The sequence below is a fragment of the Staurois parvus genome, unplaced genomic scaffold, assembly GCF_062004578.1.
Source record: "Staurois parvus isolate SC_StPar_1 unplaced genomic scaffold, SC_StPar_1.0 ptg000832l, whole genome shotgun sequence".
NCBI classification, from domain to species: domain Eukaryota; kingdom Metazoa; phylum Chordata; class Amphibia; order Anura; family Ranidae; genus Staurois; species Staurois parvus.
Window position 1 is genome coordinate 2,648,887 of NW_028318628.1, and position 70,056 is coordinate 2,718,942.

At 41.4% G+C, this 70,056-nt stretch overlaps 1 protein-coding gene across 1 annotated transcript; it reads left to right on the forward strand.

Moving 5' to 3' along the window:
• Positions 1-13,583: 13,583 nt before the first annotated feature.
• LOC149443772 (neuronal acetylcholine receptor subunit alpha-3-like) lies at positions 13,584-52,326 on the forward strand. Its single transcript, XM_089655267.1, has 6 exons — positions 13,584-13,690; positions 31,494-31,633; positions 35,584-35,628; positions 44,134-44,243; positions 48,564-49,569; positions 52,083-52,326. The coding sequence occupies exons 1-6, from the start codon at positions 13,606-13,608 to the stop codon at positions 52,203-52,205; spliced, it is 1,509 nt and encodes a 502-aa protein (XP_089511393.1). The 5' UTR covers positions 13,584-13,605; the 3' UTR covers positions 52,206-52,326.
• Positions 52,327-70,056: the final 17,730 nt, after the last annotated feature.

A 70,056-nucleotide genomic window follows, 5' to 3' on the forward strand; every position in this document is an offset into this window, starting at 1 on the left:
AATAAGTGATCAAATCACAGAAAATGCAGCAGACAGGCCACCTTGTAAGATAAGCTATATGTACTGTGCTGGAGACTGTCAAATGTGCCTTGGTGTGCTGTTGAATGGAAAGAGCTGAAGCATGATATTGAGGTTAATAATAAGCCCCAACAATCAGCATTATACTGAAATTTTGCTGATTGTTGGTACAGTGAAGCAGGGTTTTTGTGCTGCTTCTACATCACTGTATAAACTACTCTTTCAGGCTGCTATTCTCTGTGGGAAGCATTATACAGCTGAAGAGCTATTAGTACTGATCTGTAATAAATATTGACTTCCAGATGACGAACAGCTATATTGTAAGGGAATTCCTATGAGACGGCTGGTTAATAGAAACGCACATGCGCACAGCAATCTCCGCAGAATAGTGACCAGACGTGCGCCTCCACACAGAAATGCGCAACAGTGTACAGGCACGCACACACGCACAGTGAATATTGGTGCCAGACGGACTATTTAAAGGATGCTTCTGCCTGTGCTTAGTGCTGACTGGTCTTCAGCTGTTTCCCTGTGTCCTGCTGTGTTCCTGTATGATCCCCTTGTTGCTGACCCGGCTTGTTCCTAACCTGACTTCGGATTCCACTCCTGCCTTGTTACTAGTTCCTGACCCCGGCTCTGTTCCTGACTTTGGCTTGCTCATGATTTGGTACCTCACTGCCCGCCCGTTGATGACCTTGGCTAGTCCTCTGCAGGGGTGGACTGACCATTGTAAACATGGGCACTGCCCGAGGGCCCGGGGTCAGTAGGGGGCCCCATGAGATGCCCCTGGTACCTTTTTCATAGGCTTTTTTGAGTTTGGGAAAGGACACAGGGGCCCCATGATCCCCTATTGTCCGGGGGCCCCATGAGTTGTCAGTCCGCCCCTGGTCCTGTGACCTTCCTTCTCGCTCCGATCCCAGGTTTCTGTCCTGCTCAAGTGCTGCCTGGCTGTCTACTATAACAGCTCTGCATACCATAAATTGTTCCTGCTCCATGTCTGCTGGGAGATCTGACACGCCACTCATCCTGATCCAGTTGTGCAAGCGGAGTGCCCTTTTAACCCAGGTGGGATTCCGAAACATCACTACCGTTCCTGAACCGGTGGTTTGCCAGTCTCTTCAGGACTCCAACTGCAAGCACTTCAGGCAACACCTGCTGGCACTCTTGTTCCCCTGGTCCCTCGGCACCCTCTGTTCCACTTCCAGCGGGTCAGGGCTAGTGACACAAGTGAGTCCAACCTCGTCATTTCATTCTCCTATCAGGTACATGACATATATATTGCAAATGTACTAAGCATTACATGACAACAAGTTCCCAAGCACATTTAATCTCAGGCAAGATCTCATAAAAGGTTAGGTGCCAATCACTTTAGGGAGCTCAAAAAATAAACACGTTTATTGCAGATTGCAATAGAGGAAGTAGGATGTGGTTCAGGATCAGGACATCCCCAAAACATGAATGGCCTCAAACACCAGACTAGGCTATAATTTCTTCTTAATCTCTCATCACTCTCTGCGATCCTTCTACACACAGGCTAGACTTCTGTACACCAAGGCTTCTGGGCCTATGGAAAGATGAAGAGCTTTCAGGAACAGGAAGATTCCCAAATACTTAAGAGATCTCCCAGCATACATCACCAGTCCCCCCAAAGCTGATTGGCTAGGTAAATAAACATTCATAACACATAAAAATACCTCTCTAGCACACCTTGCTGGAGCAAACTCAAACAGAAAGTAGCAGAAAAAATAGGCCTCATCCACTAGGATTCATAGCAGTTTTTGTGTGCTGAGGTGTAAAATTCCAGATGCCTTCTGGCACAGAGGGAGGAACAAGTGCTGCATACAGCTTCTGATGTAAGTGAAGAGCTGTGCACCGATTACTTCTACATGAGTTTTTTTTTACCCATGCAGGTGCTTAAGATGCTTCTCTACAAACTCAAATGTGGCACGTTCATGAAGAAGTACCATAATTGCAAGTAGAAATGTGCAATGTGCATAATGGAAACATTTGTTTCGTTTTCATTAAGTTGTTAAGTTAATTCTATTTTGTCATATTTGTTAAGTTAGAATGATTTGTTTTTGGAATTCTGTTCATATATTCGGATTTGTTTCGGTAATTTCAAATTGATTAGAAATTAGAATTTCGGAAGACAGCTATATTTGTTCTATTTTAATTTTCTCTATTTTTTTCTATTCTATTCTTTTGTTTTCTGCTGTATTCTTTTCTATTATTATTATACTGGATTTATATAGCGCCAACAGTTTGCGCAGCACTTTACAATATAAAGGGAGACAGTACAATTACAATACATTTCAGTACAGAAGGAATAGGAGGGCCCTGCTCGTGGAGTTTACAATCTAAGGAAGGGGGTGGTGGTACAAAAGGTGACAGCTGTAGGCGATGATCTGATGGAGTACAGTTCTTAGGTGGAGGTGGGGTAGGCTTCCCTGAATAAGTAAAGTTTTCAAAGATCGCCTAAAGGCAGACAGGGTGGGGGCTGACCAGACATACTGCGGTAGGGAGTTCCAGAGGACGGAAGAAGCTCTGGAGAAGTCCTGGAGGCGAGCGTGGGAGGAGGTGACGAGGGAGCTAGAGAGTAAGGAGTCTTGGGTGGAGCAGAGCGATTGATTTGGTTGATATTTGCAGATGAGGTTGGTGATGTAGCTAGGGGCAGTGTTGTGGATGGCTTTGAAAGTTGTGGTTAGTATTTTGAATTTTATACGTTGGCTTAGTGGAAGCCAATTAAGGGATTGGCAGAGAGGGGCAGCAGTCACTGATTGGTTGGTAAGGTGTATGAGCCTAGCAGCAGCATCCATAATAGACTGAAGGGGGATAGCCTGTGTAATGGTAAACCAGTGAGGAGGGAGTTGCAGTAATCAAGGCGGGATAAAACCAAGGCATAGATAAGTTGTTTTGTGGTGTCATTGGTCAGTGTCATTGACCTATTCTATTCTTTTATTTTATTCTATTCTATTCTTTTACGGTATAGTCTATTCTGTTTTATTCTTTTCTATTCTATTCTACATACAGTAGCAGCTTAAGTAGGAATCATCCTATTTCACTTCTATACCTGTATTTATTGCAATATATTTCCATTTCAAATAAATTTTCAAATTCAATATCATTTTCAAATTCTAATTCATTTTCAAATGAGAAAATTTAATATTTCTATCACTTATTTAGAACTTGTTGAAATTTGTTACTTGTGATTTGGAAAATTTCTTCTGAATTTCAGTTTATAATGAAATGAATTGCACGTCTACTTGCATGCACAGGGTAAACTTTGATGCAGATCCATCAATGTTTACATGACCACAGCTGCATACTGCTCGGTTACAGATAAGCTAAGTGCATCCCATTGCTTCCTACAGAGTCATAATTTGTTCACTATATGACGTGCATCAGCATTTGGGAGGTTATGATTTTAGCCATTCCTGGGTTGGATGAACTCTATCATATTATGCTGTGGATGGGCTTCTAATGTGTTTGTTCATAGGGGTATACACATTTCTTGTTCCTTTTGTATTATATATTACAAAATATATGCAGTGCCTACCAAATAAATAAATGATGTAATACAGAAATTCAATGTAGAAGTGCTTAATAAAAATTAAAAAAATCACATGTCATAAATAAATCTAAAATCGTCCATAAATCAATTTGTTAAGGTGCAACACATCATCCACCAATATATAAAAAGTGAAATACAATGTGACATCCAAATCCTGCATCTGCAAACAGTGGAAATGGGGCATTGTGGATCCAAGATTTGGGTGTCACATTGTTTCTACTCTACTCTTATATATATTGGAGATTGATTTTTTTTCACCTTAGTGAACTGATTCTGGATGTTCTTATATATATTTACTTTATTTTTTTTAATTTTCCTTAAGCACATTTATATTAAGTTATTATATTATGTATTATATAATTGTTTAATTATTTATTTGGTAGGTGCTGCATATATTTTTTTTTATTATTTGTTTGAAATTGACGTAAATTGGTTCTCTGCTAGCTACCCTATATATTTTTTCCATTAGCTCAGATTGTATTTTATTAATTTTTTATAAATAAAATAAAATAAAACCTGTGCCAAAGAAAAAAATATATATAATATAATCAAATTCTAAATGCTGCTTCTCATGAAAGGAAAAAAACAATCAAATATAAATATAAACACTCCACAGCGCAAAAAAAAATATAAATGTAAAAAAGTCCAAACCAAAAGTCCCAAAAGTATACAAGAATGTGCTCCAATCCTAAAAATAGTGCCCAAAAAAATCTTCAAACAAAGTGCGCTCACACCATCCATGATTAATGATCCAATCCCCACTCACCAGATGGAGTGGACTCTTTTCTGGTATGACTATAGAGTCAAACAAGATTTAACCACCTCCCACCCGCCATATAAGGTAATGATGGGCGCAAGGTGGTTCTCTCGTTCTGGGAGGACGTCATATGATGCCCTCTCCCACTCTAACCACGCATGCGCGGCTCCGGGGGCACGCAGCACGGATCACCGATCAATGGAAAGAGCTGAAGATGTCGGCTCGCCCATGTGATCAGCTGTGTCCAATCACAGCCGATCGCATGTAAATAGGGAAATGCCGGTTATCAGCATTTCTCTCCTCACAAACTGTCACGCTGACAGAGGAGAGCTGGTAATCGGCATTCCTCGGAGGGGACATCTACACTGATCATCAGGGGACTGATGATCAGTATGCCCTGATGATCAGTGTAGCCCCAGCAGTGCCACCTGTCAGTGCCCATCAATGCCAGCTGTCAGTGCTCATCAATGCCACCTGCCAGTGCCCATCAGTGCCTCATCAATGCTACATATCAGTGCCTACCAGTGCACATCAATGCCACATATCAGTGCCCATCTAAGTTGCCTTTTAGTGCCACCTATCAGTGCCAGTCAGTGCCACCTATCAATGCCAGTCAGTGCCACCTATCAGTGCTGCCAATCAGTGCTGCCTATCAGTGCCAGTCAGTGCCACCTATCAGTGCCAGTCAGTGCTGCCTATCAGTGCCCGCCAGTGCTGTCTATCAGTGCCTACTAACAGTGCCAGTCAGTGCTGCCTAACAGTGCCAGTCAGTGCCGCCTATCAGTGCCACCTATCAGTGCCGCCTATCAGTGCCATATATGAGTGCTGCCTTTCAGTGCCCATCAGTGATGCCTGTCAATGCCCATCAGTGCCACCTACTAATGCCTCCTCATCAGTGACAAACAGTGCCACCTATCAGTGCCCATCAGTGCAGCCTATCAGTGCCCATCACTGCAGCCTCATTAGCGCAAATCAATGAAGGAGAAAAATCACTTATTTACAAAATTTTATAACAAAAACTAAGAAAAAACATTTTTGTTTCAAAATTTTTGGTTGTTTTTGGTTTCTTTAGCAAAAAATAAAAAACCCAGAGGTGATTAAATACCACCAAAAGAAAGCTCTATCTGTCTCAAAAAAATGATAAAAATTTCATATGGGTACAGTGTTGCATGACCGCTCAATTGTCATTCAAAGTGCGACAGCACTGAAAGCTGAAAACTGGCCTGGACAGGAAGGGGGTATAGGTCCTCTGTAGGCTAGTGGTTAAAGACTGGGTATATCCTCCCCAGATAAATCTGCATTGATATCCTCCAAAAACGATTCTCACGATTAGATGGCAATGAAAAACAAATAAAGAGCACAAATAGTGCAATACTGAATAAAACTCTTTATTCTAAAAAAAATGCTGCCCTTAATGCACTCACATGATAAACATTTGTTCATGCTTAAAGGCTCATAAGAGAATTCAAATCCATATGAAATCCTCCTTTGAAGAAGTGGACCCTCCAGTCTTGCACAGTTGTACCGGCTTCTCTCCTGGACTGAAATGCCTTACTCTGATGTCACTGCACAGGTGCCAAACACAAGGCCCACGGGCCGAATCTGACCCTCCAGGCCATTTCATGTGGCCCTTGCAACTCTCCTGCAGGTACCCCCTTGTTTCCGCCCTCACCTTGTCTCAGCAGTTGGCAGCAGAGAGGAGAATAGAACTCCTCTGCCACATTCTACACCTCTCAGTGCAGCTGCAGCCCCCCCTCATTTCTGCCTCCCCTAGTCTCAGCAGTCAGTAGACTCTGGTAACTGGCTCCATTCCTCCTCTGGTCCTCCACCAGACCCTTCACTTTCTGCTTTCCAGCTCTGCACCCAAAGGGGGTGATGTTACGGAGGGTGTGGGATTCCTGACATCTGATGTAATGGGGGGTGAGGTGCTCTGGACATCTAGTCTTACAGATACAACTGGCCCTTTGAGGGTAACCATAATACTGATATGGCCTGCAGTGAAATGGAGTTTGACACCCCTGATCTACTGCTTCTCTGCTAACAGAAAACAGGAACTTTATTATAGAGAAAAGACATGAAGTTTGTCATAAATGCAGCTACAAACTTATAAACACTGCCATCTACTGGTTGAAGAAAATATCTTTACTGAATACTCATACTGATGTAGTTCTTGTACAAAACTACATGAACATTGTATTCCAACAAAGACCTCATTTAAACCCATAGGCTCTGAAGCTCTACAGTATAATACATGCTATACATATAGCCACAGACTAGAAATTCCAGAAAACATGTGCTGGTTTTATAACCATTAATTTGAGTTAGTGCTTAAGAGCATCCTGTGGTTTAGGCATCACTTTATATGTATGTGTTGTGTTTTTTTATTTGAGAAAGCATTATGCTGCTCTGTGTCTAATAGGTTGTAAGAGCAGTGTTCTCACTGCATGCGGTATGTGTAATTATGAAATTGTAACAGATTTAAAGTTATGTTTTGCTGACTCTGCAATGTGTGTGAGAGAGATCTGTCAGTGAATATAATTGGTTTGCATTACATATAATTGCTTGAGTATAGCAATCTTCAATTATATGTCTACAGTATATTTACCTATGAGGTATAGAAAAACTAAGTACCAGTTCCTATTTTCCTAGAACAATTGATTAGGTCCATTAGTGAACATAAACTGTAGATGGCCGCATGAAAAAACATGGGTTGGACCCCTAGTAAGATAATTGGAAGGTCTCTTGCCACCAGATATCATGGTGTTTCCTGGCATAGTTTCAACATTGCTCCTTCTCCCTGTCATGGCACACATTGCACTTATGCAGTGGATGAACATTCTCTGCTTTCACTAGTTGGGTCCTTTCAAGTGCTAACAGACACGCAGTCTGAATTTGTAAATTGGTTACAGACAGGTACTTCCTGTCACTGCTAGTTTGGTCAGAAACCCCAATTGGAGGACAGTGACATTATATATAAAGGGTAGTTATCAGGAAGTAGATACAGAACTGAGTCACATGACCTTGTACACACAGGAGCTGCTGTTGCTGTTGTATTTCACCCAGACCAGAAGCAGAGACTATTAGGCAAGTATTCCTATGTTATAATACACTGCTCAAAAACAATTAAAGAACCACTTTTTAATCAGAGTATAGCATCAAGTCAATTAAACTCCTGGAATATTGATCTGGTCAGTTAAGTAGCAGAGGGGGGTTGTTAATCAGTTTCAGCTGCTTTGGTGTTAATGAAATTAACAACAGGTGCACTAGATGGGCAACAATGAGATGAACCCCCCAAACAGGAATGGTTTTACAGGTGGAGGCCACTGACATTGTTTTCCCTACTCACCTTTTCTGACTGTTTTTCAATAGTTTTGCATTTGGCTAGGGTCAGAGTCACTACTGGTAGCATGAGGTGATACCTGGACCTACAGAGGTTGCACAGGCCATCCAACTCCTTCAGGATGGCACATCAATATGTTCCATTGCCAAATGGTTTGCTGTGTCTCTCACCACAGTCTCAAGAGTATGGAGGAGATCCTAGGAGACAGGCAGTTACTCTAGGAGAGCTGGACAGGGCCATAGAAGGTCCTTAAAGCAGGACTGGTATCTGCTCCTTTGTGCAAGGAGGAAGAGGATGAGCACTGCCAGAGTCCTACAAAATGACCTCCAGCAGGCCACTGGTGTGAATGTCTCTGACCAAACAATCAGAAACGATTTCATGAGGGTGGCCTGACATCCTCTAGTGGGCCCTGTACTCTCTGCCCAGCACCATAGAGCTTGATTGGCATTTGCTAATGAACACAATGCAGTGGGTCCTGGGTTCCTCCTGGTGCACGACAATGGTTGGCCTCATGTGGCGAGAGTATGCACGCAGTTCATGGAGGATGCTCCCTTGACCTAAATCCAATAGAACACCTCTGGGATATCATGTTTCGGGCCATCCGACAATGCCAGATTGCAACTCAGACTGTTCAGGAGCTCAATGATGCCCTTATCCAGATCTGGGAGGAAGTACCCCAGGACACCATCCGTTGTCTCATTAGGATCATGTCCCGATGTTGTCAGGCATGCATACAAGCACATGGGGGCCATACAAACTACTGAGCACCATTTTGAGGTGCTGCAATGAAATTTAAGCAAAGTGGACTAGCCTGCTGCATAATTTTTTCACTTTGATTTTCAGGGTGTCTTTGAATTCAGTCCTCTGTAGGTTGATAATTTTCATTTCCATCAAATGATGGGGCATCCTTATGTTCCTAACACATTACTCAGTCCATATCAGTAGATATCCAGCATGATATTTTTCCCCATTGAGATCTGATGTGTTTTCAAAGAGTTCCTTTAATTTTTTTTGAGCAGTGTAGTTTACCTGCAGCTGCCCATAGCTTCTTAAATATGTATCTGAATCCTTATGTCAGACGTATCTCTGTTCTATTGTTATCTTACATGCCAAGTGCTAGATAGCTAGGTCTGTGCTAGTATATATGTGTAGTGGGCACCTTCCAGTATATTAGTAGGCTAACCTGTTTATTGCAATTAGACATTTGCAGAATGAAAACGTTTGTTTTCTTTTTGATTCGTTATTTAAACAATTGAACTTAATTTGACCAAATCGAAAATTATCAAATCCGCATTGAATTAGAATTTATTATATTCTATTTGAATTTGGAAGATGGTTATATTCTTTCTATTCTATTCTATTCTATTGGGTTTTTTTTCAATTCTGTTTTATTCTTTTCTATTTTATTATTTTATTTTCTATTCTATTCTATTCTGTTTTTTCTATTCTATTATAATCTATTCTATTCAAATGCAAATGTTTCTATTCGAAATTTGAAAGACGTTTATATTCTATTTCATTCTATTCTATTGTTTTTTTTCTATTCTTTTCAATTCTGTTCTTTTGTTTTCTATCCTGTTCTTTTCTATTCTATTCTGTTCTTTTCTATTCTGATCTATTCTATTTAACTTTTAATTTATTCTATTTGAAATTCGAATTTCAAGAGACGGTTATATTCTTTCTATTTTACTCTATACTACAGTTCTATTCTATTCTTTTATTTTCTATTTTATTATTTTCTATTCTGTTCTGTTCTTTTCTTTTCTATCCTTTTCTAATCTATTCTATTCAAATTCAAATTTATTCTTTTTGAAATTTGAATTTCGAAAGATAGTTGTACTTTTCTGTCATATTCTATTCTTTTCTATTCTATTCCTTTAGTTTCTATTCTATTTTCTTCTATTCTTGTTTTTGAGTTTGATTTCAGATGACATTTCATTTTGTTATTTTGGATTCGTTTACATTCAAGAATATTGTACTTTGGAAATTCGGATACATCTAAATCTCTGAATAACAAACATTTTGTCTGAATTTCGATTTGAAAAGAAACAAACCGCACATGCCTAATTGCAATAGGGTTTATGAGTAGCACCTGCTATTCTTTTAACCCTGTCCCTTCTGGTCTGAGATTCTATAGATAGTTTAAGCTTAGGGCTCAATAACCATCATAGGCTAGAACCAGATTAGAATAAAATCCAGCAAAAATGAAAAAGTCCAAAAGTTCAAATAATCAATAATGTCCAAAATAATTCATCACCAAGTAAATCCACCACCAAAAATGGTTAAATAGAACTCACCAGAGTAATATGCTGATTGTTGAAAAACCAGCATATAGTACTTGTTATTCTGGGAGAAATGAATAATATGGTGACAACAACACTGAAGAAATGAGGGATGAACTCCAACAGATGATGTGCTGCAAAGTTGAAAATCCACTCCAAAGGTGATTTAGTATCCAAACTGAGAGATGATCAGACCGTCACTCAATAGAAAAAAGCGAACAATCATGGTGCAGTATGTTTTAAAAAGCATCAAACTTTAATGAATAAATGCACTTACAAGCAAGGTGTCCAGACTGACACCAGTATAGACAGCATGTGTAATGAATACAGGCGACTCAGACCCAGCCAAACATGCACATGCTATGTGCAAACAAACCAGGAGTATTCTGAACCTCACATCCAAAGGCACCGCCCTAAGTTTTTCGTCATCGACGTCCTCACGGTTTGTTTGCACGTTGCATGTGCATGTTTGGCTGGGTCTGAGTCGCCTGTATTCATTACACATGTTGTCTATACTGGTGTCAGTCTGGACACCTTGCTTGTAATTGCATTTCTTCATTAAAGTTTGATGCTTTTTAAAACATACTGCACCATGATTGTTCGCTTTTTTCTATTGAGTGACGGTCTGATCATCTCTCAGTTTGGATACTAAATCACCTTTGGAGTAGATTTTCAACTTTGCAGCACATCATCTGTTGGAGTTCATCCCTCATTTCTTCAGTGTTGTCACCATATTATTCATTTCTCCCAGAATAACAAGTACTATATGCTGGTTTTTCAACAATCAGCATCTTACTCTGGTGAGTTCTATTTAACCATTTTTGATGGTGGATTTACGTGGTGATGAATTATTTTGGACATTATTGATTATTTGAACTTTTGGACTTTTTCGTTTTTGCTGGATTTTATTTTGATTTAAAATATTGTTTCTTATTGTTTTGTTATTTATTTTTTTGTTACACTTTTGTATGTATTTAAGCACAACCTATTTTTTTTAAGTTTTGTATATCCTATAAGTTTATAGCCTAGGTTTTGCAGCTTACTGTTTTACAGTTGCAAGAAAAAGTATGTGAACCCCTTGGGATTACGTGGAGTTTTGCATGAATTGGGCATAAAATGTGCTCTGAACGGCATCTAAGTCACAACAATAGAAGAACACAGTCTACTGAACATAATACTACACAAATATTAGATGTTGCCATGGTTTAATTGCACATAACATGTAAACATTCACAGTGCAGGGAGGAAAAAGTATGTGAAGCCCTAGCTTAATGACTTCTCCCAGAGATAATTGGAGCCAGGAGTGAGCCAACTTTGACTCCAATCAGTGTGATGATATTGGATGTGTTGCTGACAGCTGTCCTGCCCTTAAAAAACACACACCTGTTTTGGGTTTTCTGGTTTCAAGAAGCACTGTCTGATGTGAACCATGCCTCGCAGAAAAGAGCTATCAGAAGACCTACGATCAAGAATTGTTGACTTGCATGAAGCTGGAAAGGGTTACAAAAGTATCTCCAAAAGCCTTGATGTTCATGTGTCCACGGTAAGACAGACTGTCTACAAATGGAGAAAGTTTAGCACTGTTGCTACTCTTCCTAGGCGTGGTCGTCCTGTAAAAATGACTGCAAGAGCACAGCGCAGAATGCTGCATGAGGTAAAGAAGAATCCCAGAGTGTCAGCTAAAGACCTACAGAAATCTCTGGCACATACTAACATTTTTGTTGACACATCTACAATAAGGAAAACATTAAACAAGAATGGAGTACATGGGAGGACACCACGGAGGAAGCCATTGCTGTCCAAAAAGAATATTGCAGTACGTTTGAAGTATGCAAAAGAGCACCTGGATGTTCCACAGCACTACTGGCAAAATATACTGTGGACAGATGAAACCAAGATTGAGTTGTTTGGGAAGAACACACAACACTATGTGTGGAGAAAAAAAGGCACAGCACACCAACATCAAAACCTCATCCCCACTGTAAAACATGGCGGAGGGAGCATCATGGTTTGGGGCTGCTTTGCTGCCTCAGGGCCTGGATGGATTGTTGTCATTGATGGGAAAATGAATTCCAGAGTTTATCAAGACATTTTGCAGGAAAACGTACGACCATCTGTCCGCCAACTGAAGCTCTGCAGAGGATGGGTGAGGCAACAGGACAATGACCCAAAGCATACAAGTAATTCAACAAACCAATGGCTGCAACAGCACAGAATACGCCTTCTGGAGTGGCCCAGTCAGAGTCCTGACCTCAACCCGATTGAAATGCTGTGGCATGACCTTAAGAGAGCGATTCACACCAGACATCCCAAGAATATTGCTACACTGAAACAGTTTTGTGAAGAGGAGTGGTCCAAAATTACTCCAGATCGTTGTGCAGGTCTGATCTGCAACTACAGGAAACGTTTGGTTGAGGTTATTGCTGCCAAAGGAGGGTCAACCAGTTATTAAGTCCAAAGGTTCACATACTTTTTCCTCCCTGCACTGTGAATGTTTACATGTTATGTGCAATTAAACCATGGCAACATCTAATGTTTGTGTAGTATTATGTTCAGCAGACTATGTTCTTCTATTGTTGTGACTTAGATGACGTTCAGAGCACATTTTATGCCCAATTCATGCAAAACTCCACGTAATCCCAAGGGGTTCACATACTTTTTCTTGCAACTGTATATAATTTTCGTGGCGCTGGTTCTTTATATATATAGAACCAGATTAGGCATCCTGCGGCCAATTTGTAGTTAGTGCTCCAGTTGCGTGGCAGATTTGAAGCTACTAAGAATTAAGATACCAAGTTGATAGGCTGACCCTGAGTTCCAGTGTCACAACACAGTTCATGCTGGTAAGAATCTGCATTTCAGGCTGGTTGGTCAACGGATGGAAGATCTCACCATCATTGCTGATCTTGTCTTCAGGTCTCTGACACCAAAACTTTGCTGCCCTTTGCAAATATTGCCTGTTTGTACATTAGATGCATATATTATTATTAAAATTTTAGCTCAGTCCCACGCCCTGTCTAACTACTCCCCACTGGCATTTATATGACCAGTGACTCCACCCATGATGTTACTAAAGGAGGGACTTTTCTAAAAGGGGAGTTAACACCTAATTAAAATTTTTCCCCTTACCATACTATAGGGAAACAGAGCCATCTGGTGGCAGGCAAGCTAATTGCATCTATCAACATGCTAGGCGCATCTAACATTACCCTCTTCGCAGACTGACACTGCTGCTGTCCAAAGTTGTCTCTGTTCCTCCTCCAGTGGAGTGGTGACACCCTAAGACAAGGAGCATGTTACTAGCCAAATCAAGTAAAAATAAAGGGAAAAAACTCCTACATTTTTGGTAATACCACTTTAATTTTCACAAATATTGCAATATATTTTTAAAATAATGTGGCACAGACCATTATAATTATCATTTTTAAAAATGAGCATTTAATTCAAACCTAATCATGTTACACGCTGCATATTTGAAGCTGTTGTTTGCTGGTAATTTGTGGTTTGTTCATGCTTATACAAGGGAGAGGTTGTGCTGGGGGAGGAGGACAAAGCTGCTTTATTGCTCCTAAGTTTATCAGATAGTGTAGTGCAGATCCTTGTTATACAGCATCTGCCAGTGTCAGACTACACCCCTATGGATCTGCATTTGTGTATTTTCCGTATGGTGGAGACAATGAAGTGGCTGTATGCATGCTCAATAATTCTGGCATTCAGTAAGGGTGAGTAGTATCCATAATTGCCATTTGTGTTCAATCATTATAACAGGTTGTGACCCACAGTGACCTGGGAAGGGGATATTTATGCATGTATAAAATATGTGTTGCGCTGATCGAAGCATTCATTAAAATCGCCTTACACACTGTAATTTATTCTTATGTTATATTGAAATGTAAGATGAAGTTATGTATGTGCCATATCCGCTTGTATAAAACTTTGCTTTAATAAGTGTCTGCATGTTTATTATATTGCTTGATTATCAGTTTGATTATTCTGTTTACTCCTTTATAGCTGCAAATGTTTATCAGTTACCCCCCCCCCCCCACACGTGTGGCAGTTTCAAATAACTACCCCTGAATTAGTTTTATATACTACCATTGACACCTATAAGTAATACAATTTAATGAATATATATTTAATTACATCAACATACTCATCTACTGATTATAATACATTTGTAAACTTTATTAACTGTTCTTTTTAAGGTTTAATTTAAATATCAGAAACACAGTATGTCTGGGTGCATGCATACCATTCACTGAAAAACTTTGTACTAGAAAGTAGAGGTTTCCTCGAATTGACAGGTACATGCACCTTTTACTGAAAAGGAAATTGTTGTGTCAGTAGACCTAAATAAAGATGAAAAATATCAAGAATAGTTTTTTAATTGCACATTAATAATCTTCAGGATATGACAGGATAAGTTGTAAGTTGTAATACTTAAATGTCCAACATTACCTTCATATAATACTACCTACAGCTATCTGGATTTCATAAACTGACCTCTTCTGTAATGATGAATAAATGATGAGACAAAATTGTAAATGTGTTATGAACATGTATTCAAGTCATTTCACTATAGGAGCAGTGTATTTTATCTACTAAATGTTGATCCTACATATTCTACATGTGAATTCATTTTAATTAGATGGAATGGAATTCAGTAATTATAACACTCTTTACAAAATGCAGTCCTTGTCTGATAAGATTACAGACATTAATGACATCTATTTTTCCAAGCAGTGATGCCTCTTTGATGTGGTTTTCAGAAAAATATGCCTTCATTAGAGATGGTTAGAAACAAATTTCAAGTGCATTTAAATGCATCAAAAACTGCACAATACCTAACTTTTACTGAGTCTCCCATACGGAGATACTGAATAGAAACTTGAATATAAACATCAAGGAGATACTGTGTTTTTTTTTTTTTACACATTGAATAGTACCATCAACCAATGCTTAAGGACCAGGAGGAAAAATCTGTCTGGAAACGATCATTTTAAAGCACATAACAATTGCTTACATAGGGCTTAAAGCAGAACTACACTGTATCTGAGCGCCACAAATCAAAAACGCTATGTAATCCATTTTTGATATTCAAAGCAAACAAACAAATCCACTCATGACATCACTTTGAAAACATCCCCTAACATTTCTAGCCATGGCCAACTTGAATAAGGGCGGATAATTTATATAGCATTTACTTCCTGTAATCCATCTTCCCTTAGCTCAGACATGCAGACAGGAGGGTATGTTTAGCCAAAAAAACCTCTCCTCTCCTCCTGAAGACTCCTGGGATGTATGACATCATTTGCCTAAGCCTTGAAACCAGGAAGTAATTGAAGAAATGTAAAAAAAAATAAAACAAGTAAAAATTATATATTTTTCTATTTACTGATAATGATTACAGCAAAAGGATTAAAAAATAGTCAATGTTGATTGAGAGAGTGAAGTTCCACTTTAAACCAAAAGATCCTTCAATTGCTTGCACTTCCTTATCACAATCATTGATATTCTGTTCAACTCAGAATGGGTTAATACTTGGATTAAAAGGAGGGCTCTAGTGAATTGGAAGTAAGTGTGGATGGTAGCCCCAGACTGTCTCTAGGAGGAGTGAAATGTAGCAATCAACAAATAATAAGCAATATGGAGATAAGAGAACAACAAAGTGAATCGCAAGTACCAAATAAAAAAGAAATGGCGGATATGTTCAAAAGTTTGGAGAAAACAATAAAACAAGAAATGGCAATTTTGCGGAATGATATGGGGCAGATGTTATGCAGAGTGGAGGAAATGGAGGATAAGGTTAGAAATCAGGCCCAGAATATTGCCGATTTAGATCAAAGGACACTCGCCATAAAGAGGGATCAAAGAGAATTGCTATATAGGCTAGAGATACAAGAAAATAGAGAGAGAAGGTGTAACATAAGGGTAAAAGGTATTCCGGAACTTCCAAGAGGGGATGAAGTACGAGGTCTAATCTGCAAAATTGTAAACTCCATAATGGATAGAAATGAAATGGAAATAGTCAACATAGGAGAAATATTTAGAATTGGAAGGCCCCAGCAAGGAGGTGGAAAAGAAAAACCAAGAGATGTAATAGTTCAATTTCAGAAGTATGGAGATAAGGAAGATCTATGGAGAAAGATCAAGGGAAGATCAAGTATTAAGTATGGAGAAATAGACATACAGATTTATGCGGATATCTTGACAGAAAACCTAAAGAGAAGGAGACTTTTAAAACCCCTGTTAGAGCAGATGAAAAAACAGAATATGCACTATAGATGGGGTATTCCGGCATGCTTAATCGGATGGAAGAATGGAGTTACAGCTTACTTGAGATTCCCTGAGGACTTAAAGGACTTTTGTGATAGACTTGAACTACAATTTACAGAGACTCTTGGATGGGGTGGGGAGAAGGAGGATTTGGGAATTGGGGGAGGGAGGGAGTGGCGGTTGGTTAGAGGGGAGAGATGGGGGGGAGGAGATGGGGAGGAGGAAATATCTCTTTTTTTTTTCTCTCTCTCTTGCCTCCCCCCCTCTCCTTCCCTCCCTGTCACTTGCTTTCTCTTGCTCCTGTGTCCCCCTCTTTCCTCTGCATCCTCTCAGGAGACAAAAGTATATAAGAAGGAGGGGTGTTAGAGTTAAGGGGGAGCCATACAGAGGTCTAGGAGATGGAAGAGAGAAACTTGGGATGGTGGGAAAGGGGAGGTGCCGTGCAGGGTTAGAGCTCAACCCCAAGCTTTAAATCTAAAGTGGGTTAGAACCCTCAAATGATTGGACAGCAGTTGATAGGCTAAAATGGGGAAGGGATGGGAGGTGGGGGGAGAAGAAGGGAGGGGGTTTTAGGGTTAATATCTTACGTGAAGAGAAGAATGATAAAGTAGGGAAAGGTAAGGAAGGAAAAAAAAAAAAAGGAAAACAAGGAAAGTAGAGAGAAATGTGAAAAAAAAATTAAAAGAAGAATAGAGGAGTTACAGTTTATAACATATAATGTAAATGGGTTGAATTGTCCGGGGAAAAGGTTTAGATTATTTAGGGAACTTCAACAGTAGTTCAGTAGTATTTTTACAGGAAACACATTTTGAGTTAAAATCAAATGTTAAGTTGAACTCTAGATATTATCCATTGGTTTTATGCAGATTCCCCTATTAAGAGGGCAACAGGTGTTGCTATAGGATTTGCAAAGAATATAAGATTTGAATTAGAGGATAGGAAAACTGATCCTGAGGGGAGGTTCTTGTTTTTGAAAGGTAAGCTGCAGGATAAGGAGTGTACAATTGCTAATATTTATTTTCCAAATAAGAAGCCAGAGGTATTTTTGAAAGGAATTTTAAAAAGCTTGCTGGATTTTAAGAAAGGATTTTTGTTAGTGGCCGGGGATTTTAACCTATGTATGGACCCACAGATGGATATGACTTATCAGGTTCAGAGAGAGGGAAGTAGGTCTTTGAGATTAGTGAAAAAAGAATTGAAAGAATGTCAATTAGTAGATAGTTGGAGAATCATGCATATGAAGGATAGAGACTTTACTTTTTTTTCAAGTGTACATGAGGTGTATTCCAGATTAGATTATATCTTGATCGATCACCAACTTATTGAAACCTTAGTTAAAGTAACAATAGAAGCAATGTCTCTGTCGGACCATGCCCCTGTCATAATGAAATTGGGATGGAGGAGGGGATTGGTAAGAGACACGTCATGGAGGTTAAATGAATCACTACTTATGGATCAAGACACTGATAGGAAGATTGGAGAAGAGATTAGGAGATTTTTTGAGGAAAATGAGATGGGAGATGTTTCAATACCTACAGTGTGGGAGGCGCATAAGGCGTATATCAGAGGAATCTTTATCGCAATTGGGGCAAAAAAGAAAAGAGAAAGGAGAGAGAAAATTAGTAGGCTCTTGGAAGAATTAACTGAATTAGAACAACTGCATAAAAATAATATAACTAAGGAGATTAAACAGAAAGTTATAAAAAAGAAGGAAGAATTGGAGAATATGATGGAGGAAGAAAAGAGGAGAGTCTTTAATAAGGTGATAGAGGAGAGATATAGATGGGGAGATAGACCGGGAAAGTTTTTGATGAGAGCCGTGAGAAAAAAGAAAAATAGAAATTATATAGACAAAATAAAAAACCCCAAGGGAGAATTGGTGTATTCAACTAAAGAAATTGCGAAGGTATTTAAGGATTATTATAGTAAATTATACAACATCGCTTCACATGACCCTATAAGTAAGGATGATAGTGTAAATAATGAAAAAAGGGAATATCTAAAAAATGCAGACTTACCGAATTTAAATGAAGAACTTTTAAATTCGCTGGACTCTGAAATTACACAAGATGAAATAAAAATGGCATTAAAAAGTTTTAAGATGGGAAAGAGTCCTGGGCCGGATGGATATACGTTGAGGTATTATAGAAAATACACTGAATTGCTGATGCCTAAATTGAAGAGTTATATGAATGCCCTGGGGGGAGAGATGGAAATGAGGAGGGAATCCTTGCAGGCTCAGGTGGTCCTTATTCACAAGGAAGGAAAGGACGTTACCCAATGTTCAGGTTATAGACCTATATCGCTTCTGAATACAGATATGAAGCTATATGCAAAGGTTTTCGCAAATAGGTTGAGAGACCTAATGCCTGAATGGGTACATAGAGATCAGGTTGGGTTCGTTCAGGGTAGAGAAGGTAGAGATAATGGGATAAGATCACTATTGTTAATTCAGAAATATAAAAAGGAATATTTTCCAGTGGTCTTGCTTTCGGTCGATGCAGAAAAGGCATTTGATAGAGTCAACTGGAGTTTTATGATGGACACTTTGGTAGCATTGGGAATAGGAAGTAGAATGAGAGAGTGGATAGGAAAACTATATAAATGGCCTTCTGCAGTGGTTTTGGTAAATGGGGAAAAGTCAGAGACATTTGAGATGTCAAATGGAACTAGACAGGGTTGCCCATTGTCCCCTCTGTTGTATGTCTTATCTTTAGAGTCCTTGCTGTCAACAATAAGAAGAAATGCGGATATTAGGGGAATAGGTATAGGAAGTACTGAACATAAGGTAGCTGCTTTTGCAGATAATTTATTGTTCTATGTTGGAAACCCTAGAATAACACTCCCTAATTTAATGAGAGCGTTGAAGGAATATGGGGAGGTGTCCAACTTAAAAATCAACCCTAATGAAACGGAGATATTAAATATAAACATCCCAAATAGTGAGAAAGAAAAGATACAAAGGGAATTTCCCTTTGTATGGAAAGAGAAGGAATTAAAATATTTGGGGGTGAAACTTACTTCTACATACAAATATTTGTATAGATCAAACTATATTCCCCTGTTAAATGAAATTAAGGAAGAAATAAAGAAATTAAGAGGAGGGAATACGTCTTGGATGGGAAGAATAAACCTGGTAAAAATGATAATTGTTCCTAAAATCTTATATAAATTCCAAATGGTCCCTATTAAACTTCCAGAGATATATTTTAAAGTAATGAAAAGATTGATAACAAGATACATATGGGGAAATAAAAAGCCTAGAGTAGCATATGAAGTGTTGAATAGGAATAAAGAGAAAGGGGGTTTGGGAGTGCCAGATATTAGGAGATACTATAGAGTGGTAATCTTGGCAAGAATATTTCATTGGACGCATAACCCAAATGGGAAAAGTTGGGTTACAATTGAAAATACACTTAGTGGAAATAATTTAAGGAAAAGCATATGGGTGCCTTCACAATATAGAAATTTAGAAGAGAGCACGAGTTTGTACACATTAAATGTTTTTAGAGTATGGGATAAAATGCATAAGCAGATGAAATGGGATTTTAATTCACTTTTAATGCCTTTGAGAAATTCAGAGTATTTTCCCCCAGGTAGAGAGGAGTTTTCGAGAAGGTGGTTTAAGAAGGAAGAGGCACTATTGGGTGATATAATGGAAGGAGTAGAATTGAAATCATATGAGGTTTTGATGAAGGAAGAGGGAGGGATATTTAATAAACTAGATGTGTGGAAATATAATCAGTTGAAACATATCGTTGGGACCCTTCCAAAACCTTTGAGAGCGAGGGACAATTGGAACGCGTTCGAAAGGTTGTTGGAATCATGAGGAGATGGGAAGCATGGCACAGCTAAAGTATATAAAATTCTCACGGAATTAGATATGGACACTAAATTAATGTATATAGAAAAATGGGAAAGAGATTTGGGGGTGGAGATTGGGGAAGATAAACAGAAAAAAAAATATAGATTGATTCACGAAAATATAAGCATGTGTGAGGTGGAAATGAATTATAAGTGTTTGATAAAATGGCATATTACACCAAGGGTTGAACACAGGATGAGTGTGGGGAGATCTTCAAGATGTTGGCGAGAGTGTGGAAAAACAGGCACAACATGTCACATTTGGTGGGAGTGTCCAAAAATACAGATATTCTGGAAGAAAATAATACATCAAATTAGGCTGATAACGGAAGTAGAGCTGAGATTGGACCCAGAAATATGTCTTTTTCATAGAACAGACTTGTCAGTTAAGAAATATAAAGAAACAGGAATATGGCACTACTTGAATGCTGCAAATGGACTGATACCCAAGTTCTGGCGAAAGGTTGAGGCACCGAGGGAGGAGGACTGGATGGATAGAGTAAAACAGATTAGTAAAATGGAAAAATTGTATTACACTCAAGAGGATAGATTAGGAGAATATTATATGAAATGGAATAAATGGGAAGAATATAGATTGAAGATTAAATTAAGGAAGTAATAATGATTATTCCTGAGATATTTTTCTTGCTTTAAGAACTGAAGTGTTTAAGACATGATAAGGTGGAAAACGTAGGATATAAGGGGGGGAGGGCGAGGAGGGGGGGGGGGAAGGGAAGGATAGGGATTGTGATGGGAAGGGAGAGGGGATGTTATTAAATGAATGGAAACGGAAGTGGAATATGAATTTTTGTATTGTTGTGGAAAACAAATAAATATTAAATTAAAAAAAAAGAAAGGAGGGCTCTATCTTTATATGTTTATATAATATTAGAATTGTGATGCTACTGTACATTGATTCTAAAAATTACATGGTATCTTTTACTTTTTGCAAAATTCTATGCAAATCTCTGGCACCTGAAACAAAGTGTCAGGGATCTCTCCAATCCCCGCCGCGATGGTCCCGGCGCAGGCGCAGTGCACCGCCCTGTGCAGGGACACGGGCACTAGGTCCGGGCCGGCCGCGGCGTTCGAGTTCGCGCATGCGCAGTAGAAGCCGCGGCCGCCCGCTGGGCACCAATGGCAGCGCAGGGCGGGATATTTAAATGGCCCTGAGCTGTCATTCAGTGCCTTCTGGTCTTCCCTGCATCCTGTGAACCTGTGAACCTGTGAATTGTAAGTTGTGACCCGGATTGTACCTGACCTTGCTGTTTTCTCCTATCCTGACCCTTGCTTTGCCTGACCTCTCTCTTGAATGCCCCTGATTGGATTTGACCTGCTGTTGCTGACCTGGCGTGTGACCCAACCATTCTATGCCCGCTGCCTTGTACCTTGCCGTCCTCTCTGTTACCGACCGGGCCCGTCGGACCTTGCTCATCCATCCATCCATCCATCCCTTGCAGTGGGGTCTTCTGACCTCCTCACATCAGACTCTTCCCCGCGGGAGCCCTTGGCGCATACCACTACCACTGCCGGACGCACCCAGTAGCCACGACCTGGTCTCGGGGGGCTCCAAGTCCATCCCCACCATCAGGGGCCCTGGTGAACAAGCACCCTGGGACTTAGATTCCGTGCGCTGGGGACGCCTATCCAGTGGAGTGCTAGTGGTACCGCCAGGCGGTCCCTTACAGTACCAGAAGGCCATGACTGAGTCTAGAGGAGGGCCCTCGCCGCTTGAGGAGATCTGCAGGCACTTGTCTAATTTGACCCAGGCCGTATCGGCCCTGCAGGATAGATGCCAGCAGATTGAAACCCAATTCCAGACCTGCACTATATCCGTTCCTGCCCCACAGGCCGCGGTCCCCACACCCCCAGCCGTAGCAGCCCCTGTGCTGGTTTCTGGGGCTTCCGCACCACTCCCGGCGGCCGACCCCCGAGTACCCTTACCGGAACATTTTCACGGGGACCGCACACGCTTCAGGTCATTCCGTGAGTCCTGTCTTCTTTATTTTGAGTTACAACCCCGGACCTTCGTGACTGAATCCATGAAGGTGGGGTTCGTCATCTCCCTCCTGCAGGGTGAACCCCAAGACTGGGCCCACCGATTACGGGGAAAAAATGACCCTCACCTTAGTTCGGTTGACATTTTTTTTGACGCCATGGCCATCCTGTATGATGACCCGCAGCGGGCAGCTTCTGCTGAAGCTACTTTGTACACGCTCCGGCAAGGCCGCCGAGCGGCGGAGGAGTACGCGTCTGAGTTTAGGCGCTGGATGGGGGACACACGCTGGAACGAATTCGCACTCCTGCATCAGTTCCGTATAGGCCTATCAGAAGGTCTGAAGGATGAGCTCGCCCGGGTGGAGGTGCCTGAGACTTTAGAGGACTTAATAGCACTGACCATTAAAATTGACCGTAGACTGCGGGAACGCAGGTTTGAGAGGTCCGGCCAGGGTCAAGGAAATTCCTGGGGGTCTTTTCAAGGTCCCAGTCAAGCACCTAGGCCAAACGTCCAGAACCGGCCACCTGGAGATATCCCTGAACCCATGCAACTCGGCCTGGCACGGCCTAAACTATCTCCAGAGGAATATCAGCGCAGACGATCCCAGAACCTGTGCCTTTACTGTGGTGAAGCTGGCCATATGGTACGATCCTGCCCGCAGAAACTGAGTAAGTGCACCTCTTCTTCCTTATCCATTGGCAATGTTGGTCCATCCCAATACTTAGTGGTGCCCCTTTCCTTTCAGCTTCCAGAAAGGACCGTGGAAGTATCGGCCATAATTGATTCGGGGGCATGCAGCTGCTTCTTGGACATTAATTTTGCTCACCAACAAGGTATTCCTCTCCAATTTAAACGGAAGGGGTTCAATATTTATTTGGCCGACGGTTCCCGAATACAATCGGGGGTAGTGAACCAGGAAACCCTCTCCATCACCACTGTCATTGCCGGCCAGCACCAGGAACTCCTTCGCCTGGACGCTATAGCTTCACCCCTCTTCCCAGTCATTCTGGGGCTCCCATGGTTATGGGCCCATAACCCCCATATTGACTGGGAAACCGGAGTAATCTCGTTCCCTTCCCCATACTGTCGGGTATACTGCCGCACTTCGGGCCCGGGGATCCCCCAAATCCTCCTGTGCTCTGAGGGGGAAGCTGAACTAAAACAAATAATCCCTGCAGTCTACCATGGGTTTCTAGATGTGTTCAGCAAACGGGGAGCCGATTCTCTACCCCCCCACCGCCCTTATGACTGTCCCATTGACCTGTTACCCGGTTCAGAAATTCCTTTTGGGCGAATCTTCCCCCTTTCAGAGCTCGAACTGGGGGCCCTAAAGGAATATCTCGATGACAGTCTCCAGAAGGGGTTCATCCGCCACTCCACTTCACCGGCGGGGGCGGGAATTTTCTTTGTTGAAAAAAAGGACAAAACCTTAAGGCCGTGTATAGATTACAGGGAATTGAACAGGGTCACGATAAAGAACCGTTACCCACTGCCGTTAGTGCCAGAGTTGTTCCAAAGTTTAAAAACTGCAGTGGTTTTTACAAAGCTGGATTTGAGGGGGGCGTACAACTTGGTTCGCATAAGGGAGGGGGACGAGTGGAAGACGGCCTTCCGCACCCGCTTCGGCCATTTTGAATATTTGGTCATGCCGTTCGGGTTGTGTAATGCTCCGGCCACGTTTCAACACTTTGTGAATGATATTTTTAGAGACTTTCTGGATGTCTTTGTTATCGTTTATTTAGACGACATTCTGATTTTCTCCCCTTCTTTGGGGGAACACAGAATACATGTAGCAAAGGTATTGGGGCGATTGCGGCAGCATGGGTTGTACGCCAAGGCAGAGAAATGTTGTTTTGAACAATCCAGCATTGCCTTTTTGGGCCTGATTATCTCCACCGCGGGGTCGCGATGGATCCCCAGAAAGTCGCCGCAATACTGGATTGGCCTGAACCCACGGACAGGAAAGGCGTCCAACAATTTGTCGGTTTTGCGAATTTTTACCGGAAGTTCATCAAGAACTTCTCGGGTCTGGTCTCCCCCATTACTCAGCTAACCAAGCTGGGAACTCGGTTCAGATGGACACCAGAGGCGCAGGAAGCTTTTGAAGCCTTGAAGAAGCTGTTCACCTCGGCACCCATTTTGGGTCACCCAGACGCCGCCCTGCCTTATATCTTGGAAGTAGATGCATCAGAGAATGCGGTAGGTTCCATCCTCTCCCAGCGGAAAGGCACCAAGGAACTGCTCCATCCTGTAGCATTCTTCTCACGGAAGCTTACCCCAGCGGAGAAGAATTATGATATCGGGGATCGAGAGCTACTGGCGATCAAGACGGCGTTAGAGGAATGGAGGTACCTACTGGAAGGTGCGGTGCACCCCATCTTAATATTTACTGACCACAAAAACTTGGAATATCTGAGAACCGCCAAGCGTCTTCGCCCGCGACAGGCAAGATGGGCACTATTCTTTTCAAGATTCAACTTCCACATTACGTACCGGCCTGGATCAAAGAACACTAAGCCCGATGCGTTATCACGTATGTACGAGGACGCCAAGGAGATCCCAGTACCCGACACCATCCTGTCCTCGGGTAACTTCTTGGCCCTTCAGTCGGACCTTCGTTCCAAACTAATGGAGGCATCCACAACCATCTCTACCCCAGGCGGAGGGCCGCTCCAGAACAAGGGGGGACTCCTATGGAGGGAAGATCGAATTGTGGTGCCGGAGGAAGCCCGAACCCTGGTCTTGGGGCATTGCCATGACCACCCGATGGCGGGGCACTTTGGCCCAGAAAAGACCCTGGAACTTCTCCGACGCTCATTCTGGTGGCCGGACATGGCTAAAGATTGTAAGGGCTATGTAAGGTCCTGTATCACCTGCCAGAAGAACATGCCAGCAAGAAACAAGGTTTGGGGTCTGCTGCGACCCTTACCGATTCCTGAACGGCCTTGGCAAAAGATCTCGTTAGATTTTATAGTCGAGCTTCCACCATCACTAGACCACACGGCAATCCTGGTGGTCGTGGACCGCTTGTCCAAGATGGCCCACTTCATCCCGTTGAAGAAAACCCCCTCGGCGGCCGAGACTGCGCGAGTCTTCATTCGTGAGGTAGTAAGGCTGCATGGGGTCCCCGAAGACATTGTCTCGGACCGGGGGGTCCAGTTCACGTCCAGATTTTGGAGAGCACTGTGCAAAGCCCTGGACATCAAATTGTCTCTCTCCTCTGCGTTCCACCCTCAAACTAACGGTCAAACCGAAAGGACCAATCAGACCCTAGAGCAATACCTAAGATGCTACACTTCTTTTACTCAAGATGACTGGATGCCACTTCTACCCCTAGCGGAATTTGCGTACAACAACGCCCGCCACTCAGCGACGGGACAGTCCCCGTTCTTTGCCAACTATGGCTTTCACCCAGTCTTCCTCCCGGATTTGGTCACGGAATGCCCAGTACCAGCAACGCAAGATGTGGTGACATTCTTCTCCGCGAACAATAAGAAGCTTCAAGAGGCCATCAGTCGGTCCCAGGAAGACTACAGGAAGGCATTCAATAGGAAACGGAGAGGAGATCTGGTATTGCGGCCTGGGGAGAAGGTTTGGCTAGCGACGTCCAATTTAAAAATGCTTTGCCCGTCAAAGAAATTGGGACCCAAATTTATAGGCCCCTTCTGCATTAAACGGATGGTTAACGAAGTGGCCTACGAACTCGTCCTTCCTGACACGCTCAAGATCCACCCAGTCTTCCATGTGTCCCTGCTGAAGCCAGTAGTCCCTGATGCCTTCCCTGACCGGGAATCTAGACCCCCGGAAGCGGTAACGGTCGAGGGAGAAGAAGAATTTGAGGTTGAAACAATCCTGAAGTGTCGAAGGAGGGGAGGCCAGACCCAATTCCTTATCAAATGGAAGGGCTATGGCCCTGAGGACAATTCTTGGGAACCAGCCCATAATGTCCATGCACCCAGACTTGTCCAGAGCTTTTTTCGCGATCACCCATGGTGGAGAGATCGGGTGGGCATCCGGAGGCTGCCCGTAGGGGGGGGGCAATGTCAGGGATCTCTCCAATCCCCGCCGCGATGGTCCCGGCGCAGGCGCAGTGCACCGCCCTGTGCAGGGACACGGGCACTAGGTCCGGTCCGGGCCGGCCGCGGCGTTCGAGTTCGCGCATGCGCAGTAGAAGCCGCGGCCGCCCGCTGGGCACCAATGGCAGCGCAGGGCGGGATATTTAAATGGCCCTGAGCTGTCATTCAGTGCCTTCTGGTCTTCCCTGCATCCTGTGAACCTGTGAATTGTAAGTTGTGACCCGGATTGTACCTGACCTTGCTGTTTTCTCCTATCCTGACCCTTGCTTTGCCTGACCTCTCTCTTGAATGCCCCTGATTGGATTTGACCTGCTGTTGCTGACCTGGCGTGTGACCCGACCATTCTATGCCCGCTGCCTTGTACCTTGCCGTCCTCTCTGTTACCGACCGGGCCCGTCTGACCTTGCTCATCCATCCATCCCTTGCAGTGGGGTCTTCTGACCTCCTCACATCAGACTCTTCCCCGCGGGAGCCCTTGGCGCATACCACTACCACTGCCGGACGCACCCAGTAGCCACGACCTGGTCTCGGGGGGCTCCAAGTCCATCCCCACCATCAGGGGCCCTGGTGAACAAGCACCCTGGGACTTAGATTCCGTGCGCTGGGGACGCCTATTCAGTGGAGTGCTAGTGGTACCGCCAGGCGGTCCCTTACACAGAGGTAGCTAAAAAATAATAATATTAATAATAATAACAATAAGACAAATAATGCTTGAAGCAGACCACAAAGCTGGTTTGACAGCGGCAAGAAGAAGCTGAAGAAGAGTGACTGCAGGGGGACAAATTGCACCAATTGGGTTTGGCAGAAAGGAAGACTGTGGGACAATAGATTAAAGTAATTATTACCCTGCTATCTCATTCCCTGGAAGATCATTAGATCCCTTGTCATCTGGGGAAGTAGGGGGGGCAGTTTTAATGTTTTTGTAACCGTATGGAGATGGACTTTAAAATAACTCCTCACTGACCTTTGTAGCTGCTTGTGATGTGGATCAATTCATTCTAAACCCTTTAAAGCAGAAGCAATGGCAAGAGAGACAGTGACAAATTGGTTGAAGACTAGCAAGAAGAGTGACTTTGAGGGAATAAGTTGCCACAAGTGGACTTGGCAGGGAAGAAGACCTTGGGGCCATGGCTTAAGGTAGTTATTACCCTAATTTCTCATCCTCTGGAAAGAAAAATATATTTAATGATTTTGCACCTGGGAATAAGCTTTAAATAAGCCCTCATGTAGCTACAGTGGGGAAAAAAAAGTATTTAGTCAGCCACCAATTGTGTAAGTTCTCCCACTTAAAAACGGACCACACGGGGGGACCTAGTGAATGACCTGCAGAGAGCTGGGACCAACGTAACAAAGGCTACCATCAGTAACACACTACGCCGCCAGGGACTCAGATCCTGCAGTGCCAGACGTGTCCCCCTGCTTAAACCAGTACATGTCCGGGCCCGTCTGAAGTCTGCTAGAGAGCATTTGGATGATCCAGAAGAGGATTGGGAGAATGTCATATGGTCAGATGAAACAAAAATAGAACTGTTTGGTAGAAACACAACTCGTCGTGTTTGGAGGAGAGAGAATGCTGAGTTGCATCCAAAGAACACCATACCTACTGTGAAGCATGGGGGTGGCAACATCATGCTTTGGGGCTGTTTCTCCGCAAAGGGACCAGGACGACTGATCCATGTACAGGACAGAATGAATGGAGCCATGTATCGTGAGATTTTGAGTGCAAACCTCCTTCCATCAGCAAGGGCATTGAAGATGAAACGTGGCTGGGTCTTCCAACATGACAATGATCCCAAACAAACCGCCCGGGCAACGAAGGCTACCATCAGTAACACACTACGCCGCCAGGGACTCAGATCCTGCAGTGCCAGACGTGTCCCCCTGCTTAAACCAGTACATGTCCGGGCCCGTCTGAAGTCTGCTAGAGAGCATTTGGATGATCCAGAAGAGGATTGGGAGAATGCTTCGTAGGAAGCATTTCAAGGTCCTGGAGTGGCCTAGCCAGTCTCCAGATCTCAACCCCATAGAAAACCTTTGGAGGGAGTTGAAAGTCCGTGTTGCCCAGTGACAGCCCCAAAACATCACTGCTCTAGAGGAGATCTGCATGGAGGAATGGGCCAACATACCAGCAACAGTGTGTGCCAACCTTGTGACTTACAGGAAACGTTTGACCTCTGTCATTGCCAACAAAGGATATATAACAAAGTATTGGGATGAACTTTTGATATTGACCAAATACTTATTTTCCACCATAATTTGCAAATAAATTCTTTCCAAATCAGCCAATTAAATGGTCTGGATTTTTTTTCTCATTTTGTCTCTCATAGTTGAGGTCTACCTATGATGCCAACTACAGGCCTCTCTCATCTTTTTAAGTGGGAGAACTTGCACAATTGGTGGCTGACTAAATACTTTTTTGCCCCACTGTATATGCACTGTGGAACAATTCATCCTCAAATTTTACAGCAGAAGCAATGAATTTGGTTCTCTGACAATGTGCTCTGGAAGGGGGGAAGCATAATGTGGAGAGTTAAGGACTTCAGTGTTTCTAATGTGAACTGTAACAATCAATTGTTTCACACTGCAAGCACCTACAAAGGTCAGTGAAGGATGTTTGCAAGCTTATTTACTGCTTGTGATGAATACTTAAATGCGTGCATGTCCACAGACAGGCCACAGGTTCACTTTAAGAGATAACCACGTGGTATGTATCATAGTACTAATTTCTATACCATTAGCATCTCCTACAACACAGTACATGATATAGATTACAAGCAAAGACCTGGGTAATAAAGATGTATGATAAACATTTGAGTACACATTTAAACAAACAAAATACAACAGAAATTAGAGCTATGCCGAGTCTTCATACCTTTTAGAACATTTTTCTTGAGGAGCAAATAATTTAAAGAGGTAGTAAATCCAATAGTATAAGACTAATTTCAGAATAAACTTTTTTTTTTAAAGCAGGAAGACTTAAAACCTCAAGCCACGTTTTTGCCATTATGTCGATATTCCTGCCAGGACAGGAAGTGAGGGGAACTCTTTAAAATGGGTCAATGACTAAAACCAAATTTTGGAATAGTAGGGAAGAGTTTAGGATTTATTGGTATCTGTGCCTTTCCTTTCCCAGTAACTACTACACCCCCCGTTTCTATGTTTCTAGTACAGATGTCATAGGGACAGGAAATGAGGTAAAGCTGCCTCAAAGGAGTCAGAGACAGAGTTGAAAACCTGACAAATAATTTGAAGTCTTCCCCTTTCTATCCAAAACAAAGAAATCAATTTGGATGGAGTCAGACATTAAGGTCTCATGTGCCATGTGCATGACAGTTTGCAGTGCAATTATGCTGCAATATGAAAACCTCAACAGTTTTCCATACTTGGTGAGTTACATATGGTGAGTACAGCCAGCCATAGAAGTGAACGGCTGAGGACTGCCGAACTCGGGTAAACGCTGTTGCTTTTTTTCATTGCCATTTATACTCGTAAATGCCTATGATGTATTCCTCCAAATGCGAAACTTCCAGGTTCAGTAAATACATCGTACGGCAGGAAGGAAGATGTGTACGTCAATGTGGGTGAAAAAAGCATAAGTGTTTAGTCAAGTATGGCCACGTACAGCCATTCACTTCTATGGCCTGTGGTTAGGTGCAGCATGGTGCAGTAGCAGAAAACACTGAGTCTAGTGCAGAGTAACAGGAATATATTGTAATTGAAGTTTGGCAATATACAACAAGCTTGACAGGAAGGCAACCACTCACAGGATGTAACAATGATGTATCAGTAGCAGAAGGTTGCAGGGGTGCCATCATGTCTGTCCCAAGGAGCGGAATGTGGCCTGGCTGATCCATACCCAAGTAGGGAGGCTTCCATGTAGGATAGAGTGTCCCTGCACTTTTCCTACTCCTTTGAAACCTTTCCCTGATGCTAAGTACAGTCCCTGACAGACAGAAGACCTGCCCCTACTTTGGCAAACGCGAAATGCACACCAAGCATGGGAGCCAGGGTCTTTAGACTCTGACAAAAGATGGCTGCCAAAGTCACATGGGGTGCCAGCTTCCAATCAGATAGCTGCTCCCTGTGACCCAGGAAACCATAGAGGAACTAAGTTCCTCTTGACTTCCTCTCCGTCTACTATGCTGCTGCGGTTGAGCTCCACCTGCAGTGGAGAAAATAGACTGCACCTGCTTATATGCTGGTTGTATGTGCCACCTGCAGCTCCCCATGCACAGAAAAAAATTACAAGGTTTTAACACAACAGCATATTTGTTCCATAAACTGTCCATGTGCATTGAAACCTGCAGTGAGGGATGATCTCCACTGTTAAAATGCCAGTTGACTGGCTGTCTTGCTTTTTCAATGGCTTTCATATATTATGAGGCACAAACCTGGAACACTGTAAATTTCTAATCTGTGTTCTTGTTTTCAAAGAATGGTACAGATAGTATTGAAACTGAGACAGCATGGCCTTCTTAGCAATAGGTTAGCAATGACAGCCTCCATATTGTTCTCATTATAGGTTTCTTTTAATCATTGCCCTTTTAAAATATTTCCTTTGCACCATGACTTCAATAGACACTGTATATGCGTTGAGTATTGGATGTGCTGTGGCCATATTTCAAGTTTATATTGCTCCTGACAGCTCCCTCTGTTTTTTTATAGTCTTAGGCATTTCACTGCTTAGAATTATCTAATGGCTTATCATTCACTGTTCAAGATGGGTACAGAATAAGCACTGCCTTGTGCGAAGTTGTTGAAGTAGAATTCTGGGCTTTACCTAACTAGTTTTAAAAGTGCTCCCTCCCCCTCCTAATACTATACTAACTAACCTGTATAAGAAAAATGCGGATACTTTTCTATGTTCATGCTGCTCCAGTCTGGTCACATGATCTGCTTCCCCTTTGTCAGCCAGCACTGCTGCAGGGGAGAGGAGGGAGTGCCAACAACGAATGAGCCCTAGGAGACTATGGGTGATGTCACTGTTCCCAGGCATAACCAGGTGTTGTTGAATGCTTTTTGTTCTCTCATGCATCTGTTCTGGCTGACACAGGGGAGATAACAAGAAAATAGATAAGTACAGTATATACATCTTTTTTACACAGGTTAGTTGGTTTAGGTGTTAGCAAGGGGGAAGGAGTGTTTTTAAGACTAGCTATGTAAAACCTGGAATTCTACTTTATGTATAATTTCAGTTGGTTATAGGACAGGGCACATTAAGGTGTTCCTAGCTGCTTCGTAACTTATTTCCTCTGATTTACATTTTCTTACTGAACACATTATAACTTTGACACATTGTTTCATTTTCAGTGTGTGCTTGTTCTGATGCTGAGCACAAGTTATATACAACCTTATTTGAAAAATACAACCCATATATTCGACCAGTGGAGAATGTATCCAATCCTGTCATCGTGCAATTTGAGGTGTCAATGTCCCAGCTTGTCAAAGTGGTGAGGACTTGCCTTTTTTATGTTATTTTGATTGCTTTTAATTAAATGGAACTGAAATGTACCATCGCACCTGCCTTCTGAATTCCCAACGTATTCATCACATATCAAATTATTTTCTATTTGTCATAATTATGGCTTCTGAATGGAAGGTTCAAAGGTAAGGTTGGCCATAGCATCTTGGAGAAGCTGCCTCTCTAGGGCAGATATATTTTTCAGAAATTCTGTGGGAACACTTGATTGTATGGCTAGGGGAGAGGAAACTGGGGTGGGGGGGGGGGGGTGAAGGGGCTTAAAGTGTCCTATGATATGAAGTATGCAAAAAAATGTTTAATGTGGACCATATTTGTGTGTGTCTTGGGTTGGATGTAACTTTGAACTGAAAAATCTAAAGCAGGAAACTGTTCCTTTCATCAGTTTTTAGCTGTAAGATATATTCCTGGCATATAATCAGTGGGTATAGCCATTGACCTTGCTTCTGTCCTTAAGACTCAACAGGAAGGAAGAGGAAATATCCACATTCAGGGAAGAGACATGTGTCCTCATTGGAACTGTTCCCTCATGTCCTGTCCAGTTATGGCTGTAAATGTTTGATTGCTTCTTACCTTCTGCCCCATTGATAGTTATGGAATATATTTTTACATAGTTACATTGGTCCACCTTGGCACACTCGGTATGGGCACCATTCAGAGAATGCTTTGCATTTTCTGATTCAATGCAAAGCATTCTCTTATTTGACGTAGTGGGGAGTGGAATGTCATTGCCTGCCTCTCCAACTTCTCCTATGATTTCCATTCAGAAGATGCAAAGTATTCTCTGAATGGCATCCATGGTGAGCTGCTGACCTCCTGTGTTCAAAATGCACAAGGCCGGCTGTAGGCAGATGCTTACAAGTTGGGCTGTTATTACATAGAGATGTTAGAATGCCCAGGTGGGAAAGGGTTAACACTGGGTCCGCCGGTTTCCAGAGATTTTTCTGGGCTTGCCCTTCACCCTTTGGTATATATAAATAGGGGAAAGGCTTGGTCCAAGAGAGCGGAAGGACCGCATGTGAACAAGTTAACAGGTCCACGCCAGAATCAACCAGCAAGCACTTGTCAAAGTAACTTATCTATATTGGACACTGCCAGTAATGGACTTCTACTTGTTGAGATACGTCTGGGCAGCCTAAAAACATTAATTATGGTTTACTGACTATTTGGACTGCACTGATGCAGCCATCAAATAAAGTTTCTTGAACTGGTCTGAAGTTACACAAGGGGGTACATGAAGGTACATGGCATATCTAGGAGTACAGGGCCTGTAAAGTACACACGGGGTAGAACAGGAAGGCCACCAAAAAAGGGTTGACTCAACAGGACAGTTGGAGGAGTGTACTTTGCATGGGTAACCATGAACTGATGGGGACGTGATAGCAGCCGGTCAACAGCAGTACCTGGTGCAGGTGACAGGTCCTCCAGTAGCAAGGGGGTCAGTGTTCGGCTCTCTCCCTAGTGGTCAGTTCCCCCAAAGAGTATTCAGGACTCAACCCACTGTACAAAGACTTTAGGGACCTTGCTGCATGGTACATGAGAGAAGCAGTTATAGGATAAGTTCACCTTTTGTAACATGTTACATGTTACACCCATATTCAACGTGTAACAATTGTAACATGTTACAATTGAACCACCCCCCCCCCCCCAATCCCTCATTTAGACAGCTAGCAGAGGTTCTTTTCCACCCACTACCTGTCACAATCAGAAAAAAAAGTGACCGTGCCATGAAGCAGGCCTCGCCCATCCAGCTTCATCATCCTTCATCATCCACTGTGTTCTGTGAATTGGAAAACTACAGGTCTCGACAACCTTTGCGGCTGTCGGCTTGTAGTTCTCAATGAACTACCATGGCGCTGTTGAGTCCTGTGGTAGTTCATTTTCTCTTACTGTCAGTGTGTATCTGACTGCCTGTATAAGGTTGACAAGCCTGAAGGAGTTCTGCATGGCACTCGTAATCTGCAGATTGCAATGCTTTACAGGCTATAAAGTAAAAAAAAATGCACATTTATTTACCTGCAAAAAATTAGCATTTATTATTTTTTTAAAAAAAGGTGAACTTATCCTTTAATTGCGCGCATGCATGAGGTCTGAGCTGGTGCATGGCGGGACTCCATGCTGTCACTGGGAGTGAGGGGCACAGTTACGATGGACTAATGGAAAAGGCACAGGTTCAGCGGTGTCCCTCCTAAATGCAATATCCATAAGGCAAAGGTGTGTAGTGAAATGGGACAGAATGAGAGACTCTGTATGTTATACAACTGCACACAGTGTATCTCTACACATTAATGCTGACATTCATATGAACGCGGCCCTGCCTGGTCCCAGGCATTGGTGACCGTATACACAAAAAGATGTACCCCTGGGGGGCCCCACCCACATGGCCCGCTCAGCACAGGACCCAGAGGCAAGTGGAGATCACTGGATTAGCAGTGTCTATATCAGTTATTTCCAGTTTCCAGGGGCATTAGATATGGTACACACATAGTTATACTAGTCCAAGACTATATGTATAATATGGCCATGCTTGGAATTCTTCTTTAACCAGGTCCCACCCAGCCTATAATAAAAAATGACTGCTGTTTGGGACTTTAGTTGATCTGGGTGCACGTCATAGGACATCCTCCCCGATCCCTGCTTTGCGTGTGGCCCCACGGCCATACTGTGGCGAGATCTGTCACCGATGATTGATCTGTGCACCTGCCCTTTGCTGGTACCATGTAACCGCTGTGACCAATCACAGTAGGTCACATGACAATTGTAAATAATTCCTTTCATGCTATCCATTGTATACAATTGTGTTGCTAGCTGTGATCGGTCACAGTGATCATGTGGTACAGACTGGGACAAGCACAGTCCATCTGTGTCATGTGATTAGCTGTGGCCAATCACAGCTAATCACAACAAAAGAAACTGAATGAATTTATTTCATTCAGTAAAATGCTTGCTTATAGCAATAAAATTCATTGCTATAAGCAATCATGTGCAAAAAAAAAAGAACAAAAAGGAAAAACTGATCACTTACCCAGAGTAGTACATTGTTACTATGGTAACAATATATTGCACTGGTCACAGCATGTTATAAAAAAAATAGCGTGTTATATAAAAATAGTGAAAAAAAAATTAATAAAAAAAGAAAAGAAAATTGAAAAAAAAAATGTTTTCTGCGCTGTCATCAGTCAGTGTCTCTGATCACCACCACACCAGTTATATGATGACACTGTACTGCACTGGTGACAGTATTTAAAAAAAAACTGAAACTTTTTAATAAAATTTCTTCATTTTTCAAAAATGTATTACAAAAATTACAGCTTCAAAAAACCTGCCATGCCTCTTACTAAATACCTCAGACTGTCTACTTTACAATAAGGGGTAATTTGGGGGATATTTGTACTGCCCTGACATTTCTGGGCCTCAAGAAATTAGATCAGTTTGATTGATTTTCAGATATATACCGTAGTTTGTGGACTCTATAACTTTCCTCCAGACCAAATAAAATACACTCATGTGGGTTATTTTCACCAAAGAAATTTTTTGGCCTAAATTTATGAAGAACAATTATTTATTTGCAAAATTTTACAACAGAAAGGAAGAAAAACTTGTGTTTTTTTTTCCAAAATTTTTGGCCTTTTTTGATTATTTAGCAGAAGATAAAAACCCCAGTGGTGATTAAAAACCACAAAAAAAAAGCTCTAGTTGTGTGAACAAAATGATAAACATTTAATTTGGGTACAGTGCTGCATGACCGCGCAATTGTCATTCAAAGTGTGAGAGTGCTGAAAGATGAACTTTGGCCTGGGCAGAAAGGGGGTAAAAGTGCCCGGTATTGAAGTGGTTAACAATCTGTATTATACACTAAACCTATTGAACCCTATTGCTATGATATAGTATAGTAACTGTTTTCTTTGTGTATGTCCACAGGATGAAGTTAATCAGATCATGGAAACCAACCTTTGGCTGAAACACGTAAGTTCTTAGAATATTTCCTTCATAAAAATATTATTTCTGTCAAAACAAATGTAAAACAGTGGTCCATAACCAGTCACAGGTGAAGACTTTCATATGTGCTTCTGCCCAAGCTAGATTACCCCTTTAATTGTGCACAGTTTATACTGCACAGCTGCAATAGCTTATTAGCACTCGGCAGGGGCGGACTAACCATTTGGGAACTCGGGCACTGCACGAGGGCCCGGGGTCAGTAGGGGGCCCCATGTGATGCCCCTGGTACCTTTCATAGACTTTTTTGGGTGTGGTTTGAGTGTGGGTGAGGACACAGGGGCCCCATGATCCCCTATTGTCAAGGGGCCCCATGACTTGTCAGTCCGCCCCTGGCGCTCAGCATAAATAACTTGATTACTTACTTAGGGACAAAGCATTTATATCTTAAGCACACACTATATATATTGTGATCTGTTGGGGGGTTTCGCTCAAGTTTAGTACTCACCAATGAGTACAGTCCACACCAGATATGTCGTTTTAGGGCTTGTTGGCACACTTTCATTTAAATGGAAGGAAAAGCAAAACAAAACAAACAGTTGCCTGCAAGGGTTCCCACCATCTTTCCAAAAAATGGAAAACAAATGAACATAAATGGCTTTATTCTCTTGGGTTTGTTTTACAGAACTGCTGCTCAGGCTCTAGCCTCGGGCCTCTGATTTGGTCCCACAGACCAACTCCCAGCACCTTTGTGCTTTTGTATGGACTCTGTACCTCTGTTTCTGGAACTCTCAGCTCTCTCACAACTTTCTCTCTCTTTCAGCTCCCTCCTGCTCTGGCCCTCAGTCTTAGGGCCTTCTTCTGTTCTATCACAGACTGCACCTAGATCATGCTGCACATCTCTGGCTGCTCCCTTGCACCCACGGGGACTACGCAGAACTGTCAGGTCCTAGACTATAAGAGGTGTGCACATCTGCACACTCAGCCCGCTGGTCTTCGGTAAGATCTGGACACAGGATTGGAGGTTTCTTCCCACCCAATTCTCATTGAAGCCTCCGTGATCCAGACCCTCATCCGGGCTTCTAAAACCCAGAGAGAATAAAAAGCTTAGCTTTCTTCTAAACCAATTTTTTTCAGTCTGCCTCCTTAAGAATACCTTTTATTTTTTTTTCCACAGTGGCAGAATCCAGCATTGTCATGTTATATACTATACTGGTGATTTTTAGGGTAGATCCATCAGGAAGACTGAATTGCAAGGTAAGGATACACCAATACAATACCAGTATCAATATTGGTGCTCATACTAAGTATCTAGTATCAAGTACTAAAGTATTTGCCTGAGTATCGGTACTTATGCAAATGCTCTGATACCTAAAACTGATACCTTCAGGTTGGGTCTTTCAGCTGTTAGCAGGATTCTCCTCTAACAGCTGAAATTTAAATTTAAAAAAAGCCAGTAATTACCGGTTGTTAACAAGCAGGGCCACTGCGTCCTTAACAACAGATGACACATTCAGTTGTCAGCGGGGTTCCCCTGCAGACAGCTGAAGTGTAAACAAGTTCTCAGCAATTAGAACTCTCAAAAAGAAGCAGCCTGACAATTTTTAGCAACATAGCTCAACTGCTAAAACAGAAAGATAAATAGAAACATTGTTTCATTTTGTTTCTTTCTGTTTAGTCATCTAAAAAAGGGATGAACTTCAATCTGCAGATGAACCTGTCATGTTAAAAAAAAGTTGTTTTTTTAAATTAAATGTTCCTCTGTTTAACCCCTTGCTAAAGTGGTTGTAAACTCTTTTTTTAACTTTTACCTACAGGTAAACTTTTATTAAAGCTTACCTGTAGGTAAAATGAATATCTACTAAACGTGCACCATTTAGGAGATATTCGCTCTTTTTTAGAGCCAGCGCATGAGCACTAAAGGAACAGCATACCTGTGTAATTCCATTAGAGTACTTTGCCTTGGCCTGGGACTCCTGTATGCATCACTGCAGCTCGGCTAGTCAGAGGGCACATGAACCCAGAAGGAAGACCGGGTGAAGATGGAAGCCTCTGCAGTGGTGAGAGTGTGCCGCTGGAGGGCTTCGTTTTAGGGAAAGTCCTTCATAGTGTGCTAGTATGTGATGCATACTAGCACATTATGATATTGCCTTGCAGGGGATTTTTTTTTTTTTTACCTTCAGTTTACTACTGCTTTGACCCTTAGTTTACTCTAATCAGCCCTATCTAACTCCTTATTCTTCTTTTCCATTTAACTATTATTTTCCTGCTGGACTTTCACTTTGTATATTTCTCTGTATGGTTATACAGTATGTATATCACTTGCACATTTGTGTTCAAGTCATTGGTTCACTGTTTAGCACAGTACTTTTGCATTTAGCTTTATGAGCACGTGGCACCCCTCTGATTGATTTAGTTTTTTCATGTAAGTATAGGCTACACTTTGTAAGGTGGCAGCTGATTTTCTCTAGTATTATATCAAGAAAACTGTATAATGTATGGCCTTAGGCTGGCCATACATTATACAATTTTCTTGAGATTTTTGCTTTAGATTTACCAAAAACCATATAATATGAGGTCAAATCTAAACAACACTTTCAATTGTATCCAGTTAGGCAGGCCCTTGCACTACATAGTTGAAGGTAAATCTAAAAGAAATTGAGCAGAAAATTGTAAGAAAATTGTATAGTGTATGGCCAGCCTCAGTCCTGACACTGAAACAAGCATGCAGGAGATGAACAAAATAAGAACCTACCTACTTGCATACTTGTTCAAGGTCTGTGATTTAGAAAGTACTGATGCCATGGGATCAGTATGACAGCCAGGCAACAATCTTCTTTAAAAGAGGGGTGCAATGGCAGCCCACTTTTGTCTCTTACTTTAGGTTTTTTTAATGGATTAGAAATCTACTTCTTGGCTACCACATGGTCTTTTATGAAGAATTATAATTTCTAAACATGTTGAACATCATGTAAACTCAGAAAATAACAAACAACGAGATGACAGTCCACAATGATTAATCCAAATCACAATCTATAAGCAGTGGTCATCTTACAATGATCAGGGCAAATGGCAGGGATCAGTAATCAGGACAAGGGCAAAGTAAGCAGACGTTAAGTGACTTTTTTTCACACTGCGTTAGATGTGATAGGAGTGCATTCATCACAGGGAGTTTTTTTATGGGTGTTCTGCCAATCACTTGTAAAGTGTGATCTGTACCATTCAGTTCAGTGCACACTTTAGGCCCAGTATTTGTGTGGTACTATGACAAACAGAGCTGGAAGTATAGGTGTAACTAGAACCTTCATGGGCCACGGCCCCCTCAGTGCAAGAAAGCATGAAGTGCCCCCCTGGAGGTCAACCTGGAGAACATGAGTTTTGTTTGTCAATGAGAATATAGACAAGGAAGAAGTTTGTGAGTTTCAATCTGTATGTTCCTTACACTTGCAAGTGGTGTTGGAGAACCCTTTGGAGCTCTAAAGGGTTGAGGTGGAGATTTTGGATATCAATGACAACACGCCCAGCTTTTCCTGGCATGACTATGTGGTGAAAGTGACTAAATAGGTGGCTCCTAATGCCTGCTTCGCTCTGGAGAGCGCCCAGGACCCTGATGTGGGCACCAACTCCCTATGCACCAACAAGCTCAGCCTCAAAGACTTCTTCTCCCTGGAGGTGCAAATTCTCCGAGCTGGTTCTGGAGAGACCCTTGGGCAGGGAGCAGCAGAAGACCCATAGGTTGTTGTTCACTGCCATGTATGGGGAAAGGTCCCTGAGTGATCTGGCACAGCCATGGTTATCATCAGCGTGCTGGATGCCAATGACAATGTGCCCACCTTTGACCAGACCTTCTACAGGGTGAGCCTACATGGGGCCCTGGGCTTGGAGGCTCTTAACTCCAAGCCCAGGGCCCTACCCACAGATCCTGAGGCCCTTTACTCCTGTTGCAGGTCTCTTTATTACAGTCCCACAGCAGGACCCTTTCACATGTTCTGCAGCGGGCCCCATTCTTACAGTCTTGGGCCCTGGCAAGTGTGACCCTGGTAGTTTCACCACTGGCTGAAAGGAGTCAGAACTACATCTCAGGTGCCTAGAAAATGAAAGAACAAACATATTGTGAATGAGCCCAATGGGAAAAGGGGGAAAATGTAATTGACAACAAAATACTGTGCATCTCCAGGACAGGAAATGAAGGGAAATCTCTCCAATTATTAATGCACTTTAAATACTTGCTTTCAAAATGTTAAATGTTTCTGGAAATGTTAAAAAAACGTTCTTATAGCAGATTCCATTTATGTGTTAGCAGCTCAATTTATGAGAAAGCTGAAATTTTAGAAAGATGAACAATGATTATTCAGTACTAGAGCTCCCTCTACAGGAAAACAGCTGTCCAAAGACAATTCCTTTCTGATGCCGCAATCTTATAGCAGACAGTACATTTCTGGGGCATTAAAAGACAAAAATACTGATTGCCTATTGATCACTTTGCTTTGTAAAAATGTTAGCTGCCTGGCTGTCATGCTCAGACCACTGTCACAAACCTGAAAACTGACATAAAGTTGTCTGATCTTTCTATGAATATTGTGCTCTGCTAAATGAATTGAAGTCAGTAGGTCAGTTTAAAGGGATATCAAACCTTTTTGTGCTGGGTGAGCCTTCACCATAATAGCTCTGTCCCCTGCCACTGCCATCTCCGCAACTGCTATGTCATGGATCCCAAGACATTTTCTTCAGCCATTGAAGATGAACTCCTGAGCATAGGTCCAGGACTTACATTGTCACTAGCACATTTGTAAGATGCTGGAAAATGAGCCGGAAGTTTACACTGTGTGGCTAATGGCCTGTACAGTGCACACAGAGAATTAAAAAACTGCAAAGGAAAAGAGTAATATATATATATATATATATATATATATATATATATATATACAGTTGTGTTCAAAATAGTAGCAGTGTGTTGAAAAAAGTGAATAAAGCTAAAAATCCTTCTAATAGCTTTTATTTCCATACACACAAATGCATTGGGAACACACACATTCTATTCCAAATCAAAACATGAAGAAGAATATATCACATTTGTGTTGTTCCTCTAAAAAAATTGAAGAAAAGTGAATATTAGACTGTTCAAAAAAATAGCAGTGTTTGTATTCTTCTTTACAAACTCAAACATTCACTATATAAACTGAAAAATGTTTGAAGATTTTGCTTTCCTTTGAATCACGTAATTAATATTTAGTTGTATAAGCACTGTTTCTGAGAACTGCTGTACATCTGTGTTGCATGGAGTCAACCAACTTCTGGCACCTGTGAACAGGTATTCCAGCCCAGGATAATTGGACTACATTCTACAGTTCTTCTCTATTTCTTGGTTTTGCCTCAGAAACTGCATTTTTGATGTCACCCCACAAGTTTTCTATTGGATTAAGATTCGGGGATTGGGCTGGCCACTCCATAACGTCAATCTTGTTGGTCTGGAACCAAGATGTTGCACGTTTACTGGTGTGTTTGGGGTCGTTGTCTTGTTGGAACACCCATTTCAATGGCATTTCCTCTTCAGCATAAAGCAGCATGACCTCTTCAAGTATTCTGATGTATTCAAACTGATCCATGATCCCTGGTATGCGATAAATAGGCCCAACACCGTAGTATGAGGAACATCCCCATATCATGATGCTTGCGCAACCATGCTTCACTGTCTTCACAATGTACTGTGGCTTGAATTCAGTGTTTGGGGGTCGTCTGACAAACTGTCTCCGGCCACTAGACCCAAAAAGAACAATCTTACTTTCATCAGTCACAAAATGTTGCGCCATTTCTCTTTAGGCCAGTCAATGTGCTCTTTGGCACATTGTAACCTCTTTAGCACATGTCTTTTTTTCAACAGTGGGACTTTGCGGGGGCTTCTTGCAGACAGCTTGGCTTCACATAGGCGTCTTCTAATTGTAACAGTACTCACAGGTAACTTTAGACCTTCTTTGATCTTCCTGGAGCTGATTGTTGGCTGAGTCCACGCCATTTTGGCTATTCTTTTATCCATCCATTCGAATAGTAGTTTTTCGCTTTCTTCCACGTCTTTCAGGTTTTGGTTGCCATTTTAAAGCATTTGCGATCATTTTAGCTGAGCAGCCTATCATTTTCTGTACTTCTTTATATGTTTTCCCCTCTCCAATCAACTTTTTAATCAAGATATGCTGTTCTTCTGAACAATGTCTGGAACGACCCATTTTCCTCAGAATTTCAGAGAGAAATGCACTGTAACCAGCATGTACAACATTTGCTGCCTTCCTTGCTTATATAAGGGCAATAATTGCCACCTGTTTTTCAAACAATGAATGACCTCACTAATAGAACTCCACACTGCTATTATTTTGAACATGCCCCTTTCAATTAGTGATTCAATTACACAGAATCAGCAGCATGCATGTTATAACTGTTGGGTCTGTTGGATTTCTATTACTCTACTACACCTGCTAGTAAATTATTTGCCATGTAGAAATATCATTTCTACCAAAAACAGTGATTGATCAGGTTAGTGATGTCTGACTGCTATTATTTTGAACACAAATATATATATATGAGATACCCCTGGTACCTTTTTCATAGGCTTTTTTGAGTTTGGGCAAGGACACAGGGGCCCCATGATCCCCTATTGCCTGGGGGCCCCATGAGTTGTCAGTCCGCCCCTGCATCAGAGTGATGCAGTTCTAGAAATCTAATGGACAAACACTGCAGTACAAGGAACTGTGAGAACCGTGTGGCATATACACTATATTGCCAAAAGTATTGGGACGCCTGCCTTTACACGCACATGAACTTTAATGGCATCCCAGTTTTAGTCCATAGGGTTCAGTATTGAGTTTAACACCTTCAACTCTTCTGGGAAGGATGTCCACAAGGTTTAGGAGTGTGTCTATGGCAATGTTTGACCATTTTTCCAGAAGTGCATTTGTGAGGCCAGGCACTGATGATGGACGAGAAGATAGATTTAATTTTTGGCATCCATTTTGGGATAATCTGAAAACTTTTGCTGGCAAGAAGTTAGGAAAAAAAAGTGGCCTATAGTGGCAGAAAACAGTCTATGTGGACTGATAAACAATTTTGCTACACAAGTGAATATGTCTGTATTGTAAAACAAAACAATCCTGCAATACATATACACACAAAGCAACACAAGAAATGTCTGGCGACTACACTATTCTGCTATCATTTTTTTTCTATCTAAGTAATACTAAATGACAATTAAAAATAAATAAATAAAGAGGTAATTGCACAGAAACCACTGTCTTCTGCTCTTCTTGCAGTCCCCCACCAGTGCTGTCACCTCCCTGCTCCTGGTACCTCCTTAGCACGCTGGGTGAGCCATTTCTGTTTCTCGGGTAAATTCCCAGTGACACCAATTATCTTTTTTGCATATGTAAGAGGAGAATTCATCTCACTGACCACCAATGTATTGGGCATTCTTCCCCTTTACCACCAGTGTAAGGGATATTCTTCCAACTGACCAGCTATGTAAGGAACATTCCTCCCACTGGCTACCAATGTAAGGAGCATTCTTTCCACTGATCACCAGTGCAAGGAACAGTCTTCCAACTGACCACCAATATAAGGAACATTCCTCCCATTGACCACCAGTGTAAGGAGCATTCTTTTCACTAACCACCAATGTAAGGGGAATTCTTCCCATTGACCACCAGTGTTAAGGGTCATTCTTCCCCATAACCATCAGTGTACGGGCCAATATTTCCATTGACCACTAATGTAAGGAATGTGCCTCCTACTGATCATCAATGAAAGGAACATTCTTACCACTGACCAACAATGTAAGGAGCATTCTTTCTATTGTGCTGTGCACAGCACCCTGCCAGCACCCCCACCAGCCATGATCTGCTGATGATCTGCTGATATTGTCTAGAGCAGTGTTTCTCAAACTTTTTTTTAGCCCATGCACCCTTTAAAATTATGAACAGTCTTGAGGCACCCCATTCTAAAATGTAAAAAACGATTCTAAAAGTTTTATATAACACAGCAACATCCACACATGTAGGACATCCAACATTAGAGATGGAGCACTGACTAGTATTCCATTGTTTCTCTTCTCCCTCCATCACTGAGCTAATGTGACCCCAGCACTGATGGACGGGGGCAAGGGAGGATCAAACAAGGATGCTGTGCAGGGAACCAACATCCCACTTATAAACTGATGATGTATTTGGCTGTCAGGACGCCGGTGACTGGAAGGCTGTAATGGTACAAAATGAAAACTTGCAGTTTTGTGTAACTAAAAAGCCGGCTTGTTCCACCCGCTGGCTTATATTGGTCCGCTGGCTGTTTGAAAAAGGCTGGCTAGAGAAGCCCAGAGATCCAGTGATGACATCACTGTGTTTAAAATAAAGTATGTAATGAAAATAGGTTTTATTAAAAACTTCATTAGCATATTTATAGGCGGCAGCTGGGCAAAATATGTTGTATAAGCAGATTACATCAGCTTTTGGAGGCATTTGTAAAACACATAACCTAATATTTGCTTTTATTTTGCAGCTATGGAATGACTACAAGCTGAAATGGGAGCCAAGTCAGTATGGAGGAATTGAGTTTATACGAATACCATCTTCAAAAATATGGAAGCCAGATATAGTTTTGTATAACAAGTAATGATTTTCTTTACCCAAGTCATATATGTGCAGATAATTCACAAAATGATGTAAATATTTTATGTATAGTGATTGTCATATGACCCTTACATTTTTGTCACAATCAGGTGATAATTTTCCTTTGCATGCAGCAGTGATCTTTTAAAGCATGGGTGTCCAAACTATGGCCCTCCAGGTGTTGAGGAACTGCAAGTCCCATGAGGCCTTGCAAGACTCTGACATCCACAGGCAAGACACCCAGCGGCAGAAGCATGATGGGACTTGTAGACTTCAACAGCTGGGGGCCATAGTTTGGACACCCCTGTTTTAAAGTGATCCTGTGCCCAGACTATGCACATTAAAAACCAACTCCAGGCAAATAAATTATCCCTTGAAGTGTGGGCTGTGCCCACACTGCAAGGGTTAATTGCTTTTTTATGTCTAGGGGAACACATTTTGCACTCCTCCTGCAGCATCTTCACTCCCATGGTCTAGGGTCCTGATGTCATCAAGACCAGAGCAGGGTCCATAGCCCTTCTCTGGATATGAGGATACCGAGAGACAGTCCACCGTTAGATCGTGGGTGAACGCCGCCTGCCGGGGGAACAGAGGATCAGGTAAGTAAAAGGGTTTCTCCTCTTCCCTAGACAAAATTAGCAATTAACCCCTGCAGTGCGGGCATAGCCCCACTGCAAGGGATAATTGTTTATCCACCTAGAGATGGGCTTTAAATTTTTTACCTCTTCTGAACAAGCAGTAAGTGGTTTTTAAAACAAGCCATCATACACCTCTGTAGCTAAAAACATTGAGGTTGTTTTACTAAAGGCAAACAGACTGTGCACCATACAAGGTGCAGTTGCACTCTGCAATTGCTCCAGAGCTTTGTAAATGAGATAAAGATTAACTTTGCAAGGAGTATCCAATCACGTGCAAGGAAAGTTGAAAAAAATGCACTTTTGCTTGCACATGATTGGATGATGGAAGTCAGCAGAGCTTCTGCTCATTTATTAAGCTCTGGAGCAACTGCTCTTGCACAGTGAAACTGCACTTTGCAAAGTGCACAGTCTATTTGCCTTTAGTAAATCAACCCGATTGTGTTCAAAGTTCACAACACAGACAATGAAATCACAGCTTCTTTTTCCTTTGCTTTCTATTACAGTTGCCGCCCAGTGTTGTCAGCTGCTAGAAACTGCTAAAAGACAATTTTAAAGGCTCTTTTATAACCTTTGAGGATTAATTAATTCACAGTACATGTGGCTAGAGAGGTTAGGCATGGCTTGTTTTCTTGTTGATAATATGTTAAAATGTTGTCTATACTATATGTTAATAAATAGAGCACAGATGCACTTTAAAAAGACATTAGGACATCACTAATATTAAGAACCTCTTATAATTTCTGCTCTTAGTATAATAGAAAATAGAAACTAAGAAAAATGTGGGTTTTTTTCAAACTTTTTAGTATTTTTTTTGTTTATAAAGCAAAAAATAAAAACCCAGTAATGATTAAATACCCCCAAAAGAAAGCTCTATTTATGTGATAAAAATAATACAAATTTAATTTGGGTAGTGTTGCATGACCGAGCTATTGCCAGTTAAATTAGCACAATGCTGAATAGCAAAAAATACCCTGGTCATGAAGGAGGTAAAACCTTCCAGAGGTCAAGTGGTTAAGGAGTATGTAAACCCAAACTTTATATTTCAGTACATTTGTCATTTCCCCTCAGTTTAAAGCCCTTTCCTGGAGTAAAAATAATATGAAATGAAAGCCACCTCTAACTTATTTAAATGTGCTTACAGATACTGGAATCCCACTGGAGACAATGATCTTGTAAACTTAGATGTACACAGTATGTATACAAGTAATCCATGAGGGATGCAGTGTCAGTCATTTTTTCATGGTTGTGATCTTGGAAATGAATGCAACATTTGTTGCTTTATTAGGAAACCTAGCTAAGGCTTCATGCACAAAAAGGTTTTTATAAGCTCAAAAAGCACAAAAAAAAGTGCTGGAGGAAAACCACTAATAATAGCATTTTATGCCAGCTTGTTGTAGCGTTTAGAAGCATTTAGGAGCATCATTATTTAATTAGTGTTTTTCCAATACACTATTTTAGGTTAGTAGTGCTTTTCAAGCTTCAGCATTTAGGAGCAGAAATAAATAGTTTTTCTAGAGATTTTGGGAGTGTTTTTCGAGCAGAAAAAAATGCTGAATGCTCCTAAATGCTACTATATGCTACTAATATGCTCCCAACAGCTTTTTTCTAGCTATATATATATATATATACTGTAAATAAAATGCTTATAAAATGCTAATGCTCCTAAACACTTTGAAATGCTACTAAAACGCTACTACATCCAACTTTTTTTCTAACATTTCCTGAACTTATAAAAACACTAGTGTTAATGGAGCCTTAAAGTGTTACTAAACCCGGACCCTGCATTCACTATATCTGGTCTCCCACAGTACACAGAACATGGAAATGCAATTATTTTAGTAAGTATAAACTGCTAAATACCTTTTCTCATCAGCAGTATATAGCAGTCTTGTGACTTCTATCAGTGTCCATCCAAGCACTGGTTAATCGAGTAGAAGGAGTTTTCATTCTCCTCTGACCCTGCATGACCCCTGACCCCCTGTTGATTGGCCCTGTGTTGAACACATGCACCCCCCCCCCCAAGAAAAACAAAAAAACAAACTCACAATACACATCAAACCGAGCATGTACAGAGTGCCTCTTAGCAGATGGATTGGGGACTGTGGAAGAAGGGGAGGATCAGAGTAGTCAGGATCAAACAGCCTTTTTACATGATGCAGAGGAATAACCCATTAGGTTCCACAGTGAGTACAACAAGTATACTGCATATACAGACTGATTTTACTGTTGTGGGTTTAATAACACTTTAAACTGCTGGGCAAGAAATATATTCTGGTATTATAATATCTATCCACAGATTATGAGTGTCAAACTCCCTCAACATGATTAATCTGTTTTTGATTAATATTGAGGGTCATACTGAGTGACACTGATTATTCAGAATGTATTGCAGGGTATTGTATTTATATAGACTTTTTTCTTTTATTGAAAAGATTAGTAATTTCTGTTTGTAGATTTGCAGAAAATTTTGAAAAATTAGCTCACTGTTAAAGCAAAAATGTAATATATCGCATCTTACCAATCATTAGATGTTGGCATTGTTCATTTTCTTTTTCCCTCTGTTTTCACCTCTTGATCTTGACAATTACTCACCTCCTGTGTTAGAGTGTCCCCACTCTGGATGAATGAGCACAGGGGGGCACTTTTGGACAGTAGCACTCTCAGTCAAGTTGGACTCCAACAAATACTTTATTATCAGTTAGCCTTTATTATCAGTTTCCTTAAATTGTACACCCCTTGAGGGTTAGGGACTGATGTGACTGTACAATATATATGTAAAGTGCTGCGTAAATTGACAACATTATATAAGAACCTGAAATCAATCAGTCAGTTACAGCAACTGTTTTTTCCTTTTGGGATAAAGGCTATATGTAAATAAATAAAAGCTGATCATTTCAGGCACCCCCACCAGTGGTAAATGGGTTATCACATCCCTGTAACTGCAAGACAGCTTGTTCTGTTGAAAAACAACAGACTTACTGGCTGGATCACTAAATGAAAATGCAAAAAGAAAGCCTAGAAAAGAAAACTAATGCAGCCATCACATTTAAGAATTGGTAAACCACAACGTAATGAATGTTTGTTTTGGGTTCAATACTGCTTCCAGTTCTTGAATAAACAGACTGTTGCCAGATCATTAATTTCCTCAAAATCTTTCGATTAGGTTATGTGTGCGTTTAATGTATTTAATGCATGTATTTACTTGTTAAAGTATCCCAAGCAAGTCCGGAGACAGCTGCTGGGTACATCTTTGAGCAGCCCTATTCCTATATGACACTCTATAGCAGTGGTTCTCAACCTCTGTTCTCATGTACCCCTAACAAATTATGTTTTCAGGATTTCCTTCACATTGCACAGGTGCTTTAAATCAATATCCATGGCTTGGTATTTATGACAGCTATTTTATCTAAGGGAAATTGCCAAAACATGGCCTGTTGGGGGTATTTGAGGAACACGGTTAGGAAACACTGTTCTACACGATCTCTCTTTGCTCCTCCTCCTGAAGCTACAATAATTTTATGTAGGCAGAAGAGGAGCGGAGGAGGAACTTAGCCAGCACAGAGAGAAATTTGACACAGAAGAGGAGAGACTAAGAGGTACAAGGAAGAAAGGGTAGGTTTAGGTGTTTTAATGAATTTTCACTTGCAAGCTTACCTATTTTCATTAATGTTTGTGTTTATAGTGCAGTTGGAGTCTTTCAAGTTGATGACAAAGCCAAGGCCATATTAAGGTACACAGGAGATATAACCTGGATCCCTCCAGCTATATTCAAGAGTTCTTGCTGGATAGATGTGACATACTTCCCCTTTGACTACCAGAACTGCACCATGAAGTTTGGTTCCTGGACATATGATAAAGCAAATATCGATCTAGTTATGACTGGCTCAGAAATGAACCTGAAAGACTTCTTGGAAAGTGGGGAATGGGTAATTATCAGTGCCCCTGGATACAAGCATGAAATCAAATACAACTGTTGTGAAGAAATTTACCAGGATATCACTTACTCCTTATATATCAGACGTCTCCCATTGTTCTACACTATTTACATTATTATCCCTTGCCTTCTCATCTCTTGTTTGACCATCTTAGTTTTCTACTTACCCTCAGACTGCGGAGAGAAAGTCACACTATGCATGTCTGTTCTGTTATCACTGACTGTATTTCTCCTGGTAATTACTGAAATCATCCCTTCAACGTCCCTGGTGATCCCTTTGATTGGTGAATACCTACTTTTCACAATGATATTTGTAACGCTCTCTATTGTTATAACTGTGTTTGTGTTAAATGTTCACTACAGAACTCCCAAAACTCATACAATGCCTTGTTGGGTCAAGAAAATATTCTTGGAAAAACTCCCCAAAATAATGTTCATGACAAGACCATCTAGAGAAGACAAAAGTGCCCTGAAGTCACTCATGAATGTGGACATCTTCAATGTGACCAGCATCTGCAGCTCTGAGCTTAGAAGCTGCAATGACCAGGTGTTTTGTCAGGACAGCTCATGTCCATGTGGACAGATGAAGCGATTGTATACCTCAGACACTGGATGTAACCTTACTCAAGGATCCAGCCTAGAGTCTATTGACAATCTGGTGACAAAATCCTTGTTATCCTTAGAAGTAAGGGAAGCATTTGAAAATGTACATTTTATTGCGGAGAACATGAGGATGCAAAACGAAGCAAAAGAGGTAAGGTCATTTCTGTATGTGGCCATATGTCATATTTTTAAGTTCAGTTATAGAATGTCTGGCATTTATTGTCTTCACTCTCCTGGGAGGATTTCCCTTCTATTTCTGTTGATTTGTCACTAGGACTAGAAATGAGGGAAACTGGTAACTCAGCAACAGAAAGTCACGGACAGCAATAAACCATGACCAAGGTTCCAATCCTTCCCCATTCAACTAAATGAACTATTTTGGTTGTTTTGTCAATAATGGAGATAATTTCCCAGGACAGGAGTTAAGGTTCAACCCCTTTCTAATTCTATCTAAAACATTTTATCCTGGAGCTTGGCTTATATTTTATAAAATTTGAATCATATTTCTTAGCTCTAGCTACCAAGGTAAACATAAATAGGGTGTAGTACAACACACTACAAGTGTGCTATTGCAGAGTATATCTTCATGTCTGTCTTGACTAGGGCTTGGAGCTGTTATAATGGGTATCTGATTCCATTGCATGACTTCTTATACAGTGTTCAAAACTGATCCAAAACTTTTGATTAGGCACCAGTATTGCCAGTCTGTCATAATTAGCCTTACAGCTCCAGAAATTCAGTTACATTCTAAAATGTGCCAGATAACTATGTAGTCCAAGGAGGTCCATAGCATCTCATGGACTTATCTCTTTAATTTACAGTTTACATTTTTACTGAAAGCTGGGAGTACAGCTATCATTATCCTTCCAGCTCTTTGACACTTGACCTTCTTGTCTCAGCTCCAGAAGCTGCAGAGTTGCATGCAGCCGCTATGCCCACCCCTCACCTCCTCCTGCCCAATCACAGAGTGCTTTGTATTATGTCAACCCATTCACAAATTGCAAAGCCTTCTGTGAATGGGCAGCAAAGGGGAGGACAGGACTGACAACTCATGGGGCCCCCGGGCAATAGGGGATCATGGGGCCCCTGTGTCCTTGCCCAAACTCAAAAAAGCCTATGAAAAAGGTACCAGGGGCATCTCATGGGGCCCCCTACTGACCCCGGACCCTTGGGCAGTGCCCGAATTTCCAAATGGTCAGTCCGCCTCTGGGGGAGGATCATCTGTACTGTCATAGTGCCAGGCCTATAGTATTATCTGTGCTCTTGACATTCAGTAAAACACATAGTAAGCCAGCACGTTTTAGGAAGTGGCTGATTTCCTGGAGTTCAGCTTGACACATGTGTGTCTTGATAGCAAAACTATAATGCACTTTAAAGGAGAAGTACAGCCAAAGCTTGTTTGGCTGTACCTCTCCTGTTGTTCACAGGAGTGCAGTTCGTTCTGCACTTCTGTGGTCCGTTTTTAGCCAATAGTGGGTTAATGTCCACTGTCAGTTGTTGTCAAAATGATCCCAGCTTTAGAGCCGCTGAGAGCCTGAGCCAGCCAAACCCACCCCCTCCACAGTCCAGTACTCCAGGGGGCACTGGGGAGGCAGAGCAGAGAGCGATGACCAACAACCACCGATCTCCGCTCAGAGCGGCAGGGAGAACTGTCTGATTGCTCAGTTCTCACCCTCAGAGCCGGTGGGGGATAGATGCAGCATCGGATGGATGCTGCATCCACCTAGGTAAGTATAATTAAAAGATAAAAAAAAAAAGTACTTCTCTTTTAAATAACTTTTTAAAATATTGCATTCATCTTTTTTATCGGAAAACATTTTGACATGATTTCCATGTTTTACATGCTTTGCTATTAAGTTATTATATTTTCAATTCAATATGCATGTTTGCGAATTCTTTCTCTAGTCGCTATCTGTGTGTCAGACAGTGTAGTCAGCATCGTAGCAGAACAACTGTTAATAATTTAGGATAAACCATAAAGAGATCTAATGTAGTTAAGTAGAAGTTCAAGGAGACAGGTACATTTGCATTGAATGAAAGGAAACGCAAAGTACAATCACTGTTTAGCACCCAAACAAATTGAGAGAGCTTGGGCATGGGATGTCTTCCAGGGCCTATAAACATATGAATATTCCTTAATCTGACCTAAAAGGTTACACCAAGGAAGTGTCTTATGCATGTTGGCATCTCCTGGCATATGTGAACTTTTTGGCCCGAAACCACAAAGCCTTTTGAAAGCCCGTATATGGCTTAAACCAGCATTCAAATTATAATCTATATTAAAAATTCCCAAACATTTCCAAAGAGAGGTTGTGACATAGCAAGTTGAAGAAGGCTTTAAGAACATCACGAAGGGTGATCTGAGCTTGCACAATACCTTTCGGACACTAACTGAAGCTGATGCTCCCAAGAGTAGACTTTACAAGCCAAACAATGCTGTGTGTTTAGGACCCAAAGGCCCAGTCTGTTTAGGTGGGGTATTTCAGTTTGCTAAACGTATGAGCTGGAGCCCTCAGAATGCTTATCTTCTTGTGTTGGGAGTCTGTGACAGACATTTGACCAAATGTAGAGCTGCTGTGCTGTAAGTGGATTTTTTCTTCGGTGCTTCCATACAGTATAATTTAAGAAAATATAATATTTATGTATTTGCTCTCTTCTTACCAGGTTCAGAATGACTGGAAATATGTTGCCATGGTCATTGATCGTATTTTCCTCTGGATTTTTGTACTGGTCTGCATCCTGGGCACAGCTGGACTTTTCTTACAGCCCCTGGTGTTTGGAGACTAAAGAAGAACTTTTGTTCTGTATATATTGAAATGCATGTACACATATGGCTATGTAATGGAAGAGGCTGTCATTTGAGAAAGAATGAGTTTAAACAAAATAAAGATTCATACATTTTTATGTATACGCATGTGCATGCGTGTGTGCGTACACACACAATTAGTAAAGTTACATTCTTTATGCTTTCTTTTGTGAGAAATCACCTACTTTCGTGTCTACATGGCACGCTTTGGGTGACAAAAGTTATATTTTAACAGATATAGTTTTACAAGGTGGGTAGATAATATAATTCTGTCATAAAATACATTAATAAACGTCCAACTCTGGGCAAAGACAAAAATATATCCTCCAAGCAGGGGTTTAGCACCTCAAGTTGTAATATTTACCAGCTCTCTGATGGTGTCCCCCCATAGTAATTCCTTTCTGACACTGGATGTTCTCAGCCAAACTGGATCCATGTGTGGCCGGCTTAAGGCAGCCCATACATTGATCATTTTCTTTTACTTAAAAAGGTGGGTTGAATGGAAAAATGATCTGATTTCCCTAGCCACACATTCAGTGTGGATGGGGGAACCTTTCCCACTGCTGTATTGTATTGTAACAAAAAGTGGAAACTTTCCTGCCATCAGAATACAATGATCAGTGTTGCCACCTACAGCTGATTGATCAACTTGTGTACAACCAACTAGACTATACATGGATCCAAATTAATCCGGTCCCTACTTAACCAGCCGAATTTCAAACCATGCATGGCTGACTTACAGGCAACCAGTGTGTGCAGGGTGTTATGGACCTGCCCTTGAAGGGGAGTCACCACATCATTCTACATTCATGCTTTATGTCATACAGTTCAGATTAACCAAAAGACAGTTACTGACTACAATTATTAGCATGCTAGAAGTGCTTATTTTGTCCTATCTAAGATTTACACCAAGGGTGTTCAACCCTTTGAAGAGCGCAGGCCACTTAAGTGATTTGGTAATTGGTCGCAGGCCACAATGAAATGAAATAGTTCAGAATTTCAAATTTTTCATTTGAATAGCATAATGAAGGTTTTAAACAACAATCATTTTTTATTATTATTATTATTATTATTATACAGTATTTATAAAGCGCCAATAGTTCGCTCAGCGCTGTACATTACAAAAGAGAGACAGAACATGTGACAGAACAATACCAATACAATGCAAAACATGAGGGGATCAAGGGCCCTGCTCTTTCGAGCTTACAATCTATATTCTGCTGGACCAATCTCCATTGGATGTTTACCCACTGTTTAATCACAATCACAAAGATCACATTTTTATTAACCAGATCACGATAAATCCTACTCTCAACAAACAGGTGTGACCAGCCAAAAAAGCTCTGAAGCAGTGTTGCAGCCTTCACTATATTAAGGTCTTTGCAGCCATCCCTTGAATTGTCAAAACAAGGACCATGACCATCTAAACAAAAAAACAACAGACTTGGAAGCACCTGCCCTAATAACGCAATAAACTTCTTTATTAAGCAAGGATAAAATGACACATAATGCACTCACATTCTCTCGGAATGACACCAAGCTCACCACACAACTGTAAGAGTCCACTTTCAGAACCCCTATATGGATGCCCCTAGATGAAATCCACTCGGCTAAAGGCTCCTCTCCCATTTCTGTGTCTTAGGAAAGAAAGAGGACAGCAGGGAGTCGAACGTAATGGTGGCTTGTGTGTGACAGCTGCTGGGATTATGGAGGACCAGCAATTATTCAGTAGAGCGGTGTGCACCCAAAGGAGGCTGTGAGGGTTGCTATAGGTTTGAGGTCGCAGGTCACATAAGACAGCTCTGTGGGCCACAGGTTGGGCATGCCTGGTTTACACACCCATTAGACTTTAAAAACAGATTGCCATTCTTTTACTAAAGGATTAGAGGATGTTCACTTAGTATACTGGAGAAGGTGAAGCTGTATACACTTCAATTATCCAGCCATTTGCAAACAAAATTTTACGATTTTTACATTTCCCTTGCACATGAATAGACATTCAAGGTGAACATAACTTCACCTTTTCTTCCAATTCTACTCCTTTAGTAAAACAACTCAAATGTTTTCAATGAACCAAGTAAAAGTAAAGCAATCTTACCTTGACTAGTACTGTAAATATACTAACATACAAAAGAAATGATTTCTGTAATCTAACAATTCTGTGGCAATTTTCATTATCAAACAGTTTCATCTTTCGCATCTCATGCTCCATTTGAAATGCCTCTGAAATTATTATTATTATTATTATACAGTATTTATATAGCGCTAAAAGGTTTGCTCAGCGCTGTACATTATAGTGGGGGACAGTACATGAGACAATACAGTAACAACACAATACACAAGGGGTTCAAGGGCCCTGCTCTGAACTAAGAGCTAGCAATCTCCACCTAATCTTTGTGATTGAAACATGAAAGTAATATAAAAGTAACCAAAATCCGGCATCATGACTAGGAATTGGCCAATCTGTCTGGGTTCAATTCACTGGGGATTTATGGAATCCGGTTTGAAATCTGGGAATCCTGAACTTATTAGTAAATTCCACTGAAGCCTTTGGTGGGCAATTCTTGATACTAAATTCTTTCTATTTCTGGCCATTTTCAAGGTTAAAGGATAAGTTCACTTTTTATAACATGTTACATGTTATACCCATATTCGGGGTGAAACATGTTATGAATGGACCGCTGCTGCTCCCTCCTGCTCTCTCACTTTGACAGCTAGCGGGGGATCTTCTCCTTCTGCTAGCTTTCAAAATTTTAAAAAATGCAGTTGTGCGGGGCTCTGCCAGCCTGGTCGTGTCACCTATTCACAGTCCTCTGTGAATGAGAAAACTACAAGTCCCTACAGCCGTATCAGCTGTCGGCTTGTACTTCTCAATGATCTACCATGGTTCTGTTGAACGCTGTGGTAGATTTCTGATTCTGATCCTGTGCATCCTATAAGGGCAAGCAGATATACTGACAGGTCTGCAGGAGACCTGCATGGCACCAGTGATCTGTTGATCGCTGGTGCAATGCTTTACAGGCTCCTGAAACAAAAAATACTAAATGCTAATTTTTTGCCTGCAAAAAAATGTGCATTTATTTTTTGTAAAAAGCAAAAAAAAAGGTGTCCTTTTAACTTTAAAACACCAATTCTTTTAAATGATATGCTTGCAAAATCTCCTCTAGGCAATCAATGTGCATTGCAAGGATTTGAACAAACTTGGTTGCAAATTCCTACCTCTTTCTGCTCAGAAGAAATAACTGTTTGACTATGTCCTGTGCAGACTGCTTTTTTTTAATAGGAGAGACTGGCTCATTATGATCACCTCATGCACTCTCATTGTTCAGTTGCAGTTCAGGGGATGCCTAAAATCTGACTTACCCTATATTATCAAAAGTATTGGGACGCCTGTCTTTACACGCACATGAACTTTAATGGCACCCAAGTTTTAGTCCGTAGGGTTCAATATTGAGTTGGTCCACCCTTTGCAGGTATAACAACTTCAGCTCTTCTTGGAAGGCCGTCCGCAAGGTTTAGCAGTGTGTCTATGGGAATGTTTGACCATTCTTCCAGAAGAGCATTTGTGAGGTCAGGCACTGATGTCAGACGAGAAGGCCTGGCTCGCAGTCTCCGCTCTAATTCCTTCCAAAGGTGTTCTATTGGGTTGAGGTCAGGACTCTGTGCAGGCCAGTCAAGTTCCTCCACCCCAAACTCACTCATCCATGTCTTTATGGACCTTGCTTTGTGCACTGGTGTGCAGTCTTGTTGGAACAAGAAGGGGCCATCCCCAAACTGTTCCCACAAAGTTGGGAGCATGAAATTATCCAAAATGTCTTGGTATGCTGACGCCTTAAGAGCTCCCTTCACTGGAACTAAGGGGTGAAGCCCAACCCCTGAAAAACAGCCCCACACCATAATCTCCCCTCCACCAAACTTTACACTTGGCACAATGCAGTCAGGCAATTACCATTCTTCTGGCAACCGCCAAAGCCAGATATGTCCAACAGATTGCCAAACAGAGAAGCGTGATTCGTCACTCCAGAGAACGTCTCCACTTCTCGATAATCCAGCGGTGGCATGATTTACACCACTGTATCCGACGCTTTGCATTGCACTTGATGATGTAAGGCTTGGATGCAGCTGCTCGGCCGTGGAAACCCATTCCATGAAGCTCTCTATGCACTGTTGTTGTGGTAATATAAAGGGCACATGAAGTTTGGAGGTCTTTAGCTATTGATTCTACAGACAGTTGGTGATTTCTGTGCGCTGTGCGCTTCAAAATGCACTGACTCTGCTCTGTCATTTTATGTGGCCTACCACTTCATGGCTGAGTTGCTGTTGTTCCCAGTTGCTTCCACTTTGCTATAATACCACTAACAGTTGACTGAGGAATATTTATTAGCAAGGAAATTTCACAGATGGACTTATTGCGCAGATGGCAACCTATCACGGTACCACACTTGAATTTACTGAGCTCCTGAGAGAGACACATTCTTTCACAAATGTTTGTAGAAGCAGTTTGCATGCTTAGGTGCTTGATTTTATACTCTTGTGGCCATGGAGGTGATTGGAACACCTGAATCCAATGATTTTTGAGGGGTGTCCCAATACTTTTGGCAATATAGTGTATATCTTAGGGCAGACTTCTGGGAAAATCAGTGAGTCAAACACACAAGTAGAAAATGAATTTTTTTGAGGCGTTCTGCACACCAGCATTGTATGGAATGCCTCCAGGCTAGTAGGGATAATTGGAGGGGGATTTGTGCCAGGATTGGAAATCTCGGGGGGGGGAGGTGATATTCGTGCTAGGAGGGGGATTTGTGCTGGAGTGGAAGATCTGTACATGTGGGGAAATTTGGGGGGAGGGTGTGCTAGGAGGGGAAATTTAGGGGGGATTTGTGCTGGAGGGGAAGATTTGTGCTAGATGGGGGTTTTCATACTGGGGGGGTGGCATTGGAGCTCAAAGGGGAAATTTTATGTGTGCAGGATTTGTGCTAGGATTGGTGATTTTTTTTTTCTTGGGGGGGGGGGGGATTTGTGCTTGGAAGGAAGATTTGGGGAGGGAGAGGATTAGAGATGGAAGGGGGGATGTGGGGCCACATATTTGTGTTGGGAGGGGGGATTTCAGCACAGGGGGGATTTGCACTGAGAGGAGGGAGAATTTTTGTTTGGAGAGAATTTTGGCTTGCAAAGGGAATATACACTCTCCTGGATCAGGACACCCGCACATCTGGAATTGTGATCCCTCAGGATCCACACGTTGTTATCACTTTGAACTATCTAGTCACTAATAATAATCACCATTAGGTGATATTCTCCTGCACTTGCTGATATTGTATCATACAGTATATGCCGTATATATTAATAATTTTAGCGCTGCACCTATTTACTGTGATATATATTGTACTGGAGGTTTTCTTATGGTTACCTTTTTGGTGTTTCAGCAGCTTAATCTTTACTTATTAACGCTAAGGGTAGCGCTCGCTTAGCATCCTTTTATTGTACTCCATCTGAACCATTATTAAGTTTGAGCAGCCACCTATACATCATGACGGATGTTTTTGAATTTCGTTCTATGCGTAATAGAATTACAGATGAGGTGTTCACTGTTGAACAAGACACTGATAATTTGAAAAGTACTTTTACACATCTGCATAATTTAACGTCAGCAGAGATAAGAACATTATGGGACATTTCATTTCTGGACAAATATGTCAGAGAAGAAATGGTCCCTAGGTCCCTAAGATGGAATGTACCTCCCGAATATGAGGATATAAATGGAACCTTAGAATGGTATCAATATTTTAATATAGCTGGTATAGACCTGCTTAAATTCTTGATTCTAAGGAAAAAGAAAAAGTTACAGTACCTTGATACTGAAATAAATAAAGTTCGTGAGAAGCTTACTCCTCTTAAAGACAGTGAAGAATATAAAACAGAATCCAATAAACTCAAGTCCTATATGGAAAAATTGGATAAAGAACAAAAAATAAAGAAAAGGAAAAAGTACCTAAGGGATCGTAAAGATTACCAGGAAGAACAAGTCTTTAAGTGGCAAATTGAGATTGAAGATCCCAATCCACCTAAGACTAATATTAACATTCAAAATGTTAATTTTCAAACCCCCAAACCCCAAAGAAAATCGGGTAAATTTAGGAACCAAACTATGGAACCCTCGAACCAGTACAGATCACCTCTTAGATCTGATACCAATTACACATACAATATCTCTACTAATAATAGATATGAGCCTTTAAATGTAATGAGAAATGATGATGTCGGCACACGTAATTTCAATTGGCATCCGAGACAACAATCTCAAAATAACCAATACCAGAACCAAACACAATACAGACCAGCTCAAATTCGACAAACAAACAACTTTAGACCACAATATTCTTCATCAGGGTATCCCAAAGGTAAACCCCCATACTTCAATAGGGGGAATGCAGGCCCTAGACCTCCATTTCACCCTAATAACTTTTTCGGTGGAGCACCTAATCCCCATAATGAATATTATGAGCAACATAATGTGAACCCTACATCAAGTAATTTTTTAGGGGTGAATCAGGCACGCAAAAGAAGTGCCGTAGAAGAGGGAAGAGGGGAGGGAAAAGGACCAACAAACTTCAAAAAACGCAAAATCTAGGAATTTTTAATCTGAGTAACACCGCCCTAACTACACAAGAATTAGGGCTTCTAAATAAGGGCTTAAAATTTGCCCCCAAAAAATCATTAAATAAGTTCCAGACATATATAGACATCAGAAAATACATCAGACAGTTATCTTTGAAAAAATATTTTTATAATAAACCAATTATACAAACCACACGTAACAATAGCAGCATTAACTCCAATCTTCGAAACGCATCATTATTTAACCCCCCTCCCCAAAATAATTCGTATATTAACGCCTTCAGGGACACAGTACTTAAGGACCTGGAAATGCTAAAAATAAAACCAGTAAGCAGATTTGACCCCACTAAGAAGGCTATAGACTCTCTATTGGAGAAAAAGGACCTAGTAATACGTCCTGCGGACAAAGGAGGAGGGGTTGTGGTGCTAAAGAAAACTGATTATATAGAAGAGGTTTATAATATTCTAGACGATAATGAAACATACTCCCTTTTATCAAAAAATCCTTTGAAACAATATAAAAAAGCACTTACAACAATTATAAATAAAGGATACACTGATGGGATTCTCAACAAAAGAGAGAAATTGTATCTATGCCCGATGGCACCTAGACTTCCAGTCTTATACATATTGCCAAAAATTCATAAAGACCCTGTTAACCCCCCAGGTAGGCCTATTATTAGCGGTATAGGGTCCCTTTGTTCACGAGTTGGTGAATATATTGATTTTTTTCTACAACCGCTAGTAACAAAAACCCCGGCCTACCTGAGGGACACAAAACAAGTTCTTCAGGATATAGATAAGATTACCATAAATAGGACTACATTTTTGGTCACAGCGGACGTGGCATCATTATACACAAATATAAAACATTCGGATGGTATGGAGGCTGTTGAGTTCTTTTTAAATAGTTTTAACTATATGTCAGATTCACAAAAAGATTTTATTTTGACCCTCTTGGACTTCGCGATGACAAGGAATTACTTTTGGTTCAATCATAAATTTTATTTGTAGAAAAAGGGCGTTGCCATGGGGGCAAAATTTGCCCCCAGTCTGGCGAATTTATTTATGGCCAGATGGGAGGAGGATGTCATCTATGCAAGAGATTGGCCGGAGCTTTCTTTCTACCGTAGATACATAGATGACATCCTCCTCATATGGAACGGTGAAGAGCAGACCCTTTTAAATTTTTTCACTACCTTGAATTTTAATTCATTAAATATTAAGCTTACTTTTGAATACAGTCAAACAAGTGTCAATTTTTTAGATTTGGTTTTAAAGAACCACAATGGGAAAATAATAACAGAAACATATTTTAAGCCAACTGACAGAAATGGTTTTATCCCGACAGACAGTTGACATCATCCCATGTGGCTACGAAATATTCCTAAGGGTCAGTTTTCTAGGATTAAACGCAACTGTACCGACACAAATACATATTATAGGCAAGCGGCAATAATCAAAAACAAATTTGTTGAAAAAGGCTATGATGAAACTACCCTTAATCTAACTATGGATGCTATAGGCAAATCAGATAGAAATTTAATGTTGGGTGATCCCCATACACAGCAATCACAAAAAATCTGTCCTTTTATTACCAACTATTCTATACAGCACAAAAGGATAATCAAAATCATTAATAATAACTGGAAAATTCTGAAATCTGATCCCATCTTGAACTCAATATTGCCAGAAAAACCAGAAATCATTTTTAGGAAAGCGACACCGTTGAGAAACAAAATCGCGCCCAATATTGTCGATCCCCCTAAAAATACGACTATGTTTACAAACTTAACAGGTTTTTTTCCCTGTAAAAAGTATGTTATCTGCCAATGCAGCAGATATACAAGCAAAATCAATCGTTTTAAGTCTACAGCAAACGGTAATTATCACAACATAGATGATTTTATTACCTGCACTAGCAGATTTGTAGTCTATCTGCTCCAATGTCCATGCAATCTCCAATATGTTGGACGGACCACTAGACGCCTCAGAGATAGACTGAGGGAGCATGTCAATAATATCAGAAAAGGATATAAGGAGCACTCCCTGTCGCAACATTATAAAACTCATCACAACAAAGATCCATCTTCACTTAGATTCATGGGCATTGGTATCATTAATGCGCACTGGAGAGGGACCAATAGGAAACGAGCAGTGTCGCAACTCGAATCACGATGGATATATGAATTGGCCTCTTTACATCCCAGGGGACTCAATATAGACTTTGATCTAAATTGCTTTATAGATAATAGTTAAAATGACACTTGCTAAGTTCTAATATGATTTTGACTTTATTCACATTTTTTACGAATACAGATATGATTGCGCTTTATTATATTTAATAATTGAATTTGAAAGTTGACATGCACATTCCTTGTCATCGCGATCTTAGAGTATTTTAAAGATTATGAATGTTTTTAATACCTTGGATCTTTTTATACGCATTTTATACATCTTTTAATAATTTTTATATTCTTTTAATCTTTTGATGTTTATGTCCTAGATTTTGCACAGGATTAACTTTGACTTATTTTGATAATATTCTATTCTATTTTATTTTATATATGTATTAATTTCACTGTACGTTTACAATTTGACCATGTGTTTATTTTACTTTATCTGACCATGTATTGTATTATATATTTTATTGCTATTTATATTATATTGCGTAATTTAACATCCTATGATGTTCTAACTGGGAATTACCATTCAGTTATGCATTTTATTTCATTAATTTCCTTGCACATAATGAAGGATATGAACAATGTAGTCATATATATGTGCATATAGGGTGGGCTCTGCATACAACTCATGATATGCTCATACACCATACTGGTTTCTTTTAAGGGGCATAACGGATCCCATACAATGAATTCATAATTCGACATTTCCCCTATATTGTACTCCTCTGTGGAACAGTAGCCATCTGTTTCATTTAATTACTGCCATTAAAATGGCGCTGCACTGTAGTATACTAGTTTGCTGAATACAGTGACTAGTAAGCGCTCCCGCGATCCACAGCAAAATGGCGCCGACGGACCACGCATGCGCCAATAGCCGGTAAAGTGGCGGCCGTAGTATACCAGTCTATTACATACAATGACTGGTAGACGCTTCCGCGATCCACGGCAAAATGGCGCCGACGGACCGCGCATGCGCCAATAGCCGGCAAAATGGCGGCCGCGCCAAGCAGAATTGGCATTTAAAAATATAAATAGCACCACAATGGATGTCCCTGCTGTAAGCCCTTTCTCCCTATGACTATGTGCTTTGCACGAAACGCGTCAGAGGGGCTACAGCAACTGGACATCTGACCACCGCTGGTGGCCATCCTGAACACATGGTCAGTACCTTTTTATTATTATATCATTGATTGTACCCACTATCTGGAATAAAGGTACCTTATACAGTATCACACTATGTGGTGTCTCATTGGGCTCTCCGTGTGAGTGCCATCATTCGCAGTGCCCATACAGCAAAATGATGACCCCAGGTGGTGATACATGCTAACGCGACCAGGGAATCCTGCACGCTGATGAGCCTGGACGGTGATTTATGGTGTGATCTGACCTGGAAACAGATGACCTACTTATTGCTGGATGACGCAGGATTTCATATTGCGTATTTCAAACGCACTTCTGGTGAGTGCGTATTTCATTCATTTTTGAATCACATCATCTATCACTCCTGGATCAGGACACCCGCACATCTGGAATTGTGATCCATCAGGATCCACACGTTGTTATCACTTTGAACTATCTAGTCACTAATAATAATCACCATTAGGTGATATTCTCCTGCACTTGCTGATATTGTATCATACAGTATATGCCGTATATATTAATAATTTTAGCGCTGCACCTATTTACTGTGATATATAATATACACTCACCGCCACTTTATTAGGTACATCTGTTCAATTGCTTGGTAACACAAATTGCTAATCAGCTAATCACATAGTAGCAACTGAGTATCAGAATGGGGAAGAAAGGGGATTTAAGTGACTTTCAACATGACATAGTTGTTGGTGCCAGACAGGTTGGTCTGAGTATTTCAAAAACTGCTGATCTACTGGGATTTTTATGCACAACCATCTCTAGGGTTTACAGAGAACGGTCCATAAAAGAGAAAATATCCAGTGAGCTGCAGTTATGTAGACAAAAATGCATTGTTTATGTCAGAGGTCAGAGGAGAATGGGCAAATTGGTTTCTGTGACATTCAGATGGTAGGGTCAGAATTTGGAATAAACAACGTGAAAACATGGATCCAGCCTTCTATCAACAGTTCAGGCAGGTGGTCATGGTGTAATGGTGTGGGGGATATTTTCTTTTACTAGTAAGGTGTACCTAATAAAGTGGCTGGTAAGTGTATGCTTAGAGGGTTAGTGTGCATATTAGTGCTTAATTTTTTATTTTTTTTGGGGGGGGGGTGTTGCTGACACATATTCCTCATACATCTTGGAGGGAAGCAGTATGGCATCTGTCCATACATGTGACCTTGTCGTGGCATTGTTTACAGTGCACCAGAGCACTATATAGGCTGCTAAACTTGAGACGCAATGTAGGATTTAGAAATATGGTAGCTCAGATCCATCTGTAGAAACATTGTATGGCATCTTCACAGTGGCAGAGCAATAGAATTGGCCAGGAGAGGTAGCAGAAGCCAATTGTTGCTGACACACAAAAGATAGTTCTAATAAAGACTATTGGGTCTCTATTTGGTCTGCCAAATTCCCACATTAATTCACTGGGTCTATAAACCTTGAACACATAGGATTTGCCTTGAACCCATGGTAGCGGCGAACCTGAACCTCAACCCTAATCATGATATACATGACTTGGTACAATAGTTGTTTGCAGGCAGTTCTTCCTTTGTAAATACTTTTTTTGCCTATGAATGTAAGAAAAATATACATACGTTTTATTATTTACCATAAATTAAAATTGACTAAATTGTGAGGAAGAACATGAATTACAAATACTTGTTCAAAAATATTACTGAATTATCTGCCTATCACATCACTCAGAATATATACACAGCTGTTGTGTATAAATGTGGCATTATCAGATTACTACAAATGATCAGATATTATGTCAACGGTTACCAGTTTAACTAACGAACACAAACCACAAGACATTTCAAGAATTATTCCCTTATCCTGCTGATCTTGGAACAACTATTACTTTATATGTTTCTATGAGCATGCATTGGTACAAAAAGAAAAAGGCTTGTGGAGAAAATATTGTATTTATACTGAGTGCTTGAAGACACAAGGCTGTATAATGTACAAGTCTTTAACCTAGGTGTCCTAGGTTGACCTGCAGCCCATGGCCATAATTTTATCTTCCTAAAATAACAGTTCTGTCTCCAAAAGCAAACCAAGCTGACACTCAGCAGAGAACGTAAAGCTGGCCATGCACTAGTAGAAATTTGTTTGAAAATTGTAATTGTAAGAACATTAATTCCATTTTCTAATTGTCAGTTGGGTCAAATTGACGTGAGTTTTTGAATGAGAACATTCAAAGGAGTAGGATGGACTTATTTTTCTTGAGTGAATAAATTTCCATTCAGGAAAGTCCATTCACTCTAAAATCAAATGTTAAAAGCAAACGTTCATTAACCACTTCCTGACAAGTTCAGAGCTGTAAAGGTCTTTTGCTCTGTCACTGGGGGGATGGGTGTTAGTGAAAGGCTCTCTTGGGTAGGGGGGAAGATGGGGCAGGGGTGCTGTTGGTCACCATCAGGCTCTCTCCATGGGGGGTAGGGTGTCTGGTGTTGGTTGGTGTCAGGCTCTCTATGCTGGGGAGGAGGGGCGTCCGATTTTTGTATTGCCTAGGGTAGCACAAAACCTAAATACACCACTGGTTTGGAAAAACTGATGGAAACTGAGGCACAGATTTCACTTGCGGAGATATCTGTTTTCACACATGCTTCAATGAGTTTCACATTGCAGATTCTTGCATTAAAAAAATCTGCATGTGATACTAGTGTTGTGGTGTGAACAGGGCACATATAGAACAATTGGTTTCCTTGTGTCCTTTCAAAAAGCATGCAGAAAAACTGATGTCTCTGCACCATGGTGTGAACGAGCCCTTAAATCAATGGGTTTAGTTCCACTTTAACAAATGTCCCAGATGCTTACACCATTTAAAACTTAACAGGTGTAACTCACAAAGCTTTAAACAAGCCTATGGCACTCTGCTTTCAGTCATGTGGCTGTAATGTTTGCATTTCTTTGGACTCAGCTGAAAAGAACTATCGCTTTTTTAAATAAGTATGATTAGCCAGGTTTATTAGCTTTGTGAATTGCGCTTAACAGCTGACAGCTTAACAGCTTAATCAATATGATATGAACTCTGATCATTTCAGATCTTTGACAGGAAGAAACCAGTTAAGCGGTATTTTTTAAATAAACCCATGAATGTTGTAACCTAGATCATGGACAATGGGGTTGATTTACTAAAGGCAGACTGTGCACCATACAAGGTGCAGTTGCACTCTGCAAGAGTAATTTCTCTAGAGCTTTGTAAATGAGATAAAGATTCACTTTGCAAGGAATACCCAATCACATGCAAGGAACATTTAAAAAAAGCAATTTTGCTTGCACATGATTGGATGATGGAAGTCAGCAGACCTTTTGCTCTTTTATTAAGCTCTGGAGCAACTGCTCTTGCAGAGTGCAACTGCACTTTTCATAGTACACAGTCTATTTGCCTTTAGTAAATCAACCCTATTGCACTTATGCACGCTCTACACTAAATGCATTGTACAATGCAAAGACTCCCTCCAACTAAGATTCCAAATAAATAGTGTAGCCCTCTTTGGGGAAGGGGGAGGGAACTGAGAACTGACCCTTCCCAAACAGGACAGTATGTTTGCTAAGCCTTTAGGTAAATAGGAGAACCAGAACCTTCACTCAATGGAAGAGTGAATTTGATAATAACATTGACAGTGTCTCCACCCAAGACAGGGGGATTCCCAAATTTCAGTAATCTAAACAAAGTAATTGGGAGCAGAAGAACTACTTCAATCAGCATATACCATTAACAAACATTATATGGTTGCACACCAGTATGGAAACAATATATGCTTTATATAAGAAAACAATATTAAAAGTACACACATCAATTTATAAACAGGTATTATCAGCAAAGGGCCCAACAAGAGTCGTGGTGGAATTGGCACATGTACCTGAGTATATTTAGTTATAGTTATTAATAAAGTTACCTTCAGATGGATGTTGCAGCAAAGTTCAGTTGCAGGGGCCCCTGACGATTATCATGATGCAGCATCCATCTTTAGGTCAGAGACCTGAAGATAAGATCAGCAGTATATGGGGGGATTCCCCAGCTATTGTCCAACCATTCTGGAATGCAGATTTTCACCAGCAGAAACCATGGTGGGGCAAGGGAACACACCAGTACTTTGTAAACTGTCACTAAATCTCTAACCACCAGAAATGGTCTTCAGATGCCTAACCTGGCTTCAGGCTATGCTGGTGTTTGAGTCCTAAACTAAAACTAGCTATAGAATCCCAGACCAGAAGGGATAGGGTGAACTGAAATAACAGGACCTAGCTATCTGGCACTGTGCATGTAAGATAATAACAACAGAAAAGAGATTCTGTCACAAGGATTTAGATACACCCTCAAGAAGTTATAGGCAGTTGCAGGTAAACTAATAGAACATATGAATGCTTACCTATAGTCTCTGCTTCTGGCCTGGGTGAAATACAGCAGGTGTGTGTGTGTGTGTGTGTGTGTGTGTGTGTGTGTGTGTAAGGCCATGTGCCCTGATTCTCTGTGTCTACTTCCTGCAAACTCCCTTTCATATAACATCACAGTCCTCCAATCAGGGTTTCTGACCCAGCTATCAGGTACAGAAAGCACCTGTCTGTGACCAAGTATCTTATTTTATCAATTAGTTTTATTCAGAGGCTGCAAGGGAAGGGTTTCCAGTCTTCAGTCTTAAAGAAAACCTAAACTGGGAGAAATAGGGGAGCTGCCATTGCTAACTTCTACAAATCCTAGTTGCCTGGCTGTCCTTGACTAAAACAGTTTCTGAGCCACTGACCTGGAACAGTCATTCAGATCAGAAAATAAGAATGAAGTCAGAAATCCTAATCTGCATACAAATTACAGGTCAACCGTAAGCACTGCAGCTATTGGACCATCACATCACAACAGCAGTCCCCACATTCTTCAGTACAAGCTTCTGTTAATGATGTAAATGGAAAATAAATGTAAGGAACTACTTCACCTTTCCTCTTATAGGCCCCCCGTTGCCCCTGTCCCTGTGCTTTTTTTCCCCTGTAAACGGGTAGCTCTGTTAGGACATACTGTTCCTAGGTATGCACAAGCACAAAATAATAGTTTGAATTGATATTTCAGTACATTTAGCTTATAAATGTAACTCACACCCCTGAAAGGACCCACTGATTTGGTCCCAAGGTTTCTTCCCCATTAAGTACACTAACATCCTAACAGCCATACACACAGTCTCTGACAATCTTCTGGCTCAATGATTAGTCTAGGGGTAGCCTTTATTGATGATTTATTGAAAACTTGAAGTTGGATGGGTGTAGGGTAACTGTGGGATACTCCATTAGCATTAAGTAGTAACTTGAGGACAGCTATCTTCCTTCTAAAGATTCTTAGCACAGTTCTTGCAGCAGCAAATGGTGGCCTGGGCTACACAGGGACACTGTAAGCAATGTCCACTTTCAGTACAGCAGCAGTAGCACACAGCCACTGGGATCTCACACACTGGTCTGTACTCACAATGACACTAGATTGTTTGACTTCCTCCTTACAATATCAGCCAGACATTTCTCAAGTGAACTCTTCAGAATAGATCCCGAAAAAGAATTCCCTCAGTCAGCTCCAGTAAAGCTCAGCAGAATGGGCTCCCCAGCTAGAACAGCTGGGACCTCGATGAAAAATGAAGAAGCACAGCTGAACTGCCCAGAAGGGCAGCAGCCCTTCAGGCTGGGATCTTCTTCTCCTGGACAAGAACCCCTCTGCTCCAGGACTAAAACTCTCCAAGCCACCAGCTGGGCATCCTCCCCCAGGGATTGGCTGGGCCCACTTAAATATTCGTACTGTAGATTCGACTCTCCCAGCCCACTACTTTCCAGAACCATCCAGAAGCAGGCAAACCTACAGTCTGTGAAACTCAGAGCCGACCAGGCAGCTCCATTGATTACAGAAGAGCTAAAGAACTAAATTTACATAACCTAGCACCTATCGAGGAGGGTGCTCCATGAAAATTTTCTTCAGTGTGCTGAGAGAACATTTAAGGTTCTTCTTCTTTGTTGTGCCCTTGTGGTGTATCTGTTATTTCTGGTAATGACTGTGGTCTGTCTCCTGGATTTGTTTGCCTGATCCAGCTTTAAGAACGGTCTGGATAAAAGCGCACAGATGTGTCCCAAAGGAAATAAGTGAATGGTATACGTCAACTGTGATTAGTGGGGAAAAAACTCACTGCTGCCATGGTAAAAACACATCAGTTTGTGGAAAGTATGAACAGGAGCCAGGCACTGTGTAGTTTTGTGATAAAAGTAATACACCTTATATGGAGGTAATTTAATAATTCATATAGTAAAAAATAGATAACCAGCCTGTGGCTTTAAGAAGCCAGGTTCCAAGATGAACGGCCCGTCTGCTCAGAGGGAAGCAGTGGAGAGTAGAATGCCTGTCAGTGCAGGACCACGTGTATCCGACGTCCCAGCGCCCCAGATGACATCACCACGATGTGGAGAGACGGAAGGGGGGAACTCTTGCTGGAGCCGCAGCTTTAGAAGGAAGAGGCCGGTTGCCAGGACAACATGTTTCGCACGCATGCGCTTTATCAAGTCTTTGGAACCTGCCTTCTTAAAGCCACAGGCTGGTTATCTATTTTTTACCATATGAATTATTAAAGGCAGACCTCCATATAAGGTGTATTACTTTTATCACAAAACTACACAGCGCCTGGCTCCTGTTCATACTGATCCAGCTTTAGCCTATGTTTTGACACCATAGTACACCATGTGCTGGTATCTGCTTGCAAGCAGGACCCTGATTCACAGTCAGCAATGGTCAAGCTGGCCAAGGGTCCCTCCCACTGTTCTCCTGGAATAGGAACGAGATGGGGTACCAAACACCTGAATTATGGAGCAACCCTGCCACCTTGGCTACTCACATACTTCTGGTGTGTGGCCCACCTTGTGAAACAGATGATTGTCCACACGATCAGTCTTTTCAAATGGTTTGCTGTGAACATGAACAGGGTGCAAAGTTCTTTCCAGCAAAGATGTATATCAGCTCTTTCTTCCTGTGAAACAACGGCAACACTGTTCTTTACAAGTTAAAGTTTAACCAGTGGTTGCCAACCAGCTCTTCCACTTTCCCTCTGCTATAGGTTCCCTGAAATGGGCTCTTGCCTCTTCTCTGTTCTAGGCCTACCCCGAAGGGCATACTCCAGCACTAGTCTGAAACCTACATGATGGCTTGCTGCAGGCTTCCACTTCCCATCAACCTTCTCGCTCCAACCAACCCAGCCCCTGATTTATAAGGGAAAAAAAGCCTAAGCTACATGACACACCCAGGGGTGAGGCAAACAAGGTGGATGGAGGAATATCCTCACTGGGACATTATGTTCTATGTTCTAACAATAGCTCACGCTGCTGTAATAACACACTGATCAGAGGTAGCAGCCATTTGGCTGCAGCTACTGATTGACAGAAGTTTTCCAACTTGTTTGTTCAACAGAAGTCGATCAATTAATCCACTGGGGGTACAAAGAAAGAGCAAGATGGGTCAGGAATGTGTCCAGGAAAGGGGTCAGGAACATGTGAAGTGGTACAGGTAGCAGGATCATAATAACTGGCACAAGGAACAATGGACCAGAGAGAACAGGAACACAGGTAAAACTCCAATGCTGCGAGAACCCTGAGGTGGAGCTACATAACCTCCCAACAGCTAGCATAAGTTGGATACTAATTTCTGAGGGCTGCTGGGAGACACACATTGGTGAACACTGGAACTACACTTTTCAGGTCTGAGGACCAAAGTACCATTAGCAGGTGCTCTGGTTTCTAACATGTTAACTCTGACTACAGCTGGTGTATGGACCACAAACATCTCAGCTTGTTACTTTTTATCTGTCATATGAGCTCACATTGGCTCCTTTAGGGGGCAAACCTGTGGGGCCACCACTGGGCAGCATCA

Bases quoted from the DNA above. Each gene is read 5' to 3' on its own strand.
- LOC149443772 (XM_089655267.1), top strand. From the start codon at position 13,606: ATGGATCTGCATTTGTGTATTTTCCGTATGGTGGAGACAATGAAGTGG. The intron at 13,691-31,493 runs GTGAGTAGTATC...TTTCATTTTCAG, and splicing joins AATTCTGGCATTCAGTAAGG to TGTGTGCTTGTTCTGATGCT. The intron at 31,634-35,583 runs GTGAGGACTTGC...GTATGTCCACAG, and splicing joins TGTCCCAGCTTGTCAAAGTG to GATGAAGTTAATCAGATCAT.